This window comes from Labrus bergylta, chromosome 5 (assembly GCF_963930695.1).
Source record: "Labrus bergylta chromosome 5, fLabBer1.1, whole genome shotgun sequence".
Taxonomy (NCBI): domain Eukaryota; kingdom Metazoa; phylum Chordata; class Actinopteri; order Labriformes; family Labridae; genus Labrus; species Labrus bergylta.
Window position 1 is genome coordinate 6,454,672 of NC_089199.1, and position 71,761 is coordinate 6,526,432.

The 71,761-nt window shown below is 39.8% G+C and overlaps 4 protein-coding genes across 6 annotated transcripts; all 4 read left to right on the top strand.

Annotated features, from left to right (window-relative positions):
* The first annotated feature begins 7,204 nt into the window (after positions 1-7,204).
* cyp24a1 (cytochrome P450, family 24, subfamily A, polypeptide 1) lies at positions 7,205-14,449 on the top strand. The gene is made up of 12 exons (XM_020629431.3): positions 7,205-7,646; positions 7,815-8,005; positions 8,132-8,225; positions 8,304-8,397; positions 8,843-8,934; positions 9,351-9,462; positions 10,363-10,508; positions 11,231-11,397; positions 12,400-12,478; positions 12,935-13,132; positions 13,308-13,419; positions 13,965-14,449. Exons 1-11 carry the CDS (start codon positions 7,389-7,391, stop codon positions 13,416-13,418), a joined length of 1,542 nt encoding a protein of 513 aa, XP_020485087.1. The 5' UTR covers positions 7,205-7,388; the 3' UTR covers position 13,419; positions 13,965-14,449.
* A 5,455-nt stretch (positions 14,450-19,904) lies between these two features.
* Positions 19,905-31,296, top strand: LOC109980853 (nuclear factor of activated T-cells, cytoplasmic 2-like). Its single transcript, XM_020629400.3, has 10 exons — positions 19,905-20,256; positions 21,918-22,911; positions 23,927-24,098; positions 24,609-24,811; positions 25,064-25,236; positions 25,673-25,813; positions 27,014-27,069; positions 27,364-27,496; positions 28,753-29,349; positions 30,896-31,296. The coding sequence occupies exons 1-10, from the start codon at positions 20,130-20,132 to the stop codon at positions 30,940-30,942; spliced, it is 2,643 nt and encodes an 880-aa protein (XP_020485056.3). The 5' UTR covers positions 19,905-20,129; the 3' UTR covers positions 30,943-31,296.
* A 387-nt stretch (positions 31,297-31,683) lies between these two features.
* On the top strand, positions 31,684-33,575 carry manbal (mannosidase beta like). Its single transcript, XM_020629402.3, has 3 exons — positions 31,684-31,843; positions 32,204-32,377; positions 33,152-33,575. The coding sequence occupies exons 2-3, from the start codon at positions 32,228-32,230 to the stop codon at positions 33,260-33,262; spliced, it is 261 nt and encodes an 86-aa protein (XP_020485058.1). The 5' UTR covers positions 31,684-31,843; positions 32,204-32,227; the 3' UTR covers positions 33,263-33,575.
* A 3,611-nt stretch (positions 33,576-37,186) lies between these two features.
* LOC109980824 (proto-oncogene tyrosine-protein kinase Src) lies at positions 37,187-59,605 on the top strand. 3 transcript variants are annotated; one of them, XM_065954644.1, is made up of 13 exons: positions 37,193-37,572; positions 46,976-47,254; positions 49,144-49,243; positions 50,355-50,372; positions 51,448-51,546; positions 51,789-51,892; positions 54,068-54,217; positions 54,299-54,454; positions 55,162-55,341; positions 55,658-55,734; positions 55,830-55,983; positions 56,096-56,227; positions 56,693-59,605. In XM_065954644.1, the coding sequence occupies exons 2-13, from the start codon at positions 46,984-46,986 to the stop codon at positions 56,899-56,901; spliced, it is 1,650 nt and encodes a 549-aa protein (XP_065810716.1). In that variant the 5' UTR covers positions 37,193-37,572; positions 46,976-46,983; the 3' UTR covers positions 56,902-59,605. The 3 variants fall into 3 exon arrangements, with proteins under 3 accessions (XP_029132363.1, XP_065810716.1, XP_065810717.1); XM_065954645.1 differs by lacking the exon at positions 50,355-50,372; XM_029276530.2 differs by lacking the exon at positions 50,355-50,372 and having other exon boundaries at positions 37,187-37,572; positions 54,068-54,454.
* The last annotated feature ends 12,156 nt before the right edge of the window (positions 59,606-71,761 follow it).

Sequence of the window (71,761 nt, forward strand, 5' to 3'; positions counted from 1 at the left end):
GCCCATCAGCAGGCAGGCTGACAGGACACTGGTGCATGATGACATCCACCCCGAGCTTATGTTTATAATGATAAGATAACAGAGGAAGGGCGATGAGTTTGTGGAGCCGTGGGGGTATACTGTATCTGGGGGTCAAAACTTTGACAAATTTACCTTTGAGGCTCAGGTCAGTGGAGAGGTCAAAGTATACCCGAGTGGGCCAACGTTGTAATCAACGAATTGATTTGGGGCCATTACAACCATGGTGACATAACTTTTGTAGTGCAATCTTATATTGTAATCTAATGGTGTAATATTTATTTTTATCACTAGTTGCTTGTTTTAAAACTTTTGAATAACCATAAATGAACTTAGATTAGGATGACATTACAACATTCTCATAGCCTCAGTGTGGGACTTGGCTTAAATTGTTTACAGAACAAACAAACAAATAAACATCACACTAAAGAGTTTCATTGCACCCATTGACCTAATAAAATACAACTGCACTTCACGCACTCTTTCACTAGCTGTTCTTGAAATTCTACAGAATTCTACAGAATAACATACCTGTTAATTTATTGGCTTCATCTAAGTAAGAAGCAGGGCAGCATTAGCTGCATGTAACACTCGGTTCTAGCCCCCCTCGAAAAAAAATTTGCCAGTGTGACGTCTTGTCAGTGTAATATCACTGATCTAAGCCTATTGGCTCGTTGTGGCAAGCCCTGCAGCTCATGTTGCACGCCCGTTAACGTCTGTAGCACACCCATGAGATGCCGTGGCCTGCGGTAGCACAGTAGTGCTAAGGTGCTAATGTTTTTGCTCCCCTCTGAGCCAAAGTGGCTGCATTCCCAATATGGTAAAAGGGGCGTGACGTTTCCGAGAACCGTGCTGAACGACTGACCAATTGCGGCAGAGCCGACAGGCCGACCAATCAGATCAGACTTGGACTCTGAACGTGGGCATTTCAGAGCCTTAGAGAGAGAGTCAGAAGCGAGCCGGTGCATGGAGCGGCAGTTCATGAAAACAGACACTTTCTTTAGCTATTGTGAACATACTTTAGTAGGTACATAGATTAAATATATGAACCCCAAAAAGGGCATAATATGACCTCTTTAAAGTACATGTATGAAATCTAATAAGCATATCGACCATGTCAAGACCTAAAAAAATCCTTTTGTACCCATAGTCAAAACCAAACAGGACGTCCGCCATTTTGATTTTAATTTCAAAATAAAAGCTACTTATTTTTTTTCTCGTTTGATTCTATTTTATAATACATTCCATCTCATTCTTAATACATTGTGGTAGGAGGATTCTTTCACAAATGGCCAAATTCTTTATACTGAAGCTAAAGAGAAGAGTGACATATACAACATGTTTCAGCTATCCTCAAAAAACACAAAATGACTGATCATACCACACACACACACATATATATATATATATATATATATATATGAATATATATATGAATATTCTATTAATAGACAACAGTAGTTGAACCAAGTAATCGGGTTGGACAAAAATGAATTCAATGTGTGCTGGTATACAGTAAAACAGAACCTTGACTTTTTTGGTAGTTCGCAACAGTTCACCTCCTTCAAGTTATGGAACTACGTATTTTTTTTAGTAGAACAGAGATCATATTTAACTAAAAAAATTGCAATTCTGTTGTAGTGTTTTACTCTTTACTACTTCTACTTCATGTAGATATTGAATAATAGCAATATCAGACTAAAAGGACTATCTTTGGTACTCAGCCTATGCCCTTGTGACTATGACCAAATCATAGCTGTGCTCATATTTAGTACAGCAGACCTTCCTGTGGTCTGATATTGGTTTAATATCCATCAACACAACTGTAATGACAAAACCACTAATATTGGGATTTCTTTTTAAAGATCCGATGAATGACTGTCGGTGCTGTGGTCGTCATCAACTTGGAAAAAATACAAAGTTAAGTGAAAGCTATACACTTTGGTTGGACAGGCAGTTTTCACTCTTTAAGGGCCTTTTGTTTACTATGGTGTGCAACTATGAGTTTACCAGGACAAGAAGTTCACTTAGTTCACAGAGCTTTGTTAACTGTACACTCTCATTGAACTCTGCATCAGGATCTGTGCTCAACTTACAACACTTCACCTCAGTCACCCTGCCTCTTTTCACTAATCCCATTCAAATATAAATCACTGATTCTTAACTTTAGGGGGAGATCCATCTGCAAATGCTGCAGTTACTGTGATGAAACATTTTATCATGTTGCATTTTTGACTCTAAATGGCCCTCCTTTGATCATAAGCTTTCCATTTATTCAGCCTGTTGCTGTCAAAGAGGAGGGAGGTGGGCCCTTCACCATCCAGGGAATCCTGACCCAGATACTTAGCCACGGCCAGGAGGCAACAGCAGCCTCAGTGTGTGTGAGGAGGTCAGCAAGTTCACGGAGATCTCCTTCCTTACGCGCTGCAGCTCGAGCCCTTCCCCATCATATCTATCACTAGGAATGACCTACTTTCTGGCCTCAGTCAATAATGTATAGACTATTGTGAGAGCCATTCAAAAAATAAAACCCTTGTGTTTGTTTGGCGTCACATATCTTTATGTTTCATGATATCAACATTGGCTCTGTGTCAAGAATTTTAATCAAGGCCACAAAGAAACGTGTGCAACGAATCGGTAAGGACCATGAATGACAAAAAAAAGTTGTTAAATGGCGAGACCTTATTTCTTTTGCTTTCACTGTCAAGACTGTTTAGGAACGTCTCCGTCAACTCAGTGAGAGCCTCGCTGCTTCACAGAGAGATGCTGTGGTGTAGGGCCAAAAACACACTGCCAGAAGGTGGTGGAAGTGGGGGTGCTCCCTTTATTACCTCACTCCTTTCTGTTGTAAATATTTTCATTCTTAGTGTAAGGGTGGGCTTTGAGGATGGGGGCACCTCACATTCTAGGTCAGAGATGTTACATGGCTGCTCTGGCTGCTGTGACTGTACGAAGCATTTCCATCTCTTCTATGTATGGACCCAGACTAATCTCCTCCTACATGGCCTCTGCATTATTTTTCCAGGGTAAGCACGGTGGTCTCACTCAGTGCTCGCTTTCATGTATGAATGTACATCTTTGTGCCTTCGCATGTGCCTGCAGCCCCGCTCACAGAAGAGAATAACCTCGGCTCCAAACCCAATCACCGAACTCGCTGACCTGTCAGTCAATTTGGACGGGAGTTTGAGTCATCAGGTTTGCCTGCCCTGTTTGCTGATGACTCCACTACCCCCCCCCCCCCCCACACACACACACACACACACTATCTCTGTTCATCATTTATCAATCTGCCTGCTGATGTCTCAAATACAGAGCCCCCACTGATTTAAGTGTAAGACACACAAGAAATGAGTAGCATGTGTGATCAAAGAGATATCTTAAAGAGGAGGTGAGGAGACGAGAGCTGAGGGTGCAGTGGTTAAAAAAAATGAAGTGTTCAGACAATTCAGGACGCTTTGATTCACTCTCTTCATATATTAGTTTTAGCACTCAATATCTACATTTAGAAAAATGTATTGTATTTTCTGTCTTTTAATGTTTGAATAGCACAATAAAAACCTGATAATCCCACTTATTTTGGAAACTAAGTTACTATTTATTTACTACAGTTTTTTTGGAGTTATGGTGACACATCATGTCTGCAGTGTAGATGAGACTATTCATGTATTTTATGAGGGTGACTATGTTCCGTTGTTCCCTTAATGACTTAATTTGTTGTTGACATTTTTTAATAAACTCCCCAAATGAAAAAAAGAAAGAAAAAAAAAACACTGTTATAAAAGTTCTGGTATGATAAATGTAAGTCTCTTCAAATTCCAAAACGTTTTTTTTATGAGCTGCCTTTAACACTTAATTTAAATGTATTAGTCATACATTACACATACATACATACAACAGTCGTGTATTAATTTGAGTCTTTTTTATGTGTAATTTCATATCAAACTGCAGCAATAGTGAGTGAAGCACAATCATACTCCGTAACACAGTTATTACGGTACACAACCCTGGAGTCACATATTCGACACGAGGTCAGGAGAAGAGGTTGCGTGGTACTATTTGCCCACAGAGAACATCACAAGAAAACATGTTTTCTCTATGACTTGCACTGTGCGTAGTGCCAGCTGTCAGTGACACTGCCAGTGTTAACTCGTGTTCAATATGGCAGTACGCAGCAGGACACCAAGGGGTTGAAGTCCTCAGGTAAAGACTTGCTCAACAACCTGAACCTCTAACCTTTAGCTGTTTACACTGAATCAAGCTTCTCTCTCTACATCATAACCTTCCTTGATTTTCAATAAAGTACTTTTAAAGAGGTATTACACTGGGATCGGCTCCTTATAAATGCCTAAGTAATACTTTTAATTTCAGTGAATAGACAAAAAGAACAATTTAATTTTTTTGTCAGACCTCTGTGTATTTACGCTGTCTTACATGCACGGCTCAAATATAAACGTCAATAACGCTCTCGGACATGCTGAAACACTCTGCATCACCAACAAACACAAGCTAGCTATCAAACTCAATCAATCTTTCTTTGTATAGCAGCAATTCAAAACAAATGTTATCTCAAGACACTTCACAAAAAGGAAGCAAAAGACCTTACTCGGTATTATACAAAATTTCTCTGTTCATATCTTTTGCGATAGGAGGGGGAATACACATCAAACAGACCCTCCTGCTGTTGCCTTGGTGCTATTAAATGCTTTCAGTTATTTGCAATCCAGAAAAAAAAGCCCTGAAGTCAGGGAAACAGCATGTGGCTCTGCTCTCACTGTGCGAGTGTATGCAGCGGTACGACCAAAATATCAAGCATGCCAAAAAATCATCCAACCTGTCAGGAGCAGCAGATCAGGTCAGATTGGCCATCACTGTACACGAAGAAAATAAATCGATACTTTAAATCTTGTTTGCTTAATCTGTACAAAAACTGATGGAGGAAGTCACGGTGCCTGGACCAGAAATCGACTCGCAAACAGCTTCAAACTGCAACTTTCTTTTTTTTGCTTCTGTAAAATTTAGCATATATAAAAGAGATGTTTACTAATTATTTTGATATTGACATGATTAGACTTAGCCAGAGATTTTGCTTGCACCTGTATCAGACTTTCTTCTGGCTTTATGAGAGAGGCGTTCATCTCTTCCTCTAAGCAAGTATTTCCACAAATCCTAAAAAGTGAGATATTCAAGATGGTTTATAAAATAAAGAATAAATAGAATAGAAATAGAATAGAATAGAATAGAATAGAATTACTTTATTGATCCCAAACTGGGAAATTGTGGCGTTACAGCAGCAGGTTATCCAAACACACAATATGAGTAAAAAACACAATATTAGCAAATCTAAAGACAATATAATATTAACTACAAAGTGAATAAGTACTAAAAGATATCAAAAATAAGAATGTGAATATATACAACCAGGATTTAACTAAGCATTACTAGTCTTAAATAGGAAGATTAAATATGGAAGATTGAATGTACATGTGCAAAAACAGAGTCGTAGATGATTATAAATTAAATATGAAAGATTAAATGTAAATGTGCAAAAACAGAAAAAAACAGTAAATGGACAGTATTGACATAAGTTAAAGTGCATGAGTGTAGACATATTATAAGCATAAACTATTCCATATAACGGTGAGTAGACAGCCAAATGAAGTGAATATGAGTGCAGGGATAATTTGTAAATTTAACATGTGCAAAACAGATTACAGTATGGAGAGACAGATATTATCATGATAATAGTTCTCTGCTCGCATGAGGTGAGCTGTTGTACAGAGTTATGGCCTTCGGTAAGAAAGATTTCCTGTATCTGTCCTTGTGACAGCGGAGTTGGATCAGTCTGTTGGAGAAGCTGCTCCGCTGTTTGTCCAGTAGGGTGATCAGAGGGTGATCAGGATTATTCATAATGGATAACAGTTTGTTAAGAGTCCTCCTCTCTGTCACCACTACAAAAGAGTCCAGCTTGCAGCCTATCACAGAGCAGGCCTTCTTGATGAGTTTGTCCAGTCTCTTAGTGTCACCAGCACGAATGCTGCTCCCCCAGCAGACCACAGCAGAGAACAGTGCACTGGCCACAACAGACTGATAGAAGATCTCCAGCGTCTTGCTGCACACGTTGAAGGATCTCAGCTTCCTCAAATAGACAAAATGTACAAATTTCCAAAGTTGTCTGATAGAGAGAGAGAGTAAATGAATCCATATATGATGATGCATGGTGGTTTTTTCTACACATTCTTTCTTTTGAGTGTGTGTGTGTGTGTGTGTGTGTGTGTGTGTGTGTGTGTGTGTGTGTGTGTGTGTGGGGGGGGGGGGGGGGGGGGGGGGGGGGGGGGAGGTCTTTTGCTCAGTCTTCAATATGGAGAAACCATCATAAGTTGTCTGTGAATTAAAATATTTTTAGAATGTAACAACAAGGGGACCAATCTGATGGCAAATTTATTTAAATCATGACAGCTGGGGGGGTATGTCTGTATGTGTATGTGTGTGTGAGTGTATATATGTGCAAACGTGCAGGGAGAGAGCTAAATCACAGGTAAACCCACCAACCCATTTAAAGACAATATCCGATTATTAAAAATGATTATATGGAACCGAATCCAGCTTTTCGGATAGTCATTACCTGTCAGCTTTTGTTTCATGCAAATAATAAAAACTGGTAAAAACCGAAGTAGATTTGGACATTAGGGTCATTAGAGACCACATGGAAAGATCTGGAATTGAATTTCATTATTCCGAGGATAACCATGTTTAGGTGGACATTTCATATTTCCTAAAAGCAATCTGCCAAACTCAAACTCATTTGAGAAAGTTTTTTCTTGGATTGAAATTGTGCTCAATTATAACAAATATCGACAGAAGAGAGAATTGCACTGATTACCCCCCTTCACCCCTCTACAAAGAACACACACTCCAAAACACAATCAAAGCAAACACACAACCTGCAACCGGTCAAATATTTGCCCACGGTGCAGAAGTGTGGCAGTAGTATTTGCTCTGCCAAAGTTTCGGTTCTTCCCTTCGCGGGTCACTCTGAAACACAGTTCAAGCGAACCGCGTCACCTCCAATGTGGCCTGCGTGTTTATTTATAAAGCGGAGGGGGGCGAGGGCACTTCCTCTGTCTTTCTGGGGTCATACGATCCTCCCAACGTGGATCCATAAATGAATAGTAGGCTCGACGGCCACACCATGCAGGCCCAGCCCCTGATTGGTTCGGTGAAGGCAGGAATAAACACTCGTGGGGTATATATATTGGCGTGAAGGTGTGACACTTCTAAGAAACGAGAAACTCCCAAGATAATAAGAAAGAGCTGCCGCGAAACACAAGATTACTCCGCATTATTTTCAAAACAACTCTACATATTTGAGGATGAGGGCGCAGATCCAAAAGGTTCCTCAGATCGTTGAGCTGCTGAAAAAGAAGTCCGTGGGGCTGCAGCACTTCAAACCCACATCCTCAGTGTGCGTCCTGGAGGAGAAGGATGCTGTGGAAGCTGCGTGCTGCCCGCACGCTGCCTCCAGAGCGCACAGCCTGGACGCGATCCCAGGACCCACTAACTGGCCCCTGGTGGGCAGTCTGGTTGAACTTCTGAGGAAAGGAGGTCTGACGAGACAACACGAGGCTCTGGTACAGTAACATAACCAACATTTTCTTTAGTTGCCTGTTTTTTTTTTTCTGCATACAGACAGATTGTTTTTATCAGTAAATTTCGCAACCAAACTTACAAAGTGGTTTAAATGTGTTTCATCTTAGATTTCTTATCGATATTAATCAGTATTTTATTTATTGTTCTAGGTTGATTATCATAAGAAATTCGGTAAGATTTTCCGTTTGAAGCTGGGCTCCTTTGAGTCGGTGCACATTGGCGCACCTTGCTTGCTGGAGGCGCTCTACAGGAAAGAGGGGAACTACCCTCAGAGGCTGGAGATCAAACCCTGGACAGCATACAGAGACATGAGGGACGAGGCGTACGGACTCCTTATTCTGTAAGCACACTTTTCACGTTTTCCTTCATCCTTATGGCAAATGTCCATAACTCAGCTGGACGCAGCTAAAAGAGAGGCACAATGGTTCCTGTGAACGCGCTCTGAATCCACACTGTTGCTTTGCAGGGAGGGGGAAGACTGGCAGAGAGTGAGGAGCGCTTTTCAGCAGAAGCTCATGAAGCCCACAGAGGTCGTGAAGCTCGATCGCAAGATAAATCAGGTATGGTAGAGATTCTTGAGATTTCAGACCTTTTATTTTTGGTTATTGGTGACTGATGGCGTTTGTCTGTGAATGCAGGTGTTGCTAGACTTCGTTGGCAGAATTGGACAAACGAACGTGGGTGGAAAGATTGAGGACCTGTACTTCGAACTGAATAAATGGTCGTTTGAGAGTAAGTTCAGACGTTTTGTGCTTTTAATCCTTTAAAAACTGCGAGTTAAGATTGCTCTCATGATTATCCTACTGCCGATTAATGTCTCAATCTGAAGGTTGTTTTACAAATGTACAGTTTCGAAATAAATGGTAATGTTTGGCATCTTTGTTTAAACATGTGGGGAAAATTGTAAATTTATTTCATGCTGATTAAATCATTAATAGAGGACCAATCATTTCAGCTCTATTTTTGTGTTTTTATCAAAATCAATAAAGTGTATCTTAAACATACAAATATCAATTTTTTTTATGCAAATGCCATGTTTTCAAGTGACATCCAATTTAAAAAATGTGCCAGTTTTATGATATGGCTTATCAGATAAAAAAGACGTCAGTCTTTCTGAACCTGTAAGTATCAAACTCAGACTCAGAATCTAATTTCTTTGCCTTTCTTTGTCGTCCAGCTATTTGCCTTGTCCTCTACGACAAAAGATTCGGTCTGCTGCAGGAGAAAGTCAATGAGGAAGCCATGAACTTCATCACAGCCGTGAAAACAGTGAGTACCCGCTGTTGTTCTGCTCATATCAGCCTCGTGTGTGTGTGTGTGTGTGTTAACTGTTGGAGAGGACATTCTTTAAGACTGACTGAAACTGCAGAAAGTGTTCGTAGTTCATCAGGTTTATCAGTGTCACACTGACGCTCTCACTGTATTTACTGGGATTTACTGGGCCAAACCAGTATCACACACACACACACACACACACACACACACACACACACACACACACACACACACACACACACACACACACACACACACACACACACTCAGGACAAGATAAGTGAGCGCTCTCAAAGGTCTGTCAGGGCAGCGGGTGCAAGAACAAAAACCTTGAGAAGGATTGCATCAAAGATTTTAAAAGAGAGATGCTGACGATAAGATTTTTTTTGTCTCTTTGTCGTCTTCTGCAGATGATGAGCACCTTCGGCATGATGATGGTCACACCGGTAGAGCTACACAAGAGCCTCAAAACCAAAACGTGGCAGGACCACACCGAAGCCTGGGACCGCATTTTCAGCACAGGTACAAACACACACACATTATTCTCCTCTTCACCTCATGATTACACCAAAAATCACTCCCAGTTCCCTAAGTTCTAGTTCAGTGTGTCTCCACCGCTACATGATGTACAAAACAGTTCCCGTCAGAAGGTAGAAAGAGATGATAAGAGAGAGGGTGGGTTTGAACCGGGTGCCTCACTGGGGTTTGTGTGTGTGTGTGTGTGTGTGTGTGTGTGTGTGTGTGTGTGTGTGTGTGTGTGTGTGTGTGTGTGTGTGTGTGTGTACTTGGCACTCGGGGTAAACAGCGAGAAGAGTCGTAGTAAACCGCATGACCTAAGAGGGAGAACTCTGCCAAATATTTGAAGTAGGTTGGAGGTTGGAGGGAGGGAGAAGATGATCTGGTTGAACTGTTTATTTGAAAGTTACGACTTCTTAGTCAAAAACACTCTCAGACACGCATTGTCACAAGATTTTGGAGCTAACTGCGAGAGAAATAAATAAGTACTTGTAGGTGATGTGAGATAGCTTTAGGACATATTTACTGCTTTTGCCAGTTTGATAAAGTTTGTGTAGTTTGTTTTGTCTTGTGATTGACACGATGCTCAGCCCTTGGAGGTCAAACTAGTGTATCTGGAGCAGCCATACAGAAATAGTCTCACACCATCTATATCATATGGATGTCATGTAAGGACATAAGACATCAGACCTACAGATTTATAAATAGACACTTACTGTAACATATTATGTAACTAGTACGCAATACAATCAAATGCATAAATCCTACAGGGCATGGACCAAAGAATTAATCCCAAAAGGTGGAAAACTCTGAATACATCATATAGAGAGTTAAATGACACATTTAAGTGACATAGATCTTATTCTGTTTGCATGTTTACACATCTTCTGCTTCTTGTTTACTCAGCCAAAGTCTACATTGACAAGAAGATGAAGAGAAATGCCATCAGAGCTCCTGATGACTTGATCGGTGACATCTTACACAACAGCTGCCTCTCGAAGAAGGAGCTGTATGCAGCCATCACAGAGCTACAGATTGGAGGAGTTGAGACGGTATGTTGCACTACAAACCTACATTTTGTCTTCGCATGACAAGCTGCTGAATAGCTTTCTTGCCAAGAGTCAAATGAGAAGATCAATACAGGCCTGATGGAAGTCCATTCAAAAAGGTTAAGAAATCTCTCAGTGAAGACACAACATCATTCTTTTCAATGAAATACATCATTTTAATAAACTAGGATCACGCTCTGAAGGAACCAGGCTAGTTGTTACCTCCAGAGTTTATGCTAAGCTAGGCTAACTGGCTGCTAGTTGTAGCCTAAAATTTGACAGACTGACACTGTGTAAAAGTAGTATCAATATTGTTATCTAAGTGTCCCTAAGAAAGCTCTTAGTAGAAACGATATGTCAAGCTATTACTGATGAATCACGATTTATTATTTTGTTCTATTATCACATAGCTGCAGAGCGCCAACACGTGGCCATAAACAGTAAATGTTTTTAATGTTTAAGCTTTCACCTATTTTCCTCAAAGAAGGGAAAGAAAAAAAAACAGTTTGGCCTCTTGTACAAACAGGTGCTACAGTTACAGTGCTTCAAAGCAGAAAAATGAATGTGGTGTGGATGTAACTGAGGAGCCTTTAAGGAACCCCAAACATTCCTCAGCTCCTTTCAGGACCCCACTGAGGAATGCACTTCTCTCTGACTCTCTGACTCCTTTCCTCTTTTCTCTCCCTTTCTCTCTCCCTCTCCCTGGCTGTGTTTATGTTTCTCAGACTGCCAACAGTATGCTGTGGGCTATTTTCAACCTGTCACGTAACCCCGGTGCCCAGAGGAAGTTGCTGGAGGAGATTAGAGAGGTGGTCCCTCAAGACCAGGACCCATGTGGGGAGCACATCAAGAGCATGCCCTACCTCAAAGCCTGCCTCAAGGAGTCTATGAGGTAAAGTACAACAAGGTCATGGAATATAAAACAGCTACAGTGAGGCTGCTACTACTCTTACATCATATGATATAATAAGTGGGAAATACCAAGACTGCAGAATAGACTGAAGCCTTAAGTTTCACATTACAGAGAACCTGAAAGAGCTAAGGAGCCAGATACAGTGAGCAGCAACCTGCTAGTCACATATTAATACTAGAATTTATTCACAGAACAAAAAACTTGCACAACATTTTCTACAGTCTGTTGTCACAATTAACCATACAATGCAAAAATATTTTCATTTTTAAAAAATCTAGAGACTTACACCTCAGTGAACGTAGCTGAAAAATGAATGATAGCAGACAGCTAGCAGCACAGCGTAGCTGTGCTACATGGCTAATTGTGCTAAAGCCTTGATAAAGGCGAGTCGTTAACATTTTCAACCTGGCACAGTTGCAGTAATTGAGAAATGAGCGTTACAGACGTAAACTGCTTTGGTACCAGACACTGGACTGCAGTGACTTTATGCATCTTAGTAAAAAAAAAGAGTTTGCAGCTTTAAATGAATTAATACATCAAACATTTACCCACAAAGAAGATTTTTCTAATCCATCCCTAGTTTCAAATCAAAACCGCTAACTGCATAATGATTTCACCCAGTTTGAGGGGCCACACACATGACTTGATTTAAAACAAGCTTCATGAGATAAAGGGGAATAACCAATAACAACCAGTGGTCCCAGCTTAAAATGTGCAGTCTGGTCACGTTCGGATCACTTCCTTAACCTTATATGGTCCACTTTCCCACATCCACTCATGCAGTCACAAGTTGTCATGTTATTTAAGGCATGTGCTATAACCACATCACGCAGGGAATGTAAATGGCCTCTGACGGGAGATTATATCTGCCTCATTTTAGACTGGGAAAAACAGTTAAAGAGCTTAAACATGTGTGTCATGCTACACTATAGCTTCACTGAGAGCATATTCCCATACTTTGCTCTTTTCAATCTCTTACAGGTTATCACCATCAGTCCCATTCACCAGCAGGACCCTGGACAAAGACACTGTGTTGGGAGATTATGCCATTCCCAAAGGAGTAAGTGGCTTATTTCTAATTGCCATACACCTGACATGAGCTGATTGCATTCCTGTATTAATTTACATTTGACTTATGTCTGAAATAAGTGTGTTACAAAAACCAGCTCACATACTGTACAAAGTCCAAATGGAGCCAACTGTTAATAGTGTGTGCAATTCTGCCAACAACACAGAGTCCTAACTGGACTCTCAAGAAATCAAACATATTATTGAATTAATTTCTGTGAATTCAGATACTTTTGACTTTTTTGTTCATGTACTAAGCGTATTAGTTTGCTTATATGGATGCATCTGAACCTATGCTAGGAATAATTTGATGTATAATTTACTTGTATTTATTTGAAGCTTAGTGCATCCAATGGGAACCAATACCTTTTTTAAAAAGGACAGTAAAGACTTATATTTATATAAACGTGAAAGCCTGTTATTTAAACTATTTGTTCTCCTTTTACAGACAGTTCTGATGATAAACAGCCATGCACTGGGCTCAAACGAGGAGTACTTTGATGAAGGAAAGCAGTTCAAACCTGAGCGTTGGCTGCGGGAGAACTTCACCATCAACCCCTTTGCCCACGTTCCCTTCGGCATCGGAAAGAGGATGTGCATCGGCCGGCGGCTGGCAGAGCTGCAGCTGCAGTTGGCCATGTGCTGGGTAAGATCAGACACAGAACAGTTCAGTTTATAGTTGAATTCTGTAGGATGAGTGGTCAATTTAAAGCTGTATATGTGAGAGTAGGTAAACCATGGATTTTGTTATCACTGCCATCACTCATTTTCGTTGTCTTAAAGTTTTAAGTGAATGATAATCCTGCTCTGCTCTCCTACAGTTGGTCAGAGACTATGAGATCGTGGCGACAGATAATGAGCCCCTCGACGTGATCCATTCAGGACTTTTGGTTCCCAACAGAGAGCTGCCTGTTGCCTTCATCAAGAGATGAGGTGAGAAGAGATCTGGCATTTCCATTTTCACTTTTTTAAAGCTTGAAATCTGTGGAAATCTATGTCTTGCTAAGAGTGCGATTAAAATACTATTTAACTTCTTATGTGTTAGTTGCAGATGAAGCTACGGCTAGCAGGTTAGCCTAGCTTAAATATAGAAATGTCTTGTTTGTTAATTGTTTCTGTCGTAACCAACAAAAGAGAAATTCAGCTGCATCAGTTCCCCATTTAAACCCATATTATTCTTTTTACACTGAAAACATTCCTAAGTTTAAAACCTATTATTAACATATCAATTAGAAAGCCATCCTCAGAACCATTTAAGATTTTTAATGGTGGTTTACCATTAGACACAGCTCCCATGATCCTTTGCTACATCAAATCATCATAGTTGTGTTTTAATTTCGATATCCCTAGTAAAAAAAAAGGTTAATAATGCATTTAAGTATCTTTTTACTTGGAAAATGTAGTTAAATTAGGCATTACATGTTCAATACATTTGCATTCACACTAATGAACTATTTCTTCTTTTCCTCCTCTCTCAGGATCCATATTCACTTCTTCTTCTAGTGACAGAAAAATGATACCTCTGTTGCCATGGCGCTGACGATCCAGTGACTCCTAGTATTGCTGCTCTGTAAATAGAAAAAAAACAAACACAGAAATTATTATACATGTAATGTATATACAATTCATGCCATGAATACCTCAAACTTATTTAAAAAACTATTACTTATGACTGTTAATGACTGACCATAATACCAGTTGTTATGTATAAATTTGAATGGTGGACCAAGGCAGCTGTCCTCTAACCTTAATGCAATTTCTTTACCTCAGATGTGTTTGTAAAGTCAAACTGATTATTGTCTTGTAATAACTTATATATATATATATATATATAAATATTAAGGTCACATATATGTTTATTTTTCATTATGTATATACTATGTGATTATATTATTGTTATATTGTACATTGTTTTGTGTAGAGAAATATTTTATTCACTGAAATAAAGACATACGTAAATGTATTGACTGCATGGTGGGGTTGTTTTCTTTTCTTCCAAACTGATTCAATGCCGAGATTTGGTCTTAAAATCTTAGGGAGATTTGGAGTTCATACAGCTTGAGTTTTTACTAAGTATTAACAGGCTTACTTTTCTGAGCTTTATGTGTTCACATGTGTCTATTTCTATTTTTAAGACAAGCTGGGTTTTCTGTAGGATTCGGCCCGATACAGGATTGCGATCATTAAAGGCTAATTCTTGATAATCCACGCATTTTTACAACAAGTAAATCCAAATCCTCTCCAGATGATTTAATTTTGATTGAATGCTTTCAAACAAAGCTGAGCGCTTACATACTTGAGTGTAGCATAATGTATTTCTGTGCAGGCTCCCTCAACCATGTAAGCTTGTGACTACTTAGAAATGAAGAGACATCCACTTGTGACTCGTCACAGGATCTGGACTTACTGTGGAAATGAAAAAGGGAGTTTTTCCTTCTCAGAGCGATTGGCAATAGGGATAATAGCAGTACACATTCAATTTTACATCAAAAGCAAATACTTTTTTCATAAGAAATGTCTTTAATCCCTTTATATCAAAACGGTTTCCCCTCAAACTACATTTCTAAAACTGACTTCACTTAAAAAATTAAAAACCCTGCAGGTACTGGGAGTTATATATCATCTTCTATTGAAGAATAAAACTGTCCTCGTCTTGGAACAAAAAATAAGAAGCCATTAAGCTGCAATTAATGAAGACAAAAAAAAAAAAGATTTTAAACAGGTTTCCAGGGAAACGGTTGATTGGAGGGCAGATTGTAAATCTGTGTGGCTTGAAGAATAATTTTAAAAAAGCCACTTTACTTTATTATCACTTAATTTAGCGGCAAGTATCAATGCTTTTCTAAGTCTACTAATTGTTTTTTCTATTAAGTAATACAAGGGAGCAGCTTTTGGACCCCCTCTCTGTTACTAATTGTATTCAGTCGTTAAATATCCCATTTGCTTTTGGAAAGGTAAGCTACCCCCCAACCCACCTCTCAGTTCCAACAGTAACAGAGAGCTGAGAAGTTAAATGTGTTATTCCAGTGATGCTTCATCTGACATCTATTGTATTCAAAGTAATGGCTACAGATACAGTTTTTACTGGAAGTTGGGGTAAAAGGTTAAAGTTAGGTGTTTCAGCTGCCGCCCCTGATAGAAAATGAACAGAAACCCACTGATTGTTGCTGTATCAAAAGGCCCTATCTCATCTTTGAACCTTGGATCATAATCAGTGTTGGTCACTGTTAGTATATCTTTCACTATACTGCCTACAATTTGTCATGTTACAAAACACCATTGTCCACTGCAGCTGTATACTTGAGTTAACAGGCAGGTGTAATAATTCAGAATTAAATGGATTATGTAGAAGGTTTAGTGCATTAAACCCAATGTATCTAAACTAACTGACCTTAAGAAATTAAGAAACTATCTGTACCCTTTGCTGTATTATCAGTGGCTATTGGGTTCATCGAAGATGGATGATTTTCCAATCGAAGCTGAAGACTAATGAGATAAAATATCTTCAACTTTAACTTTATTAGTCAATATATGTCAATCACTGACAGATTTTGTTTCTGCAGAAAAGCCGAGTGCACTTTGAAGGCCATTTTGCTCAGAACACTAAATAAAAATAAATTGCCAGACTTTTAACTTGTAATGGGTAAACATTAGAAGACAGGTTGTAGGGTCATCCCAAAATATGATTTTTAAGTATTTCTGCTTACTTGGAGAGTGTCATATTCCAGCCAGAGTGTACAGTGGTTGATTACAATTCTTGCTGGAGTAATCCTTTCTTGTCCTATGGTGGTCAAAAGGAAGTTGTTTTTTTTCTTCCAGTAATATTCAACCTTTGATGTAATGAAGAAAATGTATCGATAGCGGAATCGTCAAGAGAAGAAAAAGCTGCTTTTTTGGTCAAGAAAGCCCATTGAGCAGTTTATTACTTTGTATTACCTCGATTCAATAGAGTAACCATTAACCCTAACTGCATTTACACATAAGAGGCTATTATTTTTCTTTAAGGATAAGTGATCCCCCTCTTCATAACAGCAGTGTGCACATATGATGATGTGATGGCTAATAAAGGTTGCATAAAGAGGTAAGTGACATCTTTTTACAGCTTATCACCGTTCCTTTCCTGACAGCGACTCTGTGACAGTTTCACACTTTGATTCATGCGACTCCAATGACTCTCACATGACTGCTGCGTGGCCTCGCATGTGACCTCAGGTGAGATCAACACGTGAAGCAGTCAGAAGAGGTTAAAATGCCTCCAGTCCCACCGGCTTCAGCAGTCATGAGGAACGATGCAGCCTTTAGGATGAAGAGCTAATCATCTTTGAGATGGGGAAATATGGTTACTCCTTGTAGACACTGACAAAAAGGAATAATGATCTTTATTTTCATCAATAATTTCTTTAAGTCACATAAAACAAATTGTCATAATAAAATAAAAATTTATTTATATTTATATACGATTTTCATACGATTTATATAGCCTTATGATAGTTTAAAGGGGTCGTTTGACCAAATTAATAAAAATCCCAAAGCAACAGAACAGTTTGTGTGGATGGAATAATACAATGCTGCTACCTAGTGGCAAATTAATTACTGCAGGGACTTTTCTTAAGCAATTTTCTTTTTATTGACGTATACACATATATATGTGTAAACCGGATTCTTGAGTTACATCTTTAAAGGTTATGCTAATTTATTTGAAACCTGAATAGAAATAAAACAAGACAATTAAAGTTCATCATCATTCATTGTTGAGTATTACTCCTGTATTCAGTACTATATGAGGAAACAGAAGATGATGTGTTCAGAGTATACTAAATATTCATATACTGCATACAATCATCCATTCTTACAATCAATACATTCACAATCATTGTTTTTTCCTTTGAATTCTTGATGTGAGCAAATAAGACAATAGCACTGACAGAGAAAAGACAAATACAAATGTTTGGCTGCCAGACCAGATTGCAGTTAAAGCCCAGGTCTGTCTAGCTGCAGACCTCCACTGTCAGCCCCCACCTCCTTAAAACACTTTTTTATTAATCCAAATGCCCAACAAAGTTAATAAAACTCGAAACAAACTAAATTCTACCTTACAATGAGGGAAAACCTTACGCTTAAGCAGTCAAAAACCTTTTGTCCTTCTGGAATGACACACCTGACCTAGACAGTGACCTCCTAAAATCTATACCTGAGCTGTAATCTTACAGTGACACCCACAGTCAATACAAAACACTACAATAACATGGCACCACCATAAGAAACCTCTAGTTTGGCTCTACCAGCCCCTCATTGTTCATACCAGGAAGACACAACAAATCAAACAACAGAGACAATGAGCCAACCTTCACAACAGGGCCCTAAGTCTCTAACTAGACTCTTCTCCTCTGTCGCCCCCCGGTGGTGGAACGAACTACCAAACTCCATTCGATCTGCAGAGTTCCTCTGCATCTTTAAGAAAAAGCAGCTCTTTTATGAATACCTACGACCTTAATGACGATGATGACGACAGTCTCGATATTATTGATGATGATAATGGTAATGACGATGGTTTTGTTTGATTTGTTTGATACTTTTAAGATGGTTCCTATACTGATTTCTATACTATACTGATTAGAGAATTGCCGTCAATGTTGTGCTTTGCCTCTGTGCAATTCCTGTCAGCACCTGTGTGTCCAATCAGACTCAAAGCTGATCGTTTGCTCTTATTGACATTGATTCCTTTTTTCTAGATCCTTGCTTGTCTTGTACTAACTCTCTGATGTACGTCGCTTTGGATAAAAGCGTCTGCTAAGTGAATTGTAGAATGAGTCAAATGTTGCAATAGACCAAATTGCCAAAACTCAAAAATATTTTTACAGCCATAAGATCTTTGGTTCAAATGCTTGTTTTTGAGGAACATTGCATCCTTCCTTTAAGCTTGTGGATATCCCGATCTTCCTGCTTCATGCAGAGGGAAGCTCTGCATCCAGTAATCTGACCATTAACGGCCCAACCCAGAACTGAAGGGGTCTGACAGAATTTTGACATGGCACTCAATGAATGTGACAAAATCAACGAAGCTCTGTAGCTGGTGTGCTCCGTGATGTTATAAGCCGTGGTTCTTCATTACTCCTGCAATTTATATGGCATCTTTGAGACAATGGTTCTCATGTGTGTTGCCATATCCAGTATGTACTGCAGCTCCTCCATTGCATTGTAGCAGCCACACACAGACCACAAGTAGGCTTTGAGTGCTGTAACATCCTCTGACGTTATTGTTTGCAATGTCAAAACACTTTCCATGTAAGCATAGCTATTTAGTGAAGGTTTCCAAAATGTTCCTTTAGGAGTCCCTTAGCTACTGCCATATGCTGAATCCATATGCTGGCAGCAGGCACCAATTCACAAGGCTGTCCCTTTGTGAACTGAAGAAAAGCATCGACAAAACCCTCCATGTAACTTACCAGACCGCTCCAGATCCTCTCTCACAGGATATCGTACCAAAGGGAGTATAACATTATAACATAATGAAATTAAAAACGACTGCATACAAAACAAAGCATACCTGACAAAGACAAGCACAGAAAAAAAAACCTTCATTTAACTTCTCAGCAAGCTCCAGATATACGCTACACAGATTGTCTAGATTGCATGTAAACTGGCTTAAATTGCTGTGCAGAGCTAGCTTATGTGTTTGAAAAAAGATATAGCCAACAAGATATTTAAGTAAAATCAATATACCAACAGCTAGCAAAAATAAAAATATATATACAAATTAATAAAATAAGTAAATAGATGGCTATAGATAAACACCTAGGCAAATCAATAGAAACCCACCTCTTCCACAAATCATACAAAAGGGGAGAAGGAAGGGGGCAAAACCACTACAAAGAGATAGCAATAGAAGAAGAAAAAAAGGGAAGGAGGGGCTGCAAACACAAGTACATCATGGAGTCCCATGATCATGCAATATTAACTATAAAACTGACACTCAGTATGCCTGGTAAGTTAGTGTAATTATAACAAAATACAATGAGATACAGAGGTGCATATTTGTCCCTATTACATATGTTTAGATTGAATATGTAAAAATATATGCCAGATCGAAATCTTCATGCCTACCTATAAAGTTTTAATTTAATCAACATTTCAAGTTAAGTTAATTAAGGGAGGGGTAATGGGTTCGGGACTTTGACTATGCCAGCGTTTTGTTTTTTCACAGGAGGAAATGAGGCGCGTGTGTTTGGAGTGGAGATGAGCTGTACTGTCATCACACACACACACACACACACACACACACACACACACACACACACACACACACACACACACACACACACACACACACACACACACACACACACACACACACACACACACACACACATAAGCTGGGCCGCACCTCCTGTCTGCTCGTCATCGTCAGCGGTGACAGGAAACGTTTGTCGCCGCTCGTTATTCTTCATTTCGTGGTGTTGGCTGTTTTATTTAAGCAGCTGTCGATGTTTGAGACGAATCTATGAAAGAAAAAAGACACATTTGAATCGTCCGTTTCTCCCTTTTTCCACACAGCCTAATTAAGTTACCAAGCTTGAAAGTTAGCCTGTTTAAAATACAAGGGTTTTTTAAAAGAGAACATTTTTTAAAGTGTAAAGCTCGAGATGGCCTCTGAAGGTTTGGGGCTCACCGAAGCTCTGGATCAAGACATCAGTCAAGAGGAGCTGGACTTTTCAGACCTGTTTCTCTATAATGCACCTGGAGAGGATTTTCCTGTCGGATGTCAGAAAGGTGTGTATGCAGAAACTACATTAGTATACTGTATATAAATAACAAAAAAAATGATGTTTTCTTCTTAGTATTTTATAATTAGTGAATTGAGATGGTGACCTTGTGTTGAGTTTGTCTCAGCATGCAGTGGCTTTGAGATTTCCATCAGGAAGCACTTAGCTGTCAGGTACTGCTGTTTCTCTGTAATACACCTCTTCAAGAGTCATTAAGTTTCAGAGAGAGCAACCACGACCTTGTTTCTGACTCGGGAATTAAACATAAAAAAAGAATGTAACAGATTTTAAAAAAGTAGCTGCCCTTTCCCTAAAAACGTGTGTTTATTTTCCACTTTAATGTTTGAACTTTACTGTGCAGAATGATGAGCACGACTAAGTCATCGGTATTTTGTTACACAGTACAAGAAAAGATCAAGATACAAAAAATAGAAAAAGCGAAACTGAAAAACGTACAATGAATACTAATATACTGTGTATATATATGAATGCATTGAAGATAAGTTAATGTTTGTTTGTAATTTAAAAGACCTTGCTACAGTTTTTCCACAAGAGTAAACGAAACCATTGAAGCTTGAATCTAACATTCAAGTTACATGTGCAGACTGTATGTTAATACATTGGTTTTTGAATAAGGCAGCTATGCAAATAAATAGAAAGGTGTCATGTAACTATTCCCACAAGGACCGCTCTGTTTCACAGGGCTGTAAAACAAATAGTTACAAATCAGGTGTACTCAGAAATTATACTCGTACAGCTACAAGAATTGTTCATTAACTGGTCGATTAGGGGAAAAAAGATCATGCTTTTATAAGCTTGTCTAAAGTTTTGTTACAAGAAATTGGTAGTAGCCATGTGGATTTTTGAAGCCAGTGCTGACGCACATTGATGCATCCCTATTCTTGTTGTGTGGCTGTTGCTCAACAACTTAGGAAGTGGGCTTTTTTCTTTCTGAATTCTTACAATTAGACTTTTTTTTCGCAATCAGAGGTGTTGCTACCTGCTGGTCATTAGGAAGAATGCTGTTTTCAATGATTATTTTTGGGACTTTTTTCTGCTTATATTAGATAAGACCACTTTAGAGAGACAGGAAATATGGGGAGAGAGAGTGGGCAATAACATGCTCCAAATGGAGGCTGGATCAGGAGTCAAACCTGCAACTGGTGCAACTGAACTGTAGCCTCTGTACTTGGGATGCCTTCTTTACCAACTCAGGTCGAAGCCAACGCCCCAGTACAACGCAGGTTTAACGCCTATCTGCATTCGCTTCATTTTAAATCAAAGAGGGTTCGCCCACTCCTTAAATTCAGACCATGGCAAAGCCATACATGCTTTATTAAACTTAATTTTTTATTGAAACAAAATCATTTTACATATTTGTGTAAAAACAAAAGAGCAGACAAAAACTGTGTACATAAAATTAAAAATTTAAAAATGTTTAAAAATGTTTTTTTTGAGGGTGTTGGAACCATGGATTCTTTTGGAAAGCACGTCAGACAAGGTATTAGGCCCAACCTCAGACTCTCAGCGGCTTCATTGTTCAGGGAAAGTCGCTACAGAGGGGATATTTTAACTTAGTCATAGTTTACTCTGTGTATTTTTTAAAGAAGTGAAGTCATCAGGTGCTCCGGACTGTGTGCAAAGATTAATCCTTACTTTAATTGTCAGTTGACTCAGGTGCTCTCCTTCACAACGACCAGCACCCTCCTCTGCTGGTGGTCGACACTCACCCAGGTTACATCTCCACCTCCAATCAGCCAGCCTCCAGTCAGGACCCCTCCTCTCACAGCTCCACCACAGAACACCTGTCAGGGGCATTGCTGGACTCTCTGGGGCTGACGTCAAGACTGGGGATCATTCCTGCTCCCAGCCCCAGGATTGAGATCACTCCATCGGGAGACTCCTTCAGCTCTCAAACCTTGGAGCCGAGCCCCGGCACCATCGCCCCGGGGCTGTACAGGGATTGTGTGAGCCCTGCCAGCAGCAACTCCTCCACAGGTTGGCCGGCAGAGGCGTACTCTCCTTTGGTTTCACCCAGCGTCTCTCCTTCAATTGGAGGCAACTGTAGCATGACATTATCCGCCTTAGACCTCTGCCCCGGCCTCCAAGGCATCAACACCTCCTCTGCCCATTCCTCTCCAGGCGCTTCGCCTCATAACAGCATCACTGACGAGACCTATCTTCTACCTCAGCACCAACGCACCGCCTCACCACTCCCCCACCAGCGCTCCCGCTCTGTGTCCCCACATGGTAAACGCTCCTATGACCCAGCCAGGCCCTGTCATGGGGGCACTCCTGTTAAGCAGCGCTCTCGGAGCCCCAGCCCCATCCCGTCGCCCCACGATCAACAGGGGTCCTACTACCTCCCCCAATACCCGGCCCAGGCCGAGTTCCAGCCCCAAGCTCAGACCCTTACCCCAGGCCTGGAGGAGATGCTGAGCAGCCTCAGCTCCAGTCTACCCAGAGTGATGACCTCTGGGGAGGTGCGAGATGCACACAGACAGGTCCAGAGAAAGGACTGTGTGTATGGAGAGGAGTTTGACTGGGCCTTGAGGCCGGAGAGGATGAGCAGGGCAGGAGCTCCAGAAGTCAAGTCTGAACCCTTCTTTGTGATCCCGTCTGTGTGGCCCACTCCCCATCAAGTGCACCATGGAGCATTCAGGTGTGTTTATGTTTTCTTACTACTTATAGAAAATATTTTGGAATTACTTTGGAACCATTTTTTTCCCTTTCAGGTACTGCTGAAATTATTGGACATTGCGTATTGTAGGACACTAAAACCAACCATGAGATACTGGATAGATATAGATGTGTTCTTGGTTGTGATATGATTGCCTGTTTGTTGTTGTAGTGCCCTTAAGGTTATGAAGCACATTAATGTGTTATAGTGATGCACCAATTGTCAAAATCAAATACCAAAGTTTAAGATAACAATTTAGCTGATTCCAATACTAATGTTTATTCATGATATATTTGCATTTCTTGTGTCTGTTTTTCAAATGAGCTATGTAATTGGATGCGTTTTAAGTTTGGCTTGTAGTGCCTCGTCTTGAAACGTCAGTGGAACATGTCTTACAAACTGCATATCACTGATCTTTGTCAGATATGCTTTTATACTTCCACACTGCCAACTTTTGACCATGAAAACAAATTAGAGGTGTCAAAAAAATCCTCTTCTCTGAATAAGCAGTTAGGTATACCAGCTTTTCAGCATTAAATTGATGTAACACAACAGATACACATCGACTACTGACATCAGTGAATGAATTATGAGTCGATGGGAAGATGTCTGTCAACTGGGCTAGTTACTGATGTTCAACCGATTCATTGGTGCATGCCTATTTTATTACATAGTTTGACGCACAGCTTTATCTGAAAAAGAGCATAAATCAATGTAGGGAAATTTTGGTTATTTTGGAGCGGCAAAGAAGAAGTTGATTTGCATGGGGCTGATAATATGTCATGTTTGACTGATGTATTGACTGGTGATTCCTTCAATTGATGTAGGATCAGATGGAGAATTAATGTCTTTCTAGTAATGTAAGCATGAATTATTCTCAATGAAGCACATCATTTATTTCAGAAACTGTGAAATTAACTACAATACCCAGTGAAAGTTTTTGGACATTCTGGAATGTAATGACTTGTGTTGTCTTTCCTTTCTGTCTTTTCCCCAGTGGTCTCTCCATGGCTCCACTTCCATCTTTAGAGTGGCCATTGGCCAGTCAGTCAGCTCAGTATGAGCTTCTCATCCGGCAACATCCAAAGTCTTACCACAGAGCTCACTATGAGACCGAAGGCAGCCGTGGAGCTGTGAAGACACCCAACGGAGGACATCCAGAAATACAGGTGCTTGTATATGGGAGTTTTAGGTGTTCAAGGAAGAAAGGGTTACCTTCATTTCATGTCACTGCCACTTTTGTAGAAGAGAAATTAAGTAGCAGGAGAGTAAATGTATATGGTGGTGTTTCCTGGATTATTTTGTATTTATGTAAAGGTGACAGACATGCAAATGAAGACATAGCCTCAATACTTCTACAACACACTGACATTTATTTTACAACATGCACTGCTTTATAGCTAAAAAAGTACAACCTGTAGTTCTAAACCTGTCATAAAGATATCTCCTTTGAGTATTGGTAAATTGGTTTGTTTTATAAGCTGATCAAGTAGTTCTTAATAAGCCACAACTGCAGGTTTTCCTGACACTGCTGCACAAATGAATTATGCAAAGCAGCGTTCTTGCTATGCCAGTTAGATAGAAACTAGTGAAATCACCCCCACAGGGAAAATGGATGTGAAGTGTGAGGTGTGTGAAGTGTGAAGCATGGGTTTAATCAACTTTGTTGCCCTTACCAGCTCCGTGGATACCAAGGCACAGCTCCACTGGGGCTGCAGGTCTTCATAGGGACAGCCGATGAGAGGCTCCTTAAACCGCATGCCTTCTACCAGGTCCACCGCATCACAGGGAAGACAGTCACCACACCCAGCAGGGAGAGGATCGACAACGGCACCAAAGTGTTGGAGATCCCCCTAGAGCCAAAGAACCACATGAGAGTGACGTGAGTAGCAAAAAAAAAAGAGAGAATGAGAGTGCAATATTCTGCACTTTTTGTACCTGTTGTTTATGTTTTATATGTGTATTTCTTCATGCTATATTCTGTTTAAGAGGTACTGTACTCCCCCGATAAAAAAAGTATTCATTATGTGTGAGTATCTTCACACATAAAGTAGAGAAATATTGCGACAACCTCACTTTTTGCCCAAATTCAGACCAATATTCTTCTTATGCTTTCCCTTTTTTCATTTCTCAGGATTGACTGTGTAGGAATCCTGAAGTTGAGAAATGCCGACATTGAACTGAGAAACGGTGAAACAGACATTGGGCGCAAAAACACACGTGTGCGTTTGGTGTTCCGTGTCCACATTCCCGAACCTGGAGGCCAGCTCGTCTCCCTTCAAGTCTCTTCTGATCCCATTGAATGCTGTAAGGAGGTTTTAGTTCCTGACAATTTGCATCTTGTTGTTTTTTTTTTTTCCTGGAACTTTATTTTATTTTTATTGTACTTTATTTTAAAGTACTTTAATGTATCTGCATTTGTCTATGTTTCTGGTTAAAGTTGCATGACTGGACCAGGTGCATTTTCAAACTACTTAAAAGCATGCATCGTCCCTCTAGCAATGAAAACTTTGATTTTAAAGCAATCAAAGGCTAATTTTCTGACATCAATTAGTCTAGGAAGCCCTATAGATTATGAACACTCATTTTAACAACCACCAAGGTTTTTAACTTGATGATACATCCACTGACTATCTATGTGTGAGTGCTTGACATTTTTGAGTTACCAACTACAACTCCATTTTGCCCATGATTGGTCCTTACCTCTTGTCTTTAATACAGCGGTGTCCCTCTGTTTCCTCAGCCCAGCGCTCAGCTCAGGAGTGGCCTGCGGTGGAGAGGCAGGACCTGGATCGATGCTCTGTACTTGGTGGTCAACAAATGGTCCTTACTGGACAGAATTTTACATCAGACTCCAGAGTGGTATTCTCAGAGAAGACACAACGTGAGGACTTGAATTTTAAATTACAAGCTGTATTTAATTTGTAACTTTGGGCATTTTCTTTTTTAATTTAACTTTCTTGGTGAGCGTTTCATAAAAAGCCTCTCCTTAGCTTTCCTATTTAAAGGTAAAAAGTCTAATAAATTATCTTTTAAAAAAGGCAACAAGAACAAAAAAATCCTGTTTGCTAATCATCTTGTTGCTTTAGTAAGTCATACAGAACCATCAGAATTATTTCCGTCCTAATAGAAACATGTTTTATAGATCTGATGGTGGACAGGTTTAATACCTTTGGAAAGGGCCAAACTTGCCATTTCCTATCATGCCTCGTCTTTATGCTAAGCTAGGTTAAGCAGCTCCATGTGTAAGCATTAATATTGTACAAACCTGAGAGTGGTACCCGCATTTAACTTAACGCTTACCAAAAGGCATATGTGTGGAACTATTCCTTTTATTCTGTGTGTCATTATCAGGAAAGCTACTGACGATTACAGAACGGTATGTGGCTATGGCTTCATGTTTGTATATTTAGCTGCTGTTTTAAATAGACTCATATTTTGAACATTACCAGTTTCTCTGTGGCCTACATACATCCTGCTCGAGTTATCCTCCTACTACAATTGCGTTTGTATTTTTGATTATTTGCATAAAGCCTGGGCAACATCACTTTCAGTGACAGTGACGCACCTCTTCCATCAGCCTCCACTTTTTGCTTTGATTGAATAAGACATTAGTTTAAACCTTTACTGTTAAACAGGAGGTGACAACTTTTTGTCGATGGAAATTTCTCACAGTGTTGCAACTCCTTCGGCCCACACAAAGTTGTTGGGTTAAATGATATGAGAGCAGGATTGGTAGAGTCGAATGTATGTAAAGCCTCTCTGTTGCTTGGCGTGGGGTTTTATGAAACAGGATGTGGTTAGACAGACTGATAAAGATTTAGACCCAGAGCAGAGGCTTTGTTTTTTGTTCTTGTTTCAAAGTGTGGGTAGCAAACAGAAACAGCAGGTAAAAACTGAGGTGGGACTAACACACTAAAACTATAAAAGAGAACCTGAGAAATATAAATATAAGGCAGCATGTTAGCTTAGCTTAGCTCTAAGATAACTTGCTGCTGTCTTAGGCTTCTTATTTTTGTCAACGCCTATTGCTTTAAACTCTCATTGCTTTAATTCCTTTACCCTGTAATTCTTCTCCTTTCAGATGGAAAGCAAATCTGGGAGGTAGAAGCCAATGTAGACAGAGACAAAACACAAGCTGTGAGTTTACTTTGACATTTCTGTGCTGATACATGCATTAAGGTTAATCATATTAGCAATTACATACTATTTGTACATTTTATGGTACTGATACAAATTCCCACATTCTTAAATTGGCGGCAAAACACAATTCAGGACGACATTTCAAGTCAACAAACCTGCTATGACTTTTCATTTTTGACACTTATTTTAATCTGAAACACACTAGTTGAGATTTTGGCAATATTCTCTCTTTCAACATTAAAGCTTATCAAAAGTGTGTTTTTATTTTCACTTGTTTGAATCCCTGTCCAGAACATGCTATTTGTTGAGGTCCCCCCGTATCAAGAGCGGACCATTTCCCATCCAGCTAAAGTCAACTTCTACGTCGTCAACGGGAAGAAGAAATGCAGTCAGCCTCAGCACTTCATCTACACTCCTTTAATAGGTAAACTGTTTATCTATTAGCCAGCTTTAATCTTTTATTACAGGAATAGGAAGGGTGCCCTCTACCTTTGAATAATGAGAAGGTGACTGCAAGGTCAACAGTACCCACCCATAAGCTAAAATACTTGCATTTGCAATAGACTTCTATGCATTCACACCTTTGAATTTCAATTGATGCCATATAATCAAGACAAAAAATAACATTGGCAGAACATTAAACAGTTTGCGATGCATTCCCAAGTGAAATGAAGAGAATTAAGGAAATATTTAAATAGATAAGGTCTCACTTTACAATCTCAACCTGAAAGCATTTACAACAAGGTTTCTTATGTGATTATCATTCACAGTAATGTTTCGCAGTTTTACAAGAAATGAGTCACTCAGACGCTGTTGGCATTCAAGTGCAGCCAGAACATTTTTTTTTAGTAGGGGAACTACTTTCACTTGCTCCAAAAGGCGGAAATCTTTTATGTTTTCACTTACTGTCTCGCCGCCTAAATGTAATTTCCAAAACTGAAATGAAAACTCACCACGATATTTGTGCTGAAAAGCATTTCAGGAAACAACTGAAGTTGACTTCTCTGGTAAAATAGGTTGGGACAGCATTGGAGCATGAAAAATAAAATGCTTTGGTGGCAATGTTGGTCTGTTACTTGATTACGTCCACCACCGTACAGACTGAGAAAATTCAACATCTATGTTGGCCCAACATTTTGTACAGATATTTTTGCTCAGCAGAGAAAAAATCCTAACCTTGGTAATCCCCTGATGTTTCCTTTAGTGTCCCAATCAGGTCAAAATTGGATTAGCCAGCCGAGGACATTGGTTACTTGCTTTGAAATAAAGGCAATCCAAGAACTCTATATGTTAAAATGTTACAAGAAAAAATGATTTAATAAGAGTCTTTGCTATAGTGGCTAAACCTAATTTTTAAAGCCACATTTTTTAACTGCTTTAGGTCTTCTTCAGGGCTTTTACCCAGTTACTTAAAAACAAGTAGCATGCCCATCAGCTTAAACTAAAGCTTGACTTAAGTGGTCAAAAGAAAACTGTAGTAAGTTAAGATGCTAGCATAAGATGGTTAAACTGATAAAAAAGAATTGCCAGTGAATAATGCTCATGTTAGCATCATAATTGGGAACATGTAAGCAAGCTTATGTAACACTGTATCTACAGTGTTTGTTCTGAGTATTGTTGCTGCACTGGTACTCTTGTGTCTTTTATCGTCCATCACAAAGTTATGTTTTTGTTTTCCAGCAATTAAAACAGAGCCACTCGACGACTTACATTCATACATCTACTCAGACAATCAGTCTCTCTCTGGCCTGTCAATGAAGTCCCTTTATCATCCCCTGGAGCAGGAAAAAAACCTTCAAGCCTTGAATGTTTCGCCAACCCTGTATCATCTAACCACTGTAGACCCCAGGGCCCATGTACTAATCCCTGACCCACTAGACAACCAACCGGTCTACTACCAGTCAAGAGCCAGCACTCTCCTCAACATCCCAATGGTGTACCAAACTGCAAACCAGCAGCACATCAACTGTGGTTTCCAGATGGATTCCCACTCTGCCCCTGAGGAAAAACTGGAAGAAAATCCTCTGGTTGTCGAGTCATTAGAGGCCTGTTTGGTGTCAAGACATGAAAGTATGGTGCAGAAAGTGTTATCACTTGGGAAGTCACCACCTTCTAGATTTGTCCAAGGTCAAAGTCAAGTGAGGGCTGGAATCCAAGTGGAGCCTGATGGCCAGACTTTGACCCAGATCAGCTCCAATAGAGGAAACCATGACGAACAAGCCCCAGAGAGGGTTACCATCAAACAAGAGATCAATCGCTATGCTTACCTGGAGGATGGTGAGTATTTTAAAAATAAAAATAAAAAGCTCTATCAACACATAGTGGTGCATAAATGATTAACAAATTAAGAATTTGTCCAGTAAATGATTTCAGCTATTGACCATGAAATGGCCTGCAAGGGCTGCAACATAAGCCTTGTTAAACTGTGCCTGATCAAAATACTTGCACGAAACATGTTTGCCACTGGCATGTTCAGGTTTGTATAACTAAGAATTTGACAAGATATGCTAAGCTTTCTGTAAGCCATAAATACTTCTCTCTCCAAATCTGACTGGTATTTCCGCCATTGTCTTGATTTAAAAAAATTCATCCCTTGCAATATTTCAATGCAAAGCTTTTGTTAACTCCTGAAAAACTGTATATTCATTGGAGAATTCATGGTAGAACATTAACAAAAAACCCACACAAAAATCATACAAACTTTAACCTAGGAGTGACGTAAGTGGGATAGGTAATTGTGGTCCAGTCTGCAAATGCATAAAAGCATGCAGCAACTGAATGTTTGCAAATCCTGCCTTGTGGTTTTCTGTCGGGCTTCTCTATCCTCCTTCCTATCTCTTTTATTCTCACTCTCTCTGAAACACAAACTCAAGAAAGCATAGACTCAGCTTTTTGAGCATGTCCCTTATTTCTTTTAAAATGAAAATGCTAAAGAATCATGTATTTTAGGAAGATTTAGTTGAAAACGGGAAACATCACCTTGAAGTGAAAGAACTAGTCATGTACCCTAACCCTGCATGCATGGGACAGTGTTTCTGTTTACACCTCTGAGATCAAAGACAGAAGCAGGAAATGTACTGTATCAGCCATGTCGTTGGTTCTACTGCAGACTAGAGTAAAAATGAAACGGGTAACTATAAATCAATTTAGCTAAGCATCAAAATTAAACTTAGAAACTTAATTATTGCCACTTTCACGCAAAGCTGCTGCCAAAAGTGCTTGACAAAACAAGATAAGATTAAAACACACAATAACTAGTGTCAACAAAAAGCAGCAATTAGTTAAAATGAAATGTGATATCTTTATGTTTTTATTTGTCTTTCCTCATTGGTATTTTTTCATCAGGAAAAGGGGTTCCAGAGCGCTCCAGAACATGCACATAAACTGATAAAATTGTGCCATCTAGAGGATCTTAGTGTAATTGTAAAATGTAACATAAACACTGTAGAGATTTCATGTCTACCATGAACAGGTCAATGCATGATAAGAACACGAGGCACACCCTGTTGACCTTTTGTGGCATAAAGAATCTCTCTGCTAGAAAATACTTGGTCTACTTTTGCATGCAACGGCAGAAATACCACTGGTAGTTGTCTCCCGACCCTCCAACTATCAAGTTATTTGAGAATGAATGAGATTAAATCAATAAAATGTTTGACTAAGTATTCAGAAAGGGGCTTTAGGTATAAAAATGACAAATATGAAACCTCGAGAAAACAACATGAGTAGTTTTGAACATTACATCAAATAAAAATAGTCAGCTGTTGTAGTTGTTCAAATAAAAACTCACTCAAACCTGTTCTTCCTTATTTTTCTTTTTTAGTGAATGACATCATAAGAAGAGATCTGAAGGGTCACAATGGAGATTGATCCTGGAGATCGAATTCTGCACTGATGTCCTACAAATATACATTCTTTAATGAAAAAAAAAAAGTTAAGTAAGACTGTCCAGGTAATCCATAAAGTCAATTTAGAGCTATATAGATTTTTTATTTTCAAGATGACAATGTGCTTCTGTGCAAATTCTGAGTATGTTAGAAGATGGGGCAATATCCACCTTCCAAACTCACTCAAAAATGTTACATTTAAACCAAGTCAGCACTGTAAGCCTGTAATATTCCCATACACTGTAGCCTAAGCAAACAGCTTGTATCTTTGTTTGACCATTGCTGCTTGAGAACATGTATTTTATATTTTACATTAAAGAAAAACTGTTTATATTAATCATTGTTTCACCTCACTGTCCTTAAAATGTATTTCCTGTCATAAAGATCATTTATTTTATGTTCTTAACTGAAAAAGTTCATCGTCTGCAAGTAACATATGCATGTTTTTTTTATGGTGAATACCAAATGGCCACAAGGCAGTGTGGGTAACATGAATAAAAAAGTAAAAATACACTTACATTACACATGTTTCATATTACATTTAGAAGTTCTCACTCAGAAGACTCACCTCCAAGGTTTTGATAGTTGAAAACATTGTTTGAACATAATTCTGGTACTTTAAACATCTGTTTTAGTGAAATTCACCAGCTGAGCGCTTTAGCAAACAACAAACGCTAGAGAGCGCCACATTCAAATCAATCTCGGATGCAGGAAGTGTGGTGAATGTTTGTGATGTCATTTCCGTTCCACTGATATGTGTGTTTTTTTTTCCTGTGCTATCTGAGCTTATAAGCTTTTTCCTTTACAAAGCTTAGTGGATATTTGTGCTTTATATTTGATGTTAACCTGTTACGATACAGACGAGTGAATTACACCTGCAGCTGGTAAGCTTTCTGTCACACAGTTTTGTTATTTTCCGTATGTGATATCTCTGCATTGAAGTAGATAGCCACAATGATTTACTAGAATACGTTGCATGATGCTGCGTTGTAACCATATACTGTAAATATAAACATGAGGTAACTAAAACTAGAATGTTAAGATATAAATCTCTATGTTGTCATTTTTTGTCATACGCAAGGTAAGAAACTGCATTTTATCCACGTCTACGAGGCTGTTTGTTGTTTGGATGAATCCACAGAGGAACTTGTCTCACAGTCAAGATAAAATACCCACTGCAACTTTCTAGGACAAAAGACATGTTGTTTCTCTACATGCTTACCTTGATCCTGATGTTTGCACAGACAGAATAGACTTTCAGCAGCATCATGACTGCAGAGCTGGATCTGTCCCCTCCAGAGGTCCCTGAGCCCACCTTTTTAGAGAGCTTGCTGCGCTATGGTCTCTTTCTGGGTGCCATCTTTCAGCTGATCTGCATCCTGGCTGTCATCTTACCCATATCCAAGGGACATGAACACGTAGGTACACACCAAGAAAAGGATTGAACTTGGTTGAAAGTCCACACAAAAATCGAACTAACAGGAGGGTTGTGTGCTTTACTTTCTTATCCAGAATCGGGGTCAGTGCACATAGCCTACCATTAATGTATGCAGCTAGATATTATTTAAATGAAATGATTAAGGATGCCAATTACGTATGATGCAATACATACATTTTCCTGATATCTCAAGTGAAGTAGACTTGTTTGATGTAGTGTCACTTCGGCTGGTAGTGAAATATAACCACCAAGGTCTACTCTCACAATCTCCATTCTAGCGACTGTCTGATTATTTAAATTCACTGGCACTGCTTAGTTATTACATTTTCAGACATTGTCATCAGATGCAATCTCAACGGGAGACACCATTTCATTCTTTACAGAAGTCTGTTATTATTCTGCCTTGCTGGTAAAACAATACTGGCAGAGGAGAAGTGTCCGAACTTATTTTGTTTAGTGTGTATATTTGAGTTTGAATGAGATCTGTTAACAGAGTGCAAGCAATTTTTGAGAGGTGAAAATATATACATCACATATTATTTTGTTATGCCATAGTGTAGAACAAAACAGAAATGGTATTAGGACATAACAAAAGAAATGATATGTATGAGAGCGCAACTGACAGAAAAGCAGACTCCAAAGAAATCTCCCAAACACACGTCTAATTATGCCTCCCAGTCATATAATTAAAATGACTCAGAGGATTTGTTTTGAAATTACAGGGTGTTTAATATTTCCTGTTTGTGCTCTACAGGAAGAGACTGAGTCCACTGATGGCAAAGTCACTGAACAGATGAAGAAACCTAAAGGACCAGCACCACAGATTCGACAGAAACCAAAGAAGGAGAGCAAAAAGAAGCGATAAACTATGCTGAGTGTGTGTGTGTGTGATTGCTACCTGCTTGTGTGAATGTGTGTTTAGTCATCTTTGAGTCAACATTGGCATTTTCCAAAACTATTTTCACTACATGCCACATTAATGAATAATTCTGTGCAATTAATTTGACATACTTCAGAAATACAACAAGGCTACACAATCAACACAGTTTCACAAAAAGCTTATTGACAACTGTTTATTCAGTTAAATGTGATTTTATTCTTTTTTTATACATTTTAAGTAATTGAATTGCTTTTGGATTACAACAGTTAAATAAATAAATACCTTATGTAGTCATTCATATGGCCTGTTCTTATTTATGGCTGAATTGAATTGAATTTTGGATTAGTTTAAATTATGTGGAATTAGCTCAAGTCCTATCCTTTCATTTACTCACTTTGAAGGGCAGACTAGATCAATGGTGTCCTACTTATGCTGCAGTTTTGTGTGTCAAGAATAAACTTTTCCTTGCAGTTTAGGTATATTCAAGAATGGATTTTGGTTTGTAGACATTTAGATGATAATCAGCAAATAGTGTTGCATACATGCTGGTTATACAATCCATAAAAAGGTAAGTAATAATAATATAAAACCATACAAGTCAGGTTTTCTATTTAGATTATTGCATATTGGCTTTTACCTTTTTTTTTAATCAAGGTGTTATCAAACCCTTAAATAAGAAACGAAGGCTACCCATAAAGCCAGAATAACTCAAAATCAGAATTCAATTAAGAAAGCACTAGAAGTCATTTAGGGAAGTGTGGCAGCCTAGATGATGGAATTACTTTCTAGCTAAAGACTTGTGTAGTATAAAGTAATTAAATAATGTGCATATCAGTATTTTTAGCAATACAAATCTAAATGATAAAACTGCAGGACAGTGTTAGTTTGGCTATGCAGGTTAAAACGTCAACAAATATTAAACAACTTCCGATGCTTAGTTGTCTTAGTCACGTTTTAGGAGTAGGCCAACATATCTTGACTTTAATAAAGTATGGGGGGGGGGGGTGACCTGTGAAGCTGCATTAATGGTTGAATTTCAATATTAATGTGCCAATGAGAAGATACCGTTTATAGCAAGGAAGTCAACGAATTCTGCAAGCGTACGATGAGGCTCCTTCAGGGAGGGGCAACTTCGTGCACAGCAAGGGCCACATCCATTTAATTCTCACTGCCAGGGGGCCAAATTGTAGCATACAAAAAAAACAATTACAGTCAATTATGTCTCAAATGTAACTCAACATATACCAGTGATCAAATATTATTATGGACATATTTCTGGTTTTCATGATTTCATGGCAGATTTTGTCATGTTTTCTTCATGTTGCCAATTAATTGATTGATATGTAAAAATTGGCCTGAGGGCCACGTTGAGGGTTTGATGGGGGCCGCATGTGGCCCCCGGGCCGCCAGTTGCCCACCCCTGTTCTAGTTAGATGACAAGATCGTTTTTTCCTGCTGTAGCCAATAATTACAGTCCATCAGCTGTAGCCTACATTTGGGTCGTGCCGCTTCACCTACTCCCCACAACACAAATGGCTTCTGTACCTTGTCAACAAATTAGAAAGAGATGCTAACCGAGTGTATGATACGCCTGCTGCCAACGCCTCGGTGATTTCCACTGTTACGGCGTCGAGTTACGCAACACGACGTGAATCCTCTTGACTCTACCGCTGCTGCGTAATAGACGTAGCCTACAGTCCGCGCTCATCATATCTGCGCTCTCGTGTTTCGTCAGTGATGCACTATTCCGTGCCTCCCCCCCCCCCCCCCAATACGAGGCATGTCTTCTCCACACCACACCACTCCTTGCTTCCTCGCGTGAATGTGCCGCGCCGTCCTCTCTGCCCAGCTGAACAGGCTTTATGGATTACCTGGACAGTCTTACTTAACTTTTTTTTTTTCATTAAAGAATGTATATTTGTAGGACATCAGTGCAGAATTCGATCTCCAGGATCAATCCCAGTCATATAATTAAAATGACTCAGAGGATTTGTTTTGAAATTACAGGGTGTTTAATATTTCCTGTTTGTGCTCTACAGGAAGAGACTGAGTCCACTGATGGCAAAGTCACTGAACAGATGAAGAAACCTAAAGGACCAGCACCACAGATTCGACAGAAACCAAAGAAGGAGAGCAAAAAGAAGCGATAAACTATGCTGAGTGTGTGTGTGTGTGATTGCTACCTGCTTGTGTGAATGTGTGTTTAGTCATCTTTGAGTCAACATTGGCATTTTCCAAAACTATTTTCACTACATGCCACATTAATGAATAATTCTGTGCAATTAATTTGACATACTTCAGAAATACAACAAGGCTACACAATCAACACAGTTTCACAAAAAGCTTATTGACAACTGTTTATTCAGTTAAATGTGATTTTATTCTTTTTTTATACATTTTAAGTAATTGAATTGCTTTTGGATTACAACAGTTAAATAAATAAATACCTTATGTAGTCATTCATATGGCCTGTTCTTATTTATGGCTGAATTGAATTGAATTTTGGATTAGTTTAAATTATGTGGAATTAGCTCAAGTCCTATCCTTTCATTTACTCACTTTGAAGGGCAGACTAGATCAATGGTGTCCTACTTATGCTGCAGTTTTGTGTGTCAAGAATAAACTTTTCCTTGCAGTTTAGGTATATTCAAGAATGGATTTTGGTTTGTAGACATTTAGATGATAATCAGCAAATAGTGTTGCATACATGCTGGTTATACAATCCATAAAAAGGTAAGTAATAATAATATAAAACCATACAAGTCAGGTTTTCTATTTAGATTATTGCATATTGGCTTTTACCTTTTTTTTTAATCAAGGTGTTATCAAACCCTTAAATAAGAAACGAAGGCTACCCATAAAGCCAGAATAACTCAAAATCAGAATTCAATTAAGAAAGCACTAGAAGTCATTTAGGGAAGTGTGGCAGCCTAGATGATGGAATTACTTTCTAGCTAAAGACTTGTGTAGTATAAAGTAATTAAATAATGTGCATATCAGTATTTTTAGCAATACAAATCTAAATGATAAAACTGCAGGACAGTGTTAGTTTGGCTATGCAGGTTAAAACGTCAACAAATATTAAACAACTTCCGATGCTTAGTTGTCTTAGTCACGTTTTAGGAGTAGGCCAACATATCTTGACTTTAATAAAGTATGGGGGGGGGGGGTGACCTGTGAAGCTGCATTAATGGTTGAATTTCAATATTAATGTGCCAATGAGAAGATACCGTTTATAGCAAGGAAGTCAACGAATTCTGCAAGCGTACGATGAGGCTCCTTCAGGGAGGGGCAACTTCGTGCACAGCAAGGGCCACATCCATTTAATTCTCACTGCCAGGGGGCCAAATTGTAGCATACAAAAAAAACAATTACAGTCAATTATGTCTCAAATGTAACTCAACATATACCAGTGATCAAATATTATTATGGACATATTTCTGGTTTTCATGATTTCATGGCAGATTTTGTCATGTTTTCTTCATGTTGCCAATTAATTGATTGATATGTAAAAATTGGCCTGAGGGCCACGTTGAGGGTTTGATGGGGGCCGCATGTGGCCCCCGGGCCGCCAGTTGCCCACCCCTGTTCTAGTTAGATGACAAGATCGTTTTTTCCTGCTGTAGCCAATAATTACAGTCCATCAGCTGTAGCCTACATTTGGGTCGTGCCGCTTCACCTACTCCCCACAACACAAATGGCTTCTGTACCTTGTCAACAAATTAGAAAGAGATGCTAACCGAGTGTATGATACGCCTGCTGCCAACGCCTCGGTGATTTCCACTGTTACGGCGTCGAGTTACGCAACACGACGTGAATCCTCTTGACTCTACCGCTGCTGCGTAATAGACGTAGCCTACAGTCCGCGCTCATCATATCTGCGCTCTCGTGTTTCGTCAGTGATGCACTATTCCGTGCCTCCCCCCCCCCCCCCCAATACGAGGCATGTCTTCTCCACACCACACCACTCCTTGCTTCCTCGCGTGAATGTGCCGCGCCGTCCTCTCTGCCCAGCTGAACAGGCTCCTTCGCCGTACGTCTGGTGTTTGTCCGGCCCACCGCAGCCGCTCGGCAGCTGTGCCCTCTGCTCCTAAAGGCAGTCCTCGCCATGACCTCCCCTTCCTGCGATACTGCCGAAATTCTCTATTAAATGGGATTCGTGGCTGGCCCGAGGTTTCCACAGCAACTGGCCATCCGCTTCCATTATTTCTCTAATGAGGACAGCCATACGGATTTAACACGTTTCCGCGCTGCGCGTCTCTGATTTTAGGGCTGCATCTCAAGACGCGTCAAAGGTGAGTTAATTACGGCTTGTAACGTTTTAATACGAGAAATGTGGGTTTATCTCGATAGTACACACAGGACTTGTTGTTTGTTTATGCGTAATTTCCTCTACGCGTGTTTTGCACACAATGTAAAATACCCCCCTTTTAGAATATGACTTGTATTTCATTGTTGCACAGGCCATTCAGTCAGCGTAGCTCCCACATTTCATTCGGCCAGTGCCACTCAGTGTGTGCCAGGGCTGCGTTTGTTGACGATTTGCTACAACCCGCACAAAATAGGCACCGTGTGTGCATATTTGCCTCATTGCTGACTTTCCCATGACTAATAATCCTCCGGGAAGACGGAGTTAATTGACTGCGCACAGAAATTAGAGCCAACAATCCATCGAAATTCAAAATGGAGCTGTAACAGCACCTGTTTTGATTCATCAGGCCGCATATGCGCTGTATGTGAGCCGAAGCCCACCACAGCCACAGCAGCATTGTCCACCTTTTATCCCTGTTCCCATTCATAAATCCCTGTTTACGAGCCTAATGTGGATGAGTTTGGCTGACACGGACTGTTTATGTTTTTTGGATGGGTGTTTCTTTTTTTTTTTTCTCCCCCATTTCCTCCCTTAGCAGAGAGACGTTATCATCTTGACAGCTGCTACTCCTGTAAGCAGCTACTACCCCACCCCTTGTTTCTTTGAAAGCAGCTTTGCTGACAACTGGTGTTTAATCCCGTGGAAATAGAATTTTAATTATGTGGTTAATCTATTTACAGTTGGTTTTCGGATTTGGACAAGTCCCAGCTGATTTCCATAAGGAAGTGGATTCAGGTTAGTTTAAACTGAGGCAGGAGAATTGTGGGAAAGCTGAACATTGGATTTGAAACACTGGACAATCAAAGATGTAATGTGCTAGCCTCATATAATATACATGCAGACAGCATAGCCCGAGTAGGAAACTAAATTGGACTGACATTCTCCTTGATGATGTATTAAATAAACTTAGATAACATTTGATAGTATAGTGTGTTAGAGTTCATACTGTTCCTAACAAAAGACTTATTTATGTTTAGGGGTACACCCAAAGAAACCAAAATTCCACAAAAGTCCACTAACACATCTGCATGTCTTGTTTTGTCTGGCCAACTGTTCCAAATGGAAATATATTCAAGTTACTGTCGAAGACAAAGAAAACCAGAAATATGTTTTTCCTAATTGTTCTTGAAAATCACTCCAGCTGTTCATTATTATTTGTGTCTTTTTTTGTCTTATCAATGAATCAATGAATTTCTTATAATGACACTGAGCTAGTTGACTTCAAGTTAGGCGTGTTGTAAATCTGTTTTTGTCTGAAAGCATGAAAAAAATCCACATGTTTGAAGAGAGTCAAAGTTATTTTACAACAAAGAGAAGCAGTCTGTACATTAACCAGAGATCCCAGGCCAAGTCCTTTTGATTTTTGCAGAGCAGTTAATGATTTGCTAAGACTGCCGCACTTCTGGAATAAAAGAGCCTTCATGTCCTCCTTCCCCACCCCTTTGCCCTCCTTCTTTAAGTCTTCCATTCTGTGGCAGCGTTTCCTCAAAGCCTGATCACTCGCTGCAGCCCCGATCCACCCATTACAGATGGACAGAAAACGGAAGTGGGCATTATCAGCCAAGTGACACAAACCCCTTCTTGTCCTCTTGTTTTCCCTATCCGTGTCTCGCCTATTCTCTGTGTTGTTTTTTCTTTAGGAAAAAGGAGATGAGAAAACTAGACCCTCAGACAGGCTCAGACTCAGACTTTTGCAAAGTGAGCAGAGCGAGGTCATCAAAAGATTTGGGGAAAAGATTACTCAGAATATGTGATTGAGGAAGCCACAGCACTAAAACGGGACAATACTTTAGTTATGCGACTGTATTGTGTCTTCTTTGTCCCTCTTTAAATCCACTGCCTCTCTATGTATATAAACACGTCTATATATATAATCTGCCTTTTGTACATGTGGACTGCACTCTTTCATGTTATCGTCCAGCATATTACAGCAGGAGAGGACAGTCATGCTAATGTGCACATTTCCTCTTGTTTTGATCTTGTAGAGCCATCATTGCTGCCCCCCCCCCCCCCCCCCCCACCACCCCTCCTCCTCTCCTCTCCTCCCCAGGGCAAACAATAATTTTCCCATACGGCTGAAACATTGGCCCGAGCTCTTTTCTTTCTCTGCAGCACAGTGGCAACTGTTACCGTCTGTTGTGACTCAGTGAGGTTTGTCATGGCCAAATGTGCTTATGTGCCTGACCAGAAATGTACAGTGTGTGTGCTGAGCTTCAGATGGAGGATTACAAACGCTGATTAGACAAGAAACATGAGGGAGTTTAATTCTTTGTGCAGAATCTTAGCTACTTTTTTAGCACTGAAAGTAACTGTAACTTTATTATCCAGGTTGATTGTTGATTCTGTTTGTATTAAACAATGAAACAATGAAATTAGATACTTATAGCAATTACATTTTCTCAAACCAGACTGCTGCCCACAGATTATTCACGAGATAATTGGCCTGTAAATTAACCAGGCCCTGCAGGAGATGAATGTGAATCTTTATGGTTTTAACGGATGTCCTCCTGTTATTTAAAACAACAACGTTACCTTGACCAATTTCAAATAGCAAATGTATAGGTTACATATAATATGGTTTTGGGCAGTGTTTTGGCGTTTTAAATGAACTGTGCTAAATTTGAGTGTTTTCTTACTTTGTCGAGTAGTCTAAATTTTGAATGTTTGTGTGATCGACAGGGAAATAAGTTGTTATAACATCCTTACTCATGTCAACACAACAATTCATGCCAGTGTTGAGATGTTCTAGTCTGGACGTTAAAGTTTTATTTTTTCTAACCAGGTCCCATTGAGATTAAGAACCTCTTTTCCAAGGGAGACCTGGTCGAGACAGTCAGCAGCAAAAAACACAAAGTTACAGACAGAGACACAAAGTTCAATTTACAAAACACTACATTTTGCATTAGAAGAGAACCATCTGTGAGTCAAATCTGGGAGTGAGTAGTTCAAGCAGTCAAGCTAAAAGTATCAACAGCATAGAATCTGCTTCCAGGTCTTTTCATTTTCGATTTAAAAACATTTAAGGACACCAGATCCTTGAGTTTTAAGTCCCTCTGCCACAGTTTCCAGGCTGAGGGTGCAGAATACCCAAAAGCCCTTTTCCCAATTTCTGTCCAAGCATTTGGGAAAGAGGCGGTTTAACCGTTGGCGAATAGAAGGAACAATTACACCAACAAAAACTGTTTTGGTTGACGTGATTGTTGCATTGAGTCAAACAAATGTTATCTTTAATAATGAGACAGATGTAATATGACTGTGTGGGTTTCTGCACATGCACATATGACACATTTTACAAATACTCACTCTTTTAACTCTAATTTGATAGTTTCAATACCTGGCAGGTGTTCAGACATTCCTTTCAGCCTTACAAACTCTTTTCAGTAACTTTATCACTCTTTTAGTGCTCCCTCTAACACGCAGTATTCAGTCCATGTACACAGACAGTTTTATAGACGTTGTGAGACTTGTCGAGCTCTGACACTGGAATAAAGAAACAGTTTGGTGATAAATGTGCTGCGGAAATTGAAGTGCTCTTGAACTCTACTGTGTTTCTGAGGTAAACACCACTCAGAGAGCGGCCATCGAACAAAGCTTCTATTTGCTATGATTCACATACAATCCTAAGAATCACCTTTCCCACTAAATAACCTGGTAAAACTTTTCTTTCAAACTGGGTCTTTTTTGTGCATTTTCTTCCCTTTTCCTGAAACGTGTTGCGCCTCGTTATACTTTTACTGCAACCATCCAATAAGTACAGCATACTCCTCTGGATAGGAGAGGAATTTAATTGTGATTCATTGATTGAGTCATCGCATAAATACTGTCCAAGAAATGTAGTCCGCAAGAATATGTGAAGAAAAATGATCAATAATACCGACATTGATCCTCTAAAAGTATGTCCACGGCAACCAGTTTTCTTTTTGAATTCAATTTTGATTTGGGTCCAAGGAAACCAGGAAAACAAAGCTTCTTTTGTTACCTTCCCTCCCTCATCCAACCACGTCGCCCTCTTCACTTCCTTCCTCCCATCCCGCCCTCCCACTGCTCAGGTGCCTGCTCTTCTTGCATGCTCTGGCAATCGTAGAAGTGGGTTGCAATCTGGTTCTTGCACATTCCTTCAGGCTCCAGTTGAAAGACAAAACTCACTTGGGATCTTAACATCCCTCCTTGTCTCCACTTACTCATTATTTTTTTCATGCCCCCTCCTTCATTTATTTATATGGCTTTACAATTATCTTATTTTCTTACCTGTGAGCCTTTACTCATCCAGATTACCTCAAGTCTGACTCCCTTGCTCCTACATTTTCCACCATTTAATGTTATTATTTTGAGTCACAATGTTACTTTCTTGCACTCTGTCGCCATGTGATGAAAAGGTGTTAGGTTCAATGTTTACCTACACAGACTGTGAGGCTTTCAAGCGTAGTCCAGTGTTTGCAGCGTCCTGCAGAGGACCAGGAGAAAGTGACTCTCAAAGGACGTGTCTCTGTAATCAGTGTATCGGGATATCATTACAGTGCCGGTTGAGGATCATTACCCTCTATTATCAGTGTGTGCTTAAACCTGATGATTAGTCACTTTTCAGGATCGACTTCACTTTCCTTCAGGCAGAGGATCAGGGTTAGAATATCCTTTTTTTGCTCTACTGATTTGTCCATGAGGAAGAATTCCCTGTGCTGTAGTAATTAGATGGAGGTTTTAAGATATGCGCCTGTATTTTTAGTTCACATTACAATGTGGACTCAATGAACCCTGCACAATGAAAACAGCGCCTTTTATACTGAGTACCCTTTTCTGCAGTATCAATCAAGGAAGGGTACATTTTCTAGACATATGACTGACAGCAGGCGACGAGCCCCCCTTGGGTGCATCTGTACAGTCTAAAGTAAATACAGCTGTTCCTCTATAAAAGCTAGTTGGGACAAACGGCTTTTAACAAGTTTTGATATGTCTGCAGCACTTTGAAACCTGCCAGTTTATGCCAATCTTACCTGATAAAGCAAAGACTCTTTATGTTCTCATGCTGTCTGTCGGCTCTTCAAGCTTTCTGTGTTTGTATGTAAAGTGAAGTGTCTTAAAATACAAACGACAATAGTGATTAACTTGCTGAAGTTACATTCTTGGTACTTAATAAAGCTGCAAAAAAAAAAGATAAAGTGGTCAAGAATTTGAAACCACCCATGGGTTTTATGCAAACATATTCCATTAATATTCGAGAGAGAGAGAGAGAGAGAGAGAGAGAGAGAGAGAGAGAGAGAGGAGATCCTCCTCACCTTCTATCAGCGTCTCCTGTCTCTTATTCTGGAGCAGTTCAGTAGTGAGGAGGAGTTGGTGTCACCTGTATAAGCTGAGAAAACACCAACTATTGCTTCTCACAGATCTTGACTGGTAATAGAAATCGACAAACACACACTATAAAACACTATTCATTTAGATATATCCAATGACACAAGGGCTGGACAATTACTCGACTTACTTAACTATTTTACATGCAAGAGGAAAATCCCAAAATTAATCTAAGTGACAGTGTCTTTCTTGTTTTGCCAACTGTTTGCAAGTTCATGATTCTTATTTTCTTTTCCTGTATTTAACAGCACACTTTGCCACTATCTCTGACTGTTTTAGACTTTAGAGTTTATTGTCTCCATGGAGAAATTCATTTACAAATGACTATATCAACATTAGCAGTCGTCTTAACAACAAACCACAGTATGTTGACACTTCTATTTAACTTCCCATCAACACATAAACCAAGAGGAAATAGTTACTTCACTGAAAAAACCTGTACGGTTAGTCCCAACTGATCTCGTGGGTTTTTGCTTATGTTCTGCTTTTACTATGAAATATGAGGACCACGTATGACAATAGTCCCATCAAATAAAGATCTCTTCTGTGGTTTATGAAAGTCAAGCTGAAGCAACATGATATTCAGTGACATATTAGCTTTTTTAATTTTTTTTATCTCAATTGTTGGCACAGTACAGAATAAAGAAATAGCATTGAATAATGATAGAGAAAAAAATAAAATAAAGAAAGAAAGATAAAGTACTCAATTTCTTTGTCTCATTCCAGTCTTTCATGAAGATACTCATTACAGTCCTTAATATCACAGTAGTCAATTCATTGTCCATTTAGTCTACCTCTTACGACCATATTATTCGAGAGTTCATTACTGAACATAATATCAATGTCAATGTACTCATCACATGCAATAATATCAGTATACTCATCACATACTACTATATTAGCTTCTTTTTGTAAGCTTTTTGTTTGACAATAGCGTGAGAATTTGTTCCTAAATTAACCACTGTTTTTGGGTCTTTCAAGGCAGACATCCCTTAGTAGTTTTTGCAGCGGATCAACACCATAAGAATTGTTTTCTTCATTGTTTGACTATGAGGAATGTTAATTGTACCTTTTTTCTTAAGTGCTCCGGTTATTGTCTAAATACTTTAAGATGGCTCAATGACACTCCTTTTTGCTCACACTTATCCTTGAAACATCTGGGTGTTTCTGAAAGGTGGTACATGGGTGGGACAGTATCAATGGGCAACAAATGGTTAATGGACTTGGACTTGTATAGCACTTTTCTAGTCTTCTAGACTACTCAACGCTGCTTTTACACTACAGGTCACATTCACACCCATTCCTACACTGATGGCAGAGGCTGCTATGTAAAGTGCCCAACTAGAGCAATTCAGGGTTCAGTGTCTTGACACTCTGACAAACTCCACCATTGAGTCACAGCAGCCCCAACAAGGTCCTTTACTGATACTGTGGTTTGTCAAAATTCAGATTCTGCTATACTCTTTTTTTTTCATACCACGTGTCTTAAAACAATAAATCTCAATTTGTATTCATGTTCAATAGTATCAAATAGTATGGTGGCTTTAAGAAAACTACAGACTAAAACTTCAGTCATCTAAACAAAACCAAAGGTCATGTTTATGTCTCTTACAAACAGAGAACAGTGGAGTGGAAGTGACAATGTCGGAATTGCATAGATACGTTGGCAAAGTTTCGGTATTGAAACATTGCAAATTTGTAGGAGCTTATTAGTCATTTTTGGTAATTATAAAGAAGAAGTAACCCAATATTTAAGGCCTAGGACTTATATTTATCTTGCTGTCATATGGAAACAGGTATCGATATATTTTTTACTAATATCATATCAAATTTAAAAAAATCTGGTATCCTGACAACCCTGCTAATATCCAAACTTGGTAGATGCATCGAGCGGTTTACTCTTCATGCAATTCACACAGTGCTGTCCACTTCTCCTATGGGTCTATCTCTGTGTGACTCAGTGTTACACCATGGGATACATTAACCCCCCCAGTGCGCCAGATTACATCCTGGCAGGAGTTGAATCAAAGCTTGCCTGACTCTACATGTGGGCTTGAATATGCTCACACTTGTGCACGTTCATGCAGCTTACATGCCCACCCGTCTCCACAGTGGGATCCCTCCATATCTTTGAGCTTTTCCCATACCTGTGTAATTATATTATGCTCGCACATTACACTTAAAACACCCACTAAGCCGCAGCTGTCCGTACAGTACACAACGACCACCTACGCAATCTTTTTACAGCCACAGCCAGTTCCTTCCTCCTCGTCTGTTAATAACCCTCTCCGGCCTGTCTATCACGCTCACACGGATGCATGCATGTGTTGGAAAAGGGGATGTGAGACGACACTGTGTGCTGGGTGTTAGTGTGCGATAGAGCCTTGTTTCCCAGAGACCCAAGGAACAGCTGCTCACACGCACACACACACACACACCAACAACACCTACACATACTGTCTAGAACTGAGAGTGCCTGTATTCACAGAGGAACAAGGCTGTTTCATGAGTGTATGACTGTCTCTGTTTCAGTTGGACTGAAATAGCCGGTCTCACTGTGAGTCACTCGAAAATGACTCGAGGGATGGTCAGACTCGATGTATGAACGGCACTCAAACTTTCTATGGGTGCTCCTGACGGTCTCAACATGTTTGTCTTTGTCTGCACTCATGATGACAGCGTGCTTTTGTCGAGCTCACCTGCAAATTTCAGGACCAGGATGGAAAGGAGAAGTGTGATTACCTGTCGGAGATCAAACTGTTTCTGTCCCTGTAACCTCCACAGTATAAGCCCTTGGTTTCATTACACCTGTGCTCTGTTTGGAGCGGTGTTTTCCTTGCAGATGTGTATTGATTCAGCACAGATTGAATCAACAGATAGGAATGACCTTGAATGCGTGTTGACGGTTTCAAGGTGTCCTGTTCGCAGAGTATTTGCATGCTAAACGGCTCTAACTGAACCTGGAACAGCTCCAAGGATGCTCTGTGTTGGATTAGGAGAGGCGAGATGAAAGCTCACAGCACACGCTGCAGAAAAGATTATTTAGTTTGAGAAAGGTGAATGAACAGAAACAGGGTCATTTCCTGTTCCTGAATGAACAGCTTCCATCTTCTGACAGGATGGATTAAATCATCTGGAGTTAGACACAATTTGTTTCTCATGACAGTAATTATTACATGTGCTTAGAAATTAACACCATACTGCCTTAGAAATTAACTTCCTAATTTCAAACAAAATGTAATCAAAATAATATCTGGCTGGTTTAACATCTTTTTTCCTGATGGGTAACAAATTGTGGGGGTCAGAGTTGATCTACAAAATGAATTTGAAGCTTGATCCAAAGGTAACTAGGTTTGGTTAAAGATTTTGAAGATGTTTCCAACTCTCCTACAAAAGGCTTTTTCAGTTCTAAACTAACTGGTGGGCGGAGCCTCTGTAGATCATTAGCATGCCAATGAACACTTTAGCATGAGGAGAGGTGAAACGTCTTTAAGATCTTCAACCGTGTCCAGTTGCCTTTGGATCAAGCTTTGAATTACTGTGACCTGGACTACTGAGAACCTACACAGACATCGATAAAATGAAACTTTCCACTGTTTCAGAGATGAGTTGAGTCCTCTCACCACAATTCAAAGTTAAATGAAATGCACCTCTCCATACGATTTGACTCATTTTTAAAATCAAAAGAGGATAAAGATGTGAATATTCCATATTTGGCAGTGAGGCTAACTAACTTCATTATCGATCAATCTGTGACTTTTTTATGATTGATAGTTTTATTGTTTAGTCTTTAAAATGTAACTAAATGTGTCTTGTAATGCTTTTGGTTGATTAATCAGAGGCAGTTCTGTTGACTGACGGAGTGAAAAATTCTTTCAGCCCTATTTTATTTAAAACAAGAGATGGAGACTACAACCCAGAGATCCCTCTTGGGACAGAAAAGTACTGCACTCTTACTCATCACTTGGCTCACTTCCCAGGTCTGCACATGGGGGCGGGCAAGAGCAAGCCCAAGGAGCCGGGCCAGCGTTCCATGAGCCTGGACGGCACCATCGGCACAGGCTCAGACAGCGGGCACTTCCACCACCTGGGCCCCGCCCAGCAGACCCAAACCCCCAACAGGAGCCCTGCAGTAGGGACAGGCAGGCGGGGACATCAAGGGCACCAGCACGCCCCAACAAACACACCTGAGCTGGCTCTGTTTGGAGGGGTGGACCACACAGGCACCATCACCTCACCTCAGAGAGGGCCTCTGTCAGGTAGGTCACAGGAAAGTCCTGAAATATTTCAGATGTCAGTGATCAATGACATCTTTGAATAGCAAAGACAACATTCTATTGTTGAGTCTTACTGTTGAGATGATGACTCTGACTTATTGTCATTTTGTTCTGAAGTTTTCCTTTAAGCAGTTAAGGTACTCCTATTTTCCATTTAAAGGGACTAAGATGAGAACAATGAAACCACAGTCATGTCTGTATGCCTAATGTAATGTGCATCAGCCAGCAGCTGGTTAGCTTAGCACAAAGAGTGTAAACTCTTTAATTTTCTGTGCAGGGGGAAGAAAATCCACCTAGATTCTTCAAACAAGGAGAAACTTCCACTGTTGAAAAATGAAACCAAAGCAAAAAACTGCAGTTCCCAAATGTTCACTTGAGTCTTACTTTAAAACCAAGGCATCTCCATTAGAGCCTTTATCAAAACACCCATTTTTACAGCAGAAATAAACATGTTTATAGCCTGCTTCAAACTCTGATTTGTTTTCTATAACTCATTCATTTAAATTTCATGTAGAGTTATGCATACATTTGCCTAGATGTGGATGTGTCTGATTAAACTGACAGGTGGGCATGTTGTAGCTTCTCACCAGGAGGCTGAAGGAATGCCTCAACTCAGCCTCTCTAGATTGATCAAAAGTTGGAGGTGGCATTTCCCAAATGGCCACTTCCATGTTAGTCTTTAAAACGCCTCTTCAGAAAGCAGTTGGTGACTTAACTGAGACTAGGTCTGTGTTTTATAAAGTCTATGTTTAAAACTCGGTAATGAAATCTTATAGTTGAATTCATACAAGATTGAAATGACACGTTTCAGATATTCAGGGCATAAACAGACTATCGATGACTTAAAGCGTCCTCATAGTGACAAAACTACAGAAAATTACTGAGCCTGGAAAAGAATCAGCCCTGAACACTCTGTATTAATGAGTGCATTTTAAAAGTGTTGGTTGGCAGATTTTTTGGTTAGTTCTATCCAGTCTTTGTCTGAAGTAATGCAAAAGTCTCCAGGCTCCAATACATTAAAAAGACAATTAAGATGGAAAAAACAGATCAGCAAGAAATCAGAAAGACTGTTTTGAAGTAGAGTTGCAGTTATATTGCATGCACAACGACCAGACATTGCCCAGAGTAGTCTACAAAAAAGGATTTCTTTTTTGAGTGTAAATAAAGTTTTGAAGCTGAGCAGAACTCCCCACAGATAAGATTCAAACTTCAGTCTAAGAGCAAAAAGAAAAAAACTTGTTTAAAAACAGATCCACAGTGAGTGATAGTTTCGGAGATATTTTGTTTACACTGTTTTCTTTTCCCAACATCAGCTTTCAAATATTCTTTTTCCTTGATCCCCGTCACAGCCCACTGTCCAGACTTGACTCCACATTAAGCTGTAATGTGTCTAGGCTGGCCAGATGGTTGGGTTAATGTCACTCCTTCCTTCCAGACAGCAGAGAGCTGCTGGTGTACCCTCTCTGCTGGCCGCCTCCACCTGTGCGTCTAATGACTCGATCGATGTTTGGTCTGGAGAGTTCCTAGGTGTAGATCACAGGTTTATTAAATAGAAGGAGGGGAAAGCTGCACAGAAAATAGAAAGAGATAGGTGTAACGGCTTTGTCCTTCACGGACGGTCGGTCATGAGCAGCCTGAATGTCGATACTTCTCATTAGGCCTTGATAAATTGTTTGATTTGGATATGGAGCAGAGGAAACATAATAAGATTTATAGCCGCACAGCGGATTGAGCGAATTATAATCAAGAGCCGGCCCTGTATTATTGAAGAAACATTACGGAAGTAAATGTGAATAAGGTTTAAGAAGGGGAGGTTTAATTACATTGTTCCCTCACTCTGTATATTTCTGTGTGTGCGTCATTTCTTACAGGAGGCGTCACTACATTTGTAGCGCTGTATGACTATGAGTCACGGACAGCGTCTGATCTGACCTTTAGGAAAGGCGACAGGTTGCAGATTGTCAACAACACGTAAGAAGAAACTGTCATCCTTCTCTTTCTCTGTGATGCCACAACCTAACATAACACCTAACCGAGCAGATTTGTAGTCACACAAACGGCGACATGAATGAACACAGACAGAGCTGGTAACTGTGGAGCCATGCAGACAACAGAGTCAAATCTTCTCCATCTGTTCACTAAAACGAAGCAGAGCGGCTCTTTACTAATGCAATCTGTTCCTGTTGGGTGTCTGTCATCTTCATTCTCTTCATAGAGAGCCTGTCGCTGCACTCAAATGTCCTCATAACACCTGCAAAATCTGCTTTGACTTTGAAGTTTGTCTGTGATTTTATGTCATTTAAGATAGATACAACTTAGTGTTTAATAGCTGTGAAAAGTTTATTTTAAAGATGTTTCTAAGTAAAGGCATCTGCAGCCTAATTCACGTGTTTGAAATCGAAACAGTAGCCTTTTCTTTCCCTCTGAGCTCTTTCCATGACTTCCTGCAGTAAGTGTGGTCTGCTGTTCTTCAGAGTCTGGCACTACACAGCAGAGCTCGTGAATATTATTAATGCATGCGTTGTTAATATTGCACAATGACACAGTTATGGTATCTATATTTCAAAACAGTATTCAGCATTCTTATTTTGAAAGCAAATACTGACTTAAAAGTAGTGAGGCTGTATCTGAAGTGAGTCCCACATGATCCCTCTATGCTGCTCGGATCATTTATGGATTTTTAATAGGATGCATTCCCACAATTATTTAAACTAATACAGCATGCACTGAAATGTGCATTGAAGCTTAAAACATTAAAAGCACAAAAGTTCATGCCAACCCCACTGTGTAGTCCCAGAGCATTATCAGCTCCTCTGCTATCTGTCTGTCTGTGTGTGTGTCTGTCTGTCTGTCTGTCTGTGTGTGTGTGTGTCTGTCTGTGTGTATGTCTGTGTGTCTGTCTGTGTGTCTGTGTGTGTGTGTGTCTGTCTGTGTGTCTGTCTGTGTGTCTGTTTGTCTGTCTGTCTGTCTGTTGCTGCTCGCCTTGCTGCATCTCCTCACTTTGTGTTTTTGATGTGTCTGCTGTGTCTGTTATCTCTCCCTCTCTCTCTCTTTCCTTCTCATGCTTCATGGTTTCTCCTAGGAAAAAGTACAGCTTCAGGTCAGTAATACTTAATGCAATAAAAACCTCACGCAACCTTTTGTTCACACTCCCTCTGCCGCTGCTTGGATGTGTTTGATTCGGCTCGTAGTGTAACTGTGATAAATAAGTAAAACATTTGAGTGAATTGCTGCTCTAACCTGCTCGGGTAACATTTTGAATGTTTCTGGATATGAAGCTAAATGTAAAACTTTAAAATGTACAGAGGGATATTAAAAGTGGAACAAAAGGTTGCCTGTGTCTGCCTGTTTCCTCTCTTACGTATTACTCTTTGCATTTTAGTGTGGGATGGGATGATTGTTTTTAAACCACAGCCTTTCAGGTTTCCTCTTTACGAGCCATATGTCAAACAATGTGGAAGTTAAACTTGTATATGAAGTCCATGATTTCACTCTGACACAATCTGTCACACCCTGTGGTGATGATGATGTTGTATTTAATGGATACTCTGGTTCATGTTTTTGTCTTAATGACAATGAAAAGACCAAAACAACATGTATTTTTTGTAGCAGGTTTTGTCTCTGCTGACATTAAGTGTATCTACTGAACCAATCTTCATTATGATGAACATAAACACTGCAGTTTATACTGAGTCATTCAAGCATACAACTTCCTTAAGGTGTAAACACATCCTATAGCACAAAATATATTCATCCACAGTTAAAAATAGATCCTAACTAATGCATGTAATACTCTTGCTGTAAACTACAGCACATGACTGTTTTTGTAAAGGATGCCCTTTTCAACTTGGAACTTCATAAATATGTTTTAAATGAATCTCTATTAGTTCACAGTGTAGATAAGATTGTTTTATTTGGTTATTCAAGGCATTTGATGCAATAGAAACAATATATATTCCCTCCGTTCGTATTCTTTTAAGCGTTATTCTTACATCAATTATGATGTTTAGTAATACAAGATTAGCTAAAAAATCACAACAGTAATACATGCTATCATTGCAGCGCTGCGTTTTCTGTTCATGGTTGACTCTTCCTCTCTCTCTCTCTCTCTCTCTCTCTCTCTCTCTCTCTCTCGCTCGCTCGCTCGCTCGCTCCTCTTTCTCTTTCTTTAACAGAGAAGGGGACTGGTGGCTCGCTCGCTCTCTGACGACAGGAGAGAGCGGATACATCCCAAGCAACTACGTGGCTCCTTCTGACTCCATCCAAGCAGAAGAGTACAGAAATCCTTTCCTCCTGCAGTTTTTGAGGCTTTTTTCTTAGCTGAAAAGCCCGAATCAAGCAATATACTCTACTGTTTCTATAACTACAAGATAATACAAATAGTATAGAGACAGTAAATCCATACATACCTTCCAGTGCAGCCTTCTCTATTTCCTGTGAAAAAGCCTGCCTGCCTGCTCCCATCGCTCAGTCGTAGCTTCACACTGATCTCATTCTCTGTGGCCCACTTTGACAGGTGGTATTTTGGGAGGATCACTCGACGCGACTCAGAGAGGCTCCTTTTGAACTTACAGAACAGACGAGGAACGTTCCTGGTGAGAGAGAGCGAGACCACGAAAGGTGAGAGAGAGCAGACGTCTGCATCACTTCAGAGGCTACAGTTGTTATCAAGACGGTCCAATTAGATATCCTGCTTTTCTCCCCGTCTGTTTCTTATGATGTTTTAAAATCTGGGTCTCTCGGGTTATTCTGTGGTTAGTCTCTACAGATGAATACCTACCTTCCTTTGATTAAAATGCAGACTGATTGCACTTAAATATAAATGTACAATATAGTTGTATATACATCGAATAACCTTGACTAAGCCTCGAGGTCTGAACAGACAGCCGGAACAATCAACAGATAATACATTTGATTGTATTTTTTTTCAAGAAAAAATGCACAAATTTATCAGTCACAGGTTCTCAAATAAAAAAAATGAACTGTTCTCCCTTTTCTTTATAATTATACAAGAAATGTGAAGATGTCAGCCTGCACTTTGAGAGCACTTCACCCTTTTTATTAATGATATTTCACACATTAAATGTCACAAGTCAGTTGCAAAGTCATTGAAAGATTAATCAATGTTAAAAAGTAAGCATAACTTACAGCTTGACCTGCACATTTTGTGTATGGTCCGCTGGAATGCGGAGGCTAAGAATAACAGCTTCACATTCAAATCAGTGCAGCACATTTCCAGAGACAAACTACAGCACAAACTCACTTCAATATGAAAACAACAGACAGAGAGACAGAGATTTTGAGTCATACCTTCTGGAGGTTCACCCGGATGTCAGGAGCTGCATGTTTTCTTGTCAGAAAAAAATGTGACTAGAGAACACATTTTATAAAAGCTTTTTATTTTACAGTCGCCGTGTCTCTAAAACGTGTGAAAAAAGAGGTGATGACGCCTTCACTGTGTCCCTGGAGTTTACTCTGTGCAGCAAGTGCGAACTTCCTTTGAGTGAAGTCAATCTTCAGGGACTCAATGTGATGGAGGAAGCAGCTCGTAATTAAGTCATTTGTTAACTTTCACTCAGGCCCGTGGCACTGGATCTAGATCTCTGAAACCGTTAGATCTCAGTCCCTGTGACGTGGTCTGGCTCTTCAGGGGGGCTGTTTTGGAGGAAGTGGGGAAGAAATGGGAAAAGAGCTCAGTGGAGTGAAGCTGGTGAATGGATAGGGGTGAATCACTCTGCCAGAACTAGGTCAACCTAGGAGGGTGCTGGATTTCCCTGTGGCTATAAGTCTCTGTTCTCCAAGCATACGCACACACACACACACACACACACACACACACACTGACTGAAAGATGGGAGGAGAGGCATGAAGAGGGGGAGACTTGTAGGAAAGGGGGAGGATTGGGGAGAGAAGGAGGAGCTCTGGCAGGAGGTGAGTTGGCCTCTGGCTGCATTTGTATCACATGTCAAATGTGAGGTTCAGATTTTGACACAGAGGAGCAGAAGCTTGCTGCACATGAAGTGTAAATCATGCCAGACTGATGGCGATACATCTTATCATTTTTAACCTCTCAGGCTAGATGTACACAAGTTGAAAACTTTTCTAAATCTATATCTTGTTTTCTTTCTTTTAACGCAGATCATGATAGCATTATGTTCTGGTTTTCTTTAGTTTGATACATGTCGGTTTCAGCATGAAGGTTAGGAGAGGTCCCAGGGTTAAACTACTGCAATCGTATTCCTATGATCGGTTCAATTAGCCATCCCTTTGGTTACTTTTTGTCTAAAATCATAGAAGGAGTGTGTCAGTCTTGAAGATGGGTTTCTTTCTGACAAGTGAGGATCAGTCAGTAAAACTGCACATCAAAGACATTGATTTTTCATGTTCCTTTACTGTGTTACACCCTCCCTGTGGAGCTTTGGTTTGCTAAGTCAGCTCAGCCATTTGAATCAGTCTTTTACTCATGCCACAGTTTTAAGGTTTTGAATTTTGTTTTTGGTTGTAATTTTGACCTCATAGTGTTTTTGTTTAATTTTCTGGAAGGTAGCTATACTAAACAGTCCGAAAATGATTTCTGTTGTATTCAATAAAGTCATTCTGTACTTAGTTGTGGGCCATGGACAAGGACAGAAAGGTGTAGCCACATTTCATGGGCCCTTTGAGGGGCCATCGGGGACTCACCCAGCACAGCTGCTGTGTTGGGAAACTCCACAGAGCAGCTGTCACACGGGCCCAGATCCCGCCTGCTTTAACTGCTCTAACCTGTCTCTGTCTGTTGTCTCGTCTCGGTCACAGGAGCATACTGCCTCTCAGTGCTGGATTATGACAACACCAAAGGTCTGAATGTTAAACATTACAAGATCAGGAAGCTGGACAGCGGAGGTTTCTACATTACCTCCCGCACCCAGTTCACCAGCCTGCAACAGCTAGTCTTCCACTACCGCAGTGAGTACAGCTGCCCTCTAATGGTCAACTGGGATTTAAAATGTTGCCCTTCACCTGCTCATTTACTTTGTTGTCTTTCAGAGCACTCTGATGGGCTTTGCCACGCTCTGACAGAAGTATGTCCTGTGGCCAAACCTCAGACCCAGGGCCTGGCCAGAGACGCCTGGGAGATTCCCAGAGAGTCGCTCCGCCTCGACCTCAAACTGGGACAGGGCTGCTTTGGAGAAGTCTGGATGGGTAAGAAATACACACCAAGTCTCTTTCTTTTTATGGACTGATGCTCTCTTGCTACATACCAGATAGACAGGTTAGACCCTAAAATACAATAGGAGTGCATTGATAAGGTGAGTAGTTGTAGGAGATATTATAGGTAATATATTTATCAGCTAATTTCCTTTTTTGATCAGGAAGAGAATAAAACATCTAGGCTCCACTCATTCTTTTAGCACTCTTAGCTCTCAGCAGAGGCAGCAGAAACAGCTAGCTAACAGTGTGAATACAAACAAGATGTTAATGTGTGCAGAGAGGTGATGATGTGTGCAGTTTCTTAGGCCAGCTGTCTGAAGGTCTTTATAAATATCTAGTTAATAGGTTGCTGATGCAGCGTTACAAAAGTTAATTTAAAAAATTGTAAAATATTTTTTTAACATGTATTTGATGAAAACATATGAAGCAAACAAAAATCAAAACCCAACCTAAAGATACACACACCTGCCCCCTCTCACACAAACAAACAAACAAACACACACACGCACACACACACACACACACACTCACAAACACAAAAACACAACACACACACTCACACAAACGCACACACAAGCACACTATGCAGAGAGGACTGGTGCAAACACCTTGAAATGTAAGAAATGTATCTAAACTGTGTTTTAAGGACAGAAATGTCCTATCATTAAAAGTGATACAATCCTATTATTTTGCGACAGGTACGTGGAACGGTACCACACGGGTAGCCATTAAGACCTTGAAACCCGGCACCATGTCTCCAGAGGCTTTTCTTCAGGAAGCCCAGGTCATGAAGAAGCTGAGGCATGAGAAGCTGGTGCAGCTGTACGCTGTTGTGTCAGAGGAACCAATCTACATTGTTACTGAATATATGAGCCAAGGTAATGCATGAAGATGCTGGGTTATAAACCTTTACTACTTTAATTACTGTAAGATATCAAAACCAGAAAAAAGGATTGTTTTTATACTAAAGTATGTTTTTTTTTTTTATCAGTACTAGTATTCAAACATTTTAAACATTACCGGTACACACAGTAACCTTGCTTATTATAGTGAATTTATTAACAAGCATTTGCCATTTCATTTACAACAATAACAACAACAACAACAACAACAACAACAACAGACGATTGCTCATATATTTCTTGGTCTTTTATTGTTGCATTATCTACAATTCATGATGTTTTGCACTCACAGGTAGTTTACTGGACTTCCTGAAAGGGGACGCAGGAAAGATGCTTCGTCTGCCTCAGCTGGTCGACATGTCTGCGCAGGTAAGATTACTCATAATCCACCCACACTCATATTACTAACACTTATATTTGTGTGTCTTATACAATCCCTGACCTCTCTTCCTCACCTGCTGCAGATTGCTGCAGGCATGGCCTACGTGGAGAGGATGAACTATGTTCACAGGGACCTGCGGGCTGCGAACATCCTGGTGGGAGACAGTCTGGTGTGTAAAGTGGCCGACTTTGGTCTGGCACGACTCATTGAAGACAATGAGTACACAGCGAGACAGGGTAAGTCCATGCTTCCTCTTTCCACAGTAGATTATTATATTCCTTATAGTGTGACTGAACAGTGGAAACATGTTGTTTTATTGTTCTTTCACACAACTTTTTGTTTCCATAGGAGCTAAGTTTCCGATCAAGTGGACAGCCCCGGAGGCCGCTCTGTACGGCCGATTCACCATCAAATCTGACGTCTGGTCCTTTGGTGTGCTGCTCACAGAGCTGGCAACTAAAGGCAGAGTCCCCTATCCAGGTGAGGACTTCACATGCCCACCAACAAAATCAGCACCCCCCCCCCTTTTTTTTTTTAAATAACAATTAGAACAGTTCAGAAGTGAAACATATAAATAAGTCAATAAGAGATGATTTTAAAAGAAAGTGAAGTAAGCTATTCTAAAATGATTTTTTCAGCCTATGGTGCCTTTCTGTTGTCTTCAGGACTTAAACTACAGATAGTAGTTTTTAAAAATCTACAGTAGACAACATTTTGGTGCCATACTATGCAGTCAAGACAAACAATTCAAGTCAATTCTAAAATGGACAAACAGCCCGCAAAAGAGCAGCTAAACAAGAGAAATATGGCCATGCTTCTGTATAATCACAAAACGTATTTTTTAATACTTTTATCTTTTAAGTTTTATATGTTTAAAAATAAGTTTCATTTAAAAGGACCCAAGTATTTTACCCCCTAAATCGAACCTCCTGTGTTTCCGGTCAGGTATGGTCAACCGCGAGGTGCTGGACCAGGTGGAGCGCGGCTACAGGATGCCCTGCCCGTCCGAGTGCCCCAGCTCCTTACACGAGCTCATGCTGTCCTGCTGGAGGAAAGACCCGGAGGAGAGGCCGACGTTTGAGTACCTGCAGGGCTTCCTTGAGGACTACTTCACCTCCACAGAACCCCAGTATCAGCCTGGGGAGAACCTATAGAACCACACAGAACCAAACCTGGGGAGAGGGAAACCTCCACACAAAACAATCTGCACTAACCGACCTCAGAGGAGAACCTGTGGGAGGATCTGAGCCTGTGAAACTCACCTGGGAGGAACCTTAGTTTCTTCTGTAGAAGTAAAACCGAGATAGAAACTGTAGATGTTATCATGTGCCATAAAGGAACTGCTACAGAAGAACCTGGAGAACCTCCTTTCTGCAATCACTCAACTGTTTACTGACGGTTTCCCTGCAGGAGTGAGGCACCGGGCTGTGAAGTAGAACTCCTGCTAGACTTACTCTGGCTCTGATTTGATTTGATGAATTACACATTTGCGGGTAAATGTTTCTGAAAGGTGCAACTGCCGTGGCAGGATACGAATCAGGATTATCAGGCGAATTGAGGGGGAAAGAATAAACCTCCAGACGAAGAGAGAACGTCAGGAGAGGATATTTCAAATCGGATGTTTATCGAACCCTGACGCTTTCCCTCTTCTGTCAAGTCTTCACCCTCGTCTGGTACCTTTCTCATCCCCACAGAAGAGCACCGCCACTGTGGCTCAGGTGCCAAAGTAAAGTCTGTCCCTCCTGCTTCTCTTCCTCTAGTTTTCTTTCTCAGTATCTCCCCCTAGTTTTTCCTCAAGTGCTGCTTCTTTAAAAGTGTCTCCGGGAAAACTCATCTCTGGAACTCCACTTTGTATCTTTATTTATGTTTACTTGGACAATAAGCGTCCTGTAATTGAAGGTTTTTAGTTCACCATATAGGTAAGGTTGTTAGAACCACTATCAAGGTAGTGCTGATGTAAATGTACTCACCAGGAAGATTCTGTAACACTGAAAATGAAAATGAGGCGAATTCAAGAAAAACTTGAGGCCTTCCTCCTTTTCTCTCGCTGTATTCATCACATACAGCCACCTGGACCCAACCTTGATTATTAAAAATAACTTGATGCAGGTAGTGTTTGAATGCTTGTTCATTTTATTGACCTTGATTTTATCTGGAAAGCTGCATTAATCATAATCAGCACACTTTATAGTGGCAGTTTTAATGGATATCAGCTCATTTCCTCAGAGGCATAAACGGGGTAACCTACTAAGAGGCTGATATGACTACAAAAGTGATCACACACTGAAGAGTGTACAATCCTTTGTTCTGTGCCAAACAAATCACATTTCTTGACTGCTCTCCATGTATATAATGTTTTATTATCCAAGGGGCTTAATGGGTTTTTAAGGTCTCAAACAGGCAATTTTTTCGTTTTTAGAAAAAACTTCATGATTTCCCTCTAAACAGGACACATGATCCTGTTGCAGATTTCATTCACTTCACAGCTGTTGTGTCAATAAAAAATATGCAACCAGGCGGCCCTAACTAAACTGTCAAACTTTGATCAGGTAACCCTAATAAAACTGTGTTTATGACTTTACTACGAGAATAGATTTGAAGACCAGTTAGCATGCTTGTGTGCCGTTCTTCTCTTGACCATTAGCTGGGTTTGTATTTATGCTGTACTGTATACATCAACACATGTATGTTTACTTTAGTCAAGGTTCAGGAAAGGAGAGGGCATCATAAACAGACTTTTGTACCATCAACATACACTGTTTTTTTAATATATATATATCTCTTACCCACTGCTGCCAGTTCTCACTGTCATACTGTACATACTGTAGCTCTTTAGGGTCGGTTTTTGTATCATGTTGGCCACTTTCAAATGGCAGGTACAGTATTTATGTTGGGTGTCACACATTTCACACTGGTTTAGTTTATGAGGTATGAAGTTTATGAAGTAGTCAATGCAGCAACAGTAGATATAAAGTGATAGATTGTTACTTATGAATACAGTGAAACCAGTAATACAAATAAATGAGCCATGAAACGGTGAGAGAAATGGTCTGTGCCCGAAAAAACACCATCAAAATAAGACCCAGTGATGTGAATTCAATAACACCCAGAGACAAAATGAATCATTAATGTGGACAAATGTGAAACCAGAAGGAAAAAGGAGTTTGGGTTGTGATAGGACATGAAAAATGAGGACAAAGATGTAAATAGTATCTTAAACAAATGACTGTGACGATCATGTAATTTGTTTTTTTTTTTGTAGTTTTCTTTTATTGCTCCTCCATTTTTTTTTAAAGTGATGCACGCCTGCTTCCAAAATGTTTGAATAATAAGATGCTTCTGTAAACAGAGCTGTAAGGAAGGCTTTCTTTTTTAATATTAGACTTACAAAGTAGATTAAATCATATCTGCAAAAGACAATTTTAATATTGGACTTGACGTATGAATATTTCCAAGAACTTCATTGCTTTCCTCTTTCTCAAATGAGGAATAGCCTGTTTGTTGTGACGCACTGAGCCGCCAGTGAGTCACCAGGACAAAGTGGAAGTTTGACAGGCTCATGACGAGTATGAGTAACGCCAAGGTCTGATTGGATATCCTGTGCCATATTCAAGAAGTGTCTCAGTCTTGTTTTATTTTTTTCATGTTATTTTTTTATGAATCTATGCAGTTCGGGTTTGGCATTCCTGCAACTTCACGGCCATGTGTCAAAAACAAAGATCCTAAACTGAAGGTGTGAGCATTTTGTAAGGACTTCTCTCGTCCTTTTGTTTTGTTTCAAATGTAACAGGATTGAAATGGGTATCGTGCCACTTTATGTTGATCTTTAAATGTGCAATAAATTATATTTCAAATGTGTTTTGATAAGAGTGTGTGCTGGTGTGTATCTTGCTGAACAGACATGACTCAGTACCTTCTTAATAAAGTAACAAGTTTGCTGAATGTTTAAGAGAAGTAAACCTGCGATGCCTGGATTTTAAGTGAAGGTGGTCTCCCTGAGACATCTAGGTCAAGTAGAAACCCTTTATTACTGAAAAAAAGGACAGAATTCATGGGGAAAATGAATGCTGCTGCTAAAAACAAAACAAAAAAAACATTTTGAAAACATTTTAAGTTAAAATGTGAAACTGAAATATGCTGATGCAGCAGCTTATAATGCAGTAAAGAAGAGTCATAAATGATTGGAAAAGCTAAGAGTTTCAGTTGTGTGAATTATTAGTTTAAGTGAGCAAGATAATTAATGTATCTTGACGTACCGGTTCTGAAAGCGTTTCAGTGGTGTCTAAAGAAGTGGGTATACTGTACAGATGTTTTTTAAGTGGCCCGTCCTGCAGAGTATAAACGGCCTCTGTAAGAAACAGTGACCTGTAAGACTCTGGCATATTAAGTTAGTGTGTACTATCCAGTTAGAGACAGATTAGGGAGGGTCATCCCTTCACTATAGGAAGAAAATTGAAGCATACTACTGGATATTGTCCATCAATTATTGTATGTATACCATGCACACCACTGAGTTCTGAAGGGAGAGGTCAGAGAGGAAGAGAGTCAGCTGAAAAAGTGGACAGTCAGCTGAGGTGAACGTACATAATTCACATGCAAATGTTAAGCAAACTTTTGCAGTGTTTTCACATCTAAATGCTCACCGGTGTTTGGTTTGTTTCCATCCATTGTTTGAGCTTTCAAAGATGAAAAGCGTCGATTTAAATTACAAGAATATTTCCACAGATCATTTCTGAACAAAATAAAGAGGAATAAATAGATTTCCAAAAAACTCTCAAAATGTGCTCAAGACGTTCAACTTCTTTTTGCCCCTCAATTGTTTTGTGTTTTTCAGTAACTGTTTAAAAAAAAAAAAAATCAAATTCTTCCACCTTCTTTGCAACCAATAAGACATTTTTGGTTGTGCTTACTTCGGTTTGAAGTTTGACAATAAATTAAACTTCAGTTTGATCATGTTAAGTTGAAGTTATTGACTATGTTTGTCATATCATGAAGTTTATCAATATCACAAAATCACTTTCGTAAGAGCTAAGTCCTAGCTTCACTCAGCTAAGGTGTTTTTTGTCCACATGAGGGCAGCATTTGTCTTGATGATCAAGGGCAGGAGCAGCAGGTCTCACTGGGCTGCATTAAACCCACCTGCTGTGGTGGCCTTCACTAAACAACATTCATCTCTGATGGTCATTTATAGATGGAAAGATGTAGGAGAAAGCCTAGAGTCTGAGTTTAGATCCCCAATCTTTTTTCCAATGTTCTCTGTCTCAGTCACATTCCTGTCACCTGTGACACCACGATTTTCATTTAAAACAGATCAAGTAAGTACCAATGTCCACCATGAAGGAGAAAAAACAGTAAAGTTAGGTGGTCCTTAAAAACAGTGTTTAAAGCTCGTTAAAACATTCTTGTATATGAGACATATCAACCATTTGCTTTGAAAACAACATAAATGTGTTATTTTCATGTAGGCCTACTAACCTTTGTGGACATCTAAAATGTGTTTGTTGAGATAGCAGCAATTTTGAAAAGGCAGAACTTCAGCAAATGATAGCTCATAAGAAAGGTGAGGGTGTCCTGGGGGTTGTCTGCTACATAAATAGTAAAATTGTAGAAGTGTTCACATGACAGCAACGATGTAGGTGTCTGTTGATCTTAACACATAAAGATGAACACACCTGTGTGTCTATTAAGATCTGTTTGTCCATTCAATGCTAAAGTCTATACATGGAAATGACTTGTGTTCTGCTTTTGGCCTTTCTTAAATCAATTACTATGTACAATGATTGTATGTTTGTTGTGTTGTAGTTTTATGTTGCCAGTGTTTGGATAGTGGATTAGTGTGGTTTAGCTGTGTTATGCGTTATAGTTCAACCAGCTCCAGATACAGTGGGAGTCCCCAGTCTCTGCCACCCTTATTTCGGGGGTCCCGAGCCAAAGAATTTGGGAACCCTTGCTCTACATGGCACACAGGTTTCAGTTTGATAGCTTGACAGGATTTAGAAATATACTTTAGAGATTTAAGACCCCCACACAGGACACACACAAAGTTATGGCATTGTACAGTAATTTAAAATCCATGACATAAAAGAAGAATTATGTGACAACACCTCAAAAGTAGCTACTGCAGTTAATTGATTACAGATTAGCGCTCACTGTATTAGCTTCGGTCAGAGGCATGATTGAACCAGTAAGGAGTGTTTGTTTCTACACTAACGAGAAGCTACTTTGTCCTGCAGTTTTATGCTCTGCTGTTATCTAAGAGTTTATAAAGTGTTTCATTTGTAATATCCAGTATGTGTTTGTGTGTAAGTGTGTGTGTGACTGGCTGTTGTTTTTCCCATCTGCTGAGCCGCAGTGCGAGTCATTTATCTCAGTTATCCAGACAGTGTCAGAGCTCCATCTGTGAAAACAGTAAACACACTGACTCACACTGTCTAAGTTACTGCCCCACTGATAGCAGGAAGAGAGAGCTGCAGATTCACACAAGCATATAGTATGTCTGCTCACACACACACACACGCGCACGCGCACACGCACACGCCCACACACGCACACACGCACACACGCACACACACACACACACACACACAGAGGGCTACAGTTACTGTTTGTTTTCATTTCATTACAGTGACAGGAGCACGGCAACCCCTGAGAGAAGCTGGGTAATAGCTTTGTTTTGTTTTTTTGTTTTTTTCCTCACTAATGGTGCAGGTTGCTCCTTGCCAGGTCTCTCTGCATACAGTGCAGTCAGTCTAAGTGAAGATGCATGGCCCATTGGAAGTTACATCAACTTAGTTTGATCAGAGTTGATATTTTGTTATTTACAGTGTTTTATCTGTCACTCATCTGACACTCTACGTCTAGGGAACCAATTACGCTGTACAACTCTACAAAAAGGGTTCATCTCAGAGTAAATCTGTCAATGTTTTGAATGTTGACAGACAGTCGATATTGTCGCCAAAGACTTTAAAACACAACAGGAATGAAGACCCAAAAAGCATATCTATAGTATGTAAGTTACTAACCACATATTCTCCTGACAGCTCTTGTCTCGCACAAAAGCACAATATGGGTTAATAACAACTGGAGGGTCAGGAGTCCACACAGGTTGTATCCATATCCCCTTGATTCAATAGTGAGTCCATGCGAGTGCCTTAAACCTGCATTCTCTCTAACAGCCAGCTGAAGGCGACTGCACTGGTTGCAAAAAGAAGCCAGATAATGTTAAACCAGACGTAAATAACCAGAATCCAGCTCCTTTCAAATAGGTAAGGGATGAAACATCGCATCAGCGGTCTGACATACATTATCGTCCCTGTTATGTCCCAAATATGATCACCATTTTGGCACAAAAATTCAAGGTGGCGACAGCTGAAATTCAAAGCTTTGAAAACTTTGAAATGCATTAAAACAGCAGTCCTACAACAAATGGTGGCTGGAGTCTCCCCCAATATACACTCTATGATTGGGTCACAGATACAACCTTAGTACTTAGCAAGAAACTCAGTTACATTTCAGATTAAGATAACACATCATAGATAAACAAGAAGCCTTTAAAAAGCATCACCTTAACCAACCAGCTAACCATTACAACTTTATGATTCAAGCTTCTGCTCCAATTTCTCATCGTATCCTTTGCCTGCTCATTGTCCTCCCTGTTACTTCTCCTCTGTCTCACTGTGCACACTCAGATATTCTGTTTGAAGGTAAGACTTCACTCCAGGAGGTGGAAACCGACCCACATGTTCTCCATCAGCTCACTTCAAACAGCGGGGAAGATCACTCAGCTGCGTGTACGAACCATCCATTCAGTTTCCTCTGTGCTCCACTGCTCCTAATGACTCCCACAGACTCTGAAAGATGTTCAGCCTGTGAATGGAAACAAGAGATTCTTTTTGATATCAGAGCATGAACAGGTGTGCAGACGCCCCCCAACTTTAATCAGTCTTCTTTTGTTGTGCAGTGTTGACAGAGCTGTTTGGAGAGCAACCTGCATGACTGCCTCACAAGTTGCTTGCCAAGTTGTCACAGGTGATGAAGCTCTTTGTGGCATGAAGTTGTACCCTGTAGCTATTACTGATATCCGTCGCCTTGGCAGCAGAAATTACAGCCCTGGCTGAGTTCTGACTTGCTGCAGCGAGGACTGGATCGGGACAGTTTTGATACGCATGAAAACGTGTGCATACATCTTCAAGAGACCTGAAAATATGCCCCTGCTTTTTCCAGTGTTTTGACGTAGCTGAGGATTTAATATTCCGACAAAGGTGGATTCAAAAGAGGTCGTTTTTTTACATTATCATCTCACACATTTTCAAACCTTTTGTTGGTTTGTTTCGGTTTTGATCCTGGTGGGACGATAACATGGTATTGTTGTTTGTAATAATGTGTTTGCAGGGTTGCCAGGAGAGTCTGTCTGCTTTGAATGTTTGTGTTTTTAAAGCATGTTTGTGTTTATAAGGTATACAGTTCAATAATTTGAGAAGATTAACTTAAGTCTACAACACATGTAAGGTCAATACATCTTCCATTAATCCCTCCCTCCTTTTGTTTTTCTGTCTTCTTGAAAGAGATGGTAATGATGATCATTCACTCCATTCCTTGAAGTATCTCAACAATAGGATTGACACCATAAAAGTGCTTATGGTTAAAAAACAATAAAAACACAACAACAACCCCACCAACGTGCCCTCATGGCTGCCCCAGTGGAACATCTCCTCTTTATCGATTCACATTAGAAGGACTTGAGAGTAGTGACAGTTTGGTTGATGTTTCAATGCTTGTAAATGTAGCTTCTCCCTTACTGTCAATGAAGATTAAGAGGGGGCAGGATTTCCAATGTCAACTTGTGAAAACCAGTGGCACCGGACAAATTAAAGTGTAGTGGGCTATAAAGTGCACTCCTCAGCACAATTATGTTAATGACGTCATTGCTGTCACACTACTAAAACGTGCCGGACTGGGATGAACATTAAAGGTAAATTATGGCATGAAATTCAGCAATAACTTGTAAAATACTGAATGTGTTTTCACCCAAAAAAAATCGAATATAATAAATGATGTAAAGTAGGCTACTAACAACCTAAAGGATAAAACATATTTTCAAACCACAAATATACAGACGATGGTCTTGTCATCATCATAAGTAAAATAATTAATGTTAAAATCCTTTTAAGAAAAGCTGCTAGATTTAACAAGATATCACTGTTCTGTGTTTCTGTATGTTCACAAGAGCAGTCAAACTCACAAAAGCTTTGCACCACAGGATGGTATGCATTGATGGGATATATTAGTTGAAAAGTGAACAAGGGTTGTACACCTTTTTTTACAATGCATTGTAGGATAAAGTATATAGGGTGGTATAATGGGAACACCACAATGATATGGTGCATTCCCTATATACAGTAGTGCACTATATAGTGAGTGGTGTAAATGTGGACACAACCTAATCCTTTTCCTTGCATGCTTTATCTTTTGCATCCAGACTCATTTTTTTCCAAGGTTCAATTTCCAGGTCAAAATCTCCTGCTAATACCAGCAGACAATTTCTTTCCATTTTCTTATTTTTTATTTGTAAATTTCATGGATAAGAGCAAAGATTAAGCATACAGAGCAAATTGAAACACTCCGTCTCCAGACTCTTACTTTTGTGTCTTATATATACTTTCTCCCTTTGTTTCTTTCCTCTCTCTCTGTCCGCTCTTCTGCCGGCTCATAAATCCTCCCTCCCTCTGTCAGTTCACCTCCCCTCGCTAACGCTTTGTCACATTGCTCTTTCCCACTCTCACTCCTTTCCCCCCTCCCTTATCACTTCACACACACACTCTCCCTCTACCTGTCTCTTCTATCTTTCTTTATCACTCTCTCCCTCTCCCTCTCTTCCTTGATTTTAACATCTTGCTGCTAAATTCATGTTTCGTGCCTCCCTGAGACTGTCTGCCTCTCCTTCCTCTCCCGCTCCCTCCGCTGTTATCCATCATCCTCTATTGGTCCATTCATCACTTAGCCAGAATGCTATTAGTTCATTTATCAACCAGCCGGCAGCCCCACAGCTGCAGACAGCAACCGGCACACAGGCCTAGGAATGTACAGACTCAGAGTTTGGTCCCTAACATTTCACTGCACTTGAAGATTTGCAGTTACAGTAGTATCAGGGGAAAACATCCCAGGGGGAAAGTCTACTTTGATGAAGTTTAATGTAAAGAACCCAATATTATAAAATCAAGTTATGATAAAGAAGATACTTGTGAAGCTGCAGACATTATGATACTGCAGAAACCTGTTTTTCTATGGTTTCATAGGACATTTTGATTCATGTAGTGGCTGGACAGTCAGCTAAAGCTTCGGTTTACTAGTAAAACCTAACCAGAAGGGTTGAGGGTTATAACAGAAAATAAAGAAGTTCATGTCATGTTTTCTCTTGCTGTGTACATATCGTCATGAACTGTTGACATTGGAATGAGAGAAATGTTGCACATAGTATACCTGAGAGATTTCTCCAGGTTATGTCCACTCTGCAGGATATGGTGGCCGAGATTTTTTTATTTTATTTTAAGAAGCAAAAAGTTCTATTTACAGGACGCTGGTGGCGCAGTGGTTAGTGCGTGCTCCCCATGTATGGAGGCTGTGGTCCTCCAAGCGGGCGGCCCACGTTCGAATCTGACCTGTGGCTCTTTTCCCGCATGTCATTCCCCACTCTCTCTCTCCCTGATTTCCGACTCTACCCACTGTCCTATCTCTCCATTAAAGGCACAAAAAAGCCCAAAAATAAATCTTCAACAGTAACACTGAGTCACATTGACGGATAATTTAAATGTTTATTAATGTTTTTTCCTATAAAAAAGAGTGGTTAATGATAGCAGACATAGGTACTGAATTAATAGCATAATACAAATATTAATATCAACAATAAAAAGAATAAAACAATTCTGATGGGGCGCAGGTTAAGCTGGGTTAGTAGAGCAGAGGCTACAGTCATCTGGTCACTGGTCGCAAGTTTGACCCCTGACCCTTGATTTGATGCTTTTCATCCACAATTCTTTTTTTTTACACATTCTCTGTCTCCCTAAAGCTGTTCTTTCAAAGGCAGAAATCCCACAAATAATCTTTTCAGCCTGCATTCTTCCTAATATCCAGCAGGTAGTGACTTTACTTGCAGAAAAGTCAAATTGTAAGAATGCATATGAGAAAAATAGCCAACTTTTCATGGCAACAACTGACATTGCAAAGAGTGGCAGGTGACTCAGCTCTGTGTCACAGGCTGAACACTCTAAACAGAATATAAACAACCTAAGTATCTCCATATGATTAGAATTAGAGTGTGTACATTTTTTATGCCTCCATTAACACGTCTGCTCTCAGAGGATTCAGCAGAATGAGCCCCTGACGGATCGGCTTGTTTACCGGGCCCTGTCCTCTCCTCGTTCTCACCAGCTCAACCTCCTGCCCGCCTAAGAGCCTGAACGAAAGACAGACTGAGAAACACACTCTCACACATGTGGATTTAAAGTTTTCATCAGCTGAAGAGTTCTCACCTCCTCATGGCCTCATTTTGATGATCTTTTTCTATTTACATTCAATTCAATTTGGTGCTAAACAGTCCTCCATAAAGGTTGCCAAATTCTTTATCCCTCCCTGGGTTTATTTAACATTTTCATCAGAACCAGTTAACTTTTTATCAAATGTGTGGATGTGAAGTTTAAACCATGTTAATGTTGTCATGTGTTTCTGAAGACACAACACCTTTTTCTCAAACAACAGGGATTTGTTGATTACCAAGACGCCACAGCTGAAATATTAATATTTACAAAGACCAAATTGCATGAGAACACATTCTTACTCGTATCGATTTTCCAATGATGTGAGCCACAAATTGTTTGATTGTAAAAATAATTCTTATCATCAAATGGAGTTGACTGAGAAAACAAAAGGGACGACTGTAAACACATCAGTTTACACCTGGCGATAACATTCATGTTGATCAGTTCCACTTCCCCACTCTTTATTACTAAACACTTAATTTCCTTTCACAAAGACCAATAGTGTTGTAGACTCATCAGGGACTAAAAACTAACTCAAAATATTTCACTTTTACCCCACATGCGGCGGAGTATTAGTCCGTAGGGTCGCCAGTTAAAGTCCCGGTGCGGACATTGTCTGGAAATAGGTCTGGTAGCTAGAGGGGTGCCAGTTCAACTTCCTGAGCCCCCCTCTGAAATCCCTCAATTAGTGAATGTCCATAGGATTCTGTTTGTGCATGTGTTTGTATTTCAGCCAATAGGTGTGTGTAGCATGTCTCAATAACAGCTTGTAAAAATGTAATTTCCCCTAGTGGGATTGATAAAGTACATATTTTTCTTCTACTTCTTTCTTTTTCTTCATACACTTACATATATCTGTGTTGGGCAGAGGTGACTCTATTTACATGCAGGCTGTCTTTCAATATCACGACCTGAATAGATGGAACATAAACATACAGAAAAAAGATAGTTCTTTGGACATCCATCAAGGTCATAACAAATGGTGGATGTTACACTATGAAAAAAGGCTGTAGAAGATGTGTGGAGACATTAAGACAAGAGAATACTGAGACTATTGGCCCAACAAGGAGAACTTGTAACAATATGGATGAAAGTAAACCATCAAACATGATGAAAGATATGATGTTGTTTATTCTAGATAGGCTAAATCACGACTACAACTCTTACCTGTGTGTTTTTTTTTATTATGTCTAAGCAGCTTTACTTCTACTTGAGTTAAAAAAAAAAAAAAAGCAGTTCTTACACAACCTCTGATTATTCTTGGGTTTACACTCAAAATTACCCCATTGGTGCATAAATTACGTCACATAAGCAAAGGATGTCAATTTACTAGGTGGCCCTACGATATGGCCAATGACGTATACATGTGGACACATGTGGGGCAGACTATGTTTGAATGTGCTCTTGCTTAATGAATCTAAAGATTCTGAGTGAAAAAACACAACAGATATTGAGTATTTGTTTACATCGGGGAGGAGGCAAAAGGGTCATAGGTTAGATATAACAGTGAACTGACCCTTTACTGCATGTTCAACAATGTCTTTGGATAATTAATAGATTGAATATTCTGAAAACTGTGACATATTGGGGTCAGTTTTGGACAGAGAACAGAGTGTGTCTGCACTCACTCTTACACAGTTACTCCATATCGACTCAACGTGATGGCGTGTCTGTTCCTATACAGCAGCCCATACATCAGCCTGTGACCGCACAGCCTCCAGTAGTGCAACAGGGCACAGCTGAGAGCCCACTGCCAACGATAACAAGGGCCTCCTTCAGTGCCACACGGCCTCCTGCAGCGTCGCACCTGTCGCCATGTGTGCTCGTGTGTGTGTGTGTGAAGCATGCAACTGAAAAGACATGTGGTGCTCATACACATTCCTTCCGCCCGGCTCATGAATCACTCTGCCCCCTCCTCTGCAGCCACCAGCCTAAGAGAGGGAGGAGGAGGAGGAGGGATGGGAGTGTGAATGAGGAGAGTGTCAGAGGTTTAAGTATGTAGTGTGTAACAGCCATGTGTCATGTGTGAGCTATCTGCTTATCTAGATGTAAAGGTTCAACCGCTTTGATACAAGATAGACATGTTGTTTTACAGATTGTACGATAGGATTAATCTGAGAGAGATAAAGAAAGAACAAGCTGTATAAAAGACACACATTCATACCTACAGTATGTTTTAGACTGTGTTTCCTGTGAACAGATAAACTCCAGCTGGCTGTGACACTGCCTGAGAGAGTTGTGAAAGGAATAGCATGTTACAATCTGCCAAAAACTTTTAAAATCTACTTTCCTGAGGGAAATATTCAAACATAACTTTCTCACAGCTTTATGCTTCTGCACAGTTCAATCAAATGTACATATAGGCTTAGTTAATAATCCATTTTCTATTTAAAAAGCCAGGGCACGATTTCAAATCTAAATATATAGTCGGGCGCTTGCACACACTTTAATAAAACATCTCTGATCAAAGCTCGGGACGAAGATTAAGGGAGAACCAACAAGTCTTAATTTCACTCACAGAAAATGTCTTCAGGATAGTGGGCCTACGGCAACCCAGAAAAAAAACACCTTACACCTGTAAGCAAAAAAAATAAGCATACAAAGTGAATTTCCAAAATCCTAGTTATTGCTTTTATTTCAGTACTTTTAGTAATCCCCACATGACTGCAGCCCACTCTTCATTGAACTTCATTGAAGTTGTGGATGTTAGGTGCTTGATTTAAAAGTATTTCCTTGTAACTCATCCTGACATCCAATACAACAAAGAATATAGACTGGAGCTGCTGTTTTTGGAAAGTGTTTTGAGATTACATTTGTTATAAATTGGCGATATACATTACAGATAAAGACTGATTTATTGATCGATTGACATATGTATGTATGGAAACTTTGAATCGAAGATAAAGTTTAGTGGCTGTAAACACAAACTGGCTGTTGTAAAATATGAGAAACTTTTGTTTATTTGTTTATTTGGATCCCAATTAGCTTCAGCATGACCTATGGAGCTATTCTTCCAGGGGTCCGCAGTCTACCTATGACAACACAATTTACATTTGCATTATTTATCACAAAACACAAACATTACATATTGCACTCAAATTACAACGGATGGTGCTGGATCCAATTCTGATACTAGATTATGTATGAGAATATATAGAGTACGTGTAGCTATTGAACTTTATATGACTGATGTAGGCTGCGTGTTATTCACACTGGCTTCCATTAATGACCTCTTTAGAAAAGGAACAATTCAAATGTTGTCTAAATGGTTTGCTTTAATGGTTGACCATGATGTCTACTGGTTTTTGTTTGCAATCATGTCAAGAAGAAATAACAATTGAATTGTCTTGTTGTCTTAGTAACTGTTATTACGGAGAATTTCATCTCATTATAGTGTAGTTTAGTTTATATCTTTATGTTCTTGTTTGGCCAGGCAGAATGATACAGTGTGAAGTCCCAGTGCTGTTGTTCTGTTTATCAGCACTCACAGAATGCCTCTGGTCCAATCAGACCTTCTTGTGTTTTTTTTAATATAAAAACAATGAAAGCCCTTTTCTTAAAACCAGTACAACACTGTGTCCTGAGGAACACTGACACTGGCTGTTTCCTGTCCTCTCACACTCTCCCATCGGGGGCCCAACGTGCCCCCGGTACATAATGTCAAATTCCACATGGCTGAGCTACCTGGCTGAGCTATTATTGGACTGCATGCCTGACAGGCCTGCAGGAGAGAGGGGCCGCGAGGAGACAAAAAGCAACTGTGAAGAAATTGATTAGCAAGGTGCTGGAGACAGACAGGAGGACAGGAAGCACCCTGATAGATAGATAGATACAGTAGATATTACTCAGAGAGGGAAGGAAACTTATGAAACAAGATACAGCACAACCAACTACAGTGACATGATCTGCACCAGGTCGGCTACTGAAGGCTTCAAAAATGACCACGAGAAAAAAACTAAAACAAAAGGAAGCTTAAAAGTAGACATACCACAACATACTGTGTTAATGATGCAGATGCTTTACACTTTGATGACATTTGTCTTCCCTTATCATGTGTGTGATTAAAGGTATCGTCCATAATGTAAGTACACAACAGCTTTTTAGGAGGGATAGCTAGCTTAATTTGTTAGCATTAGCAGTTTAAAGGTTAAAGCTTTTTTAAGATAAGATAGAGATAGATTTTATGATTGTTCATGGCTGCTCAGATTTAAAATGACTTACCGTTATTAGAAAATTCAGCTGACAGCAATCATAGAATATTCCAAAAGGAAAGTATTTTCATGAAAGCCTCTTTGCACATTTGAAATGTTTTCAATGGACAGTCGGTTAATTTATCTGTTCTTCTCCTGTCCATTTAAACAAGAACCTGAGATGCTGTTTAGAACGACTGGAAGAAAATCTGGTGCCAGAAGAGCATGAGTTCATGACTGAATCAGCAGAGCTGTGATCCATAATAACCACACATTACAGCCAGACGTTG

Bases quoted from the DNA above. Each gene is read 5' to 3' on its own strand.
- cyp24a1 (XM_020629431.3), top strand. From the start codon at position 7,389: ATGAGGGCGCAGATCCAAAAGGTTCCTCAGATCGTTGAGCTGCTGAAA. The intron at 8,006-8,131 runs GTAAGCACACTT...GTTGCTTTGCAG, and splicing joins GCGTACGGACTCCTTATTCT to GGAGGGGGAAGACTGGCAGA. The intron at 8,226-8,303 runs GTATGGTAGAGA...CTGTGAATGCAG, and splicing joins TCGATCGCAAGATAAATCAG to GTGTTGCTAGACTTCGTTGG.
- LOC109980853 (XM_020629400.3), top strand. From the start codon at position 20,130: ATGGCCTCTGAAGGTTTGGGGCTCACCGAAGCTCTGGATCAAGACATC. The intron at 24,099-24,608 runs GTGCTTGTATAT...TGCCCTTACCAG, and splicing joins GAGGACATCCAGAAATACAG to CTCCGTGGATACCAAGGCAC. The intron at 29,350-30,895 runs GTGAGTATTTTA...TTTCTTTTTTAG, and splicing joins CTATGCTTACCTGGAGGATG to TGAATGACATCATAAGAAGA.
- manbal (XM_020629402.3), top strand. From the start codon at position 32,228: ATGACTGCAGAGCTGGATCTGTCCCCTCCAGAGGTCCCTGAGCCCACC. The intron at 32,378-33,151 runs GTAGGTACACAC...TGTGCTCTACAG, and splicing joins TATCCAAGGGACATGAACAC to GAAGAGACTGAGTCCACTGA.
- LOC109980824 (XM_029276530.2), top strand. From the start codon at position 46,984: ATGGGGGCGGGCAAGAGCAAGCCCAAGGAGCCGGGCCAGCGTTCCATG. The intron at 54,455-55,161 runs GTAAGAAATACA...ATTTTGCGACAG, and splicing joins CTTTGGAGAAGTCTGGATGG to GTACGTGGAACGGTACCACA. The intron at 56,228-56,692 runs GTGAGGACTTCA...GTTTCCGGTCAG, and splicing joins AGGCAGAGTCCCCTATCCAG to GTATGGTCAACCGCGAGGTG.